Source organism: Xenopus laevis, chromosome 8S (assembly GCF_017654675.1).
Source record: "Xenopus laevis strain J_2021 chromosome 8S, Xenopus_laevis_v10.1, whole genome shotgun sequence".
Classification (NCBI taxonomy): domain Eukaryota; kingdom Metazoa; phylum Chordata; class Amphibia; order Anura; family Pipidae; genus Xenopus; species Xenopus laevis.
The window spans coordinates 80,047,017-80,115,071 of NC_054386.1; the positions used below are offsets into that span (position 1 = coordinate 80,047,017).

General features: G+C 39.9%; 2 protein-coding genes and 1 pseudogene across 3 annotated transcripts in view; 2 read left to right on the top strand and 1 right to left on the bottom strand.

The window, feature by feature from the left end:
* Nucleotides 1-6,292: 6,292 nt before the first annotated feature.
* rack1.S (receptor for activated C kinase 1 S homeolog) lies at nt 6,293-13,455 on the bottom strand. 2 transcript variants are annotated; one of them, XM_041574234.1, is made up of 9 exons: nt 13,248-13,398; nt 12,779-12,846; nt 10,782-10,953; nt 10,179-10,326; nt 9,893-9,988; nt 9,249-9,359; nt 8,617-8,757; nt 8,310-8,420; nt 6,293-6,450 (listed from the first exon to the last, which is right to left on the bottom strand). In XM_041574234.1, the coding sequence occupies exons 3-9, from the start codon at nt 10,937-10,939 to the stop codon at nt 6,385-6,387; spliced, it is 831 nt and encodes a 276-aa protein (XP_041430168.1). In that variant the 5' UTR covers nt 10,940-10,953; nt 12,779-12,846; nt 13,248-13,398; the 3' UTR covers nt 6,293-6,384. The 2 variants fall into 2 exon arrangements, with proteins under 2 accessions (XP_041430168.1, NP_001086465.1); NM_001092996.2 differs by lacking the exon at nt 12,779-12,846 and having other exon boundaries at nt 13,248-13,455.
* A 7,687-nt stretch (nt 13,456-21,142) lies between these two features.
* Nucleotides 21,143-56,539, top strand: LOC121397629 (annotated as a pseudogene).
* Nucleotides 56,540-62,137: 5,598 nt separating this feature from the next.
* The window catches only part of LOC108700210 (RING finger protein 225), a 7,716-nt gene continuing 1,798 nt past the window's right edge, over nt 62,138-68,055 (top strand). Inside the window, exons 1-2 of the mRNA XM_018233186.2 lie at nt 62,138-62,412; nt 67,128-68,055. The exon at nt 67,128-68,055 is cut by the window's right edge and continues 1,798 nt beyond it. Coding sequence (XP_018088675.1) covers nt 67,152-67,928 — 777 coding nt within the window. The 5' untranslated portion in view covers nt 62,138-62,412; nt 67,128-67,151 and the 3' untranslated portion in view covers nt 67,929-68,055. The remainder of the gene's footprint in view (nt 62,413-67,127) is intronic.

Sequence of the window (68,055 nt, forward strand, 5' to 3'; positions counted from 1 at the left end):
AGGATCTGAAGTTAAAACTCTAGAAGTAATAGCTGAGATGGCTGCTAAATGGATCTTTAAAGTAGCCGGCTTCAACCCTTTGTCAAATCTGTCCTGCAGAAATTGTAAGATCCCTGCCACCGGACAAGTCATAGACTGAAAATCTCTCTGGACATACCAAGAACTGAAGATCTTCCAAACTTTATTGTAAACTTTAGAAGTGGACTGTTTACGAGAATGCAGCAGAGTTTGTACAACTTCCTGAGAGAGGCCTTGATTAATTATCAAGTCCTTGTCAAATTCCATGCTGCCAGTTTCCATCTTGATGGATTTGGGTGACACATCTGGCCTTGTACTAACAGAACTCTCCTCTGTGGAAGTATCCAATATGTCCCCTTGGATAGAACCATCAGGTCCGTGAACCAAACTCTTCTTGGCCAAAAGGGGGCTATCAAAATGATTGATGTCTGTTCGTGCTTGATCTTCTTCACTACTCTCTGTATCATGGCCAGAGGTGGAAAAATGTAGGCTTTCTTGAAATTCCATGGAAAAGACATTGCATCCAGGAAGTTTGGGTTCTTCAGTCTTGACAAGGAACAAAATTTGCCCACCTTCTTGTTGTGATTGGTTGCCATCAGGTCTATCTGAGGCATTCCCCACCTCTTGACAGTATCCAGAAACACTTGCTGATTCAGTTCCCATTCTTTTTGGTCTATGATCTCCCTGCTGAGATGATCTGCAAGACAGTTCTCGGACCCCTTTATGTAAACTGCTTTGATCCACTTCAAATTCTCTTCCGCCCAGAACATCAACTTCTGGCATTCCCTCATTAGTAAAGGAGCTCTCGTTCCCCCTTGGCGATTTATGTAAGATACTGTTGTCGTGTTGTCTGATTGGACCATCACTTTCTGGTTCTTCAGACCACTCTTGAAACTCTTCAACGCCAGGCGAACTGCCCTGAGCTCTCTGAAATTTGAAGATTGACTCCTTTCCCAGGATGACCACTTCTCTTGGACTACCTTGCTTCCAAGGTGAGCACCCCAACCTAATGCGGATGCATCCGTTGTTATTAATTGATATTTCGGAAGATGAAAGGGCATTCCAATTCTCAAGTTGTCCGGATTTATCCACCATTTCAGAGATTTCTTCAGGGATACTGACAGTCTCATGAAATGATCTAGAGATTGTATCGACTTGTCCCAACTGCACAGAATTTCCTTCTGCAACTTCCTCATATGGACGCTTACCCAAGGTACTGCTTCTATAGAAGCAGTCATCAGACCTAACAATCTCATGGCCTGACGAATTGGCAATTTTGGATATTGCAGAAACTGCTTCACCAATGACATTATTGTTGTTATCTTCTCTGGAGGAAGAAAGGTTCTCATCTGTAACGTATCTAACTGTAGTCCCAGAAATTTTATTGAAGTAGAAGGCTGCAGCATCGATTTTTCTAAATCGATTATCCACCCATGCGACTCCAGAATATTCAATGCTTTCTTCAAGTGGTGATTCATCTGCTCCAGACTCTCGGCTTTTAGCAGCCAATCGTCTAAATATGTAACCATGAAGACACTTTGCTCCCTCAGTGCTGCTGCTAGAACCACAATCACCTTGATAAATATTCTCGGAGCTGAAGTTATCCCAAATGGTAAGGCTCTGAATTGGAAATGATGAATCTTGCCTTTTTCCCAAACTGCCACGCCTATGTAGATCGTAGATACTTCCAGCTGAGAGGATGAGTGGGTATATAAAGGTACGCGTCCTTTAGATCTATTGTTACCAGCAGATCTCCTTGTTGTAGGATATTTATTGCGGATTTGATGGTTTCCATTCAGAACTTTTCTTTCCTTACAAACTGGTTGAGAAACTTCAGATCCACCACTTATCTGAAAGAGCCGTTTCCTTAGTCCTCCAGGCAGCACAGATACTAATAGGTTACGTCCCTCACCATCCCTGTAGCACAGGAAAAAAACACAATCATGAATAATTAATAAGCCTATAATTACCCACCTCAGTACCTCCTTCCCCAGTGTTCTTTTTCCTGCGCCATACCATTGCACAAGTCCTAGGGGCCGTGTAGGCGAAGATCCAGGCACTAAGGTGTCTGATGGTCGCATGGGGAACTACCTGAGGGTGAGTTCCCCAGGGGAAGGTTCCCTTAGGCATGACTAACAAACCTTTTCAGGGCTGCAGGCGATGCTTGGCAGACTGGAAATGAAGATGCAGCCATTTATTCTTCTCCCTAACTTTGGGCCCACACCACAGAAGCGTGCGCTTGAGGATGACGTCATCACTAATGGCAGTGAGACACGCGTGTTGGGAGAGATGCGGCTCTGATTTTTAAAGGGATGGAGGCGTTTTTTTCGGATGTTGGTAAGGTATTTAAACTTGCAGGAACTGTGGTATTGTGCCTCATTGTTGCAGTACTGTGGCTAAGGGCTGCCAGTCTGTTTTTCAAAGGCTGCTAAGATATTTATCTTGTAACAGCAGGGTTGGTTATGGCTGCTTTGCTGATTGGACATTTTGTTTATCCCTGTTTTCTTTTGTGTTTTGTTAGATGTCAGAAGGCAAAAGAAAAAGAAAGAGCAGGCATAGGATTTGCTCAGGCTGTGATCAACCAATTCCTGAGGGATGGGCATCAAACAGCTGCCAGGCCTGTACCAACTCCAGCCAAGATAAAATGGATGAATTTATGTCTTGGTTTAAAGATATTATGGAAAAGTCAATTGGAGCTTTTCATAAATCAAGATCAGTGCCTAGTCATTCCAGAGCTGTGAGTCTGAATCAGAGACTGAATTTGGTGAAATAAGTTCTTCTGAATTTCCTCTTGTACTTCAACCACTAAAAATAAAGATATGTATTTATTTAATGTTGAAAAGATGCCTTGACTGCTGAAAGAAGTCAGGAAAATGGTTTGCCCAAAATCTGTGACAACCGAGTCTGGGAATAGATCGGCTTTACCTTTCTTTTCTGAAAAGAAACAAATTTTTTTCCAATACATGATTCTTTGAAACATATTTTTTCTGATGAATGGAAAAATCCGGAAATTAATAAAAGATTCAAACAGATGTTTCCCTTTGAGTCATCAGAGGTAGCGGAGTGGGAAGAGCCCCCGAAAGTTGATACAGCAGTTGCCAGATTATCTAAATGCACTACGATTCCAGTTGAAGAGAGTGCATTAAAAGATCCTATGGATAAAAGAGCGTAATGTGCTCTAAGAAGGTCTCATTTACCTGGGGCCAATGTGTGTAAACCGTCATTAGCGGCCATTTCTGTTTCCAGATCATTAAAATGCTGCTTAAATGATTTATTAGAGGATATCAATACAGAAACTTCCAGAGATGATCTGCTGGATATGCTTTACCCGATAAAGCTAGCTATAGATTATTTATGTGATGTGGCAGTGGAGTCTTTTAAGTTGGGAGCAAGAACCATGTCTCTATCTACATCAGGTAGAAGAGCTCTATGGCTAAAGGCTTGGACGACTGATCTAGCTTCAAAGAATAAGCTTATCTCAATGCCCTTTGAACCTGGAAAACTATTTGGTTCATCTTTGGACAAATTGTTAGAAAGCCTAGTAACAGGATAAGGGAAGACACTTCCACAAGACAGGCCTAAGGCTCAAAAGAAAGTTTTTTCACTCCTCTACAAGAAGATTCTCTCCACATTCTTCTAGAGGCAGGAGACCTTTCAGAGACGGAGAAAATAGAGACACGTTCCGGAACAGAGTCTTTAAGTCCAAGTTTCCAGCAAAGGAATTTAGTCAGAAGAAAGACTCCAGTCAGATTAAATCACCTAATTTCTGACGCCAGAAGTCTAGAGGAAGTTGGGGGGAGACTGACTTTATTTTTCCCCATCTGGCAACAAACAACTTCCGACGCATGGGTGTTAAATATAATAAAGGATGGTTATCGCATAGCATTTTTAGGAAAAACCTTGTCACAAATTCTGCATAACAAAAAGACAAGACTCAATAAAACAAGAAGCTATTTTAATGGCAATAAGACAATTTCTAGTAACGAAAGTGTTGTAACCTGTTCCTCAAGAGGAAATAAAGATGGGTGTCTACTCAACTGTTTTCTTGGTTCCCAAACAAAAAAGTTTTGCAGTCCAGTTGCTGCCTTGGATTTGTCCCACACCTTTACATATTTCTACAGATTGACTCAATTGGGATATCACACACAGGATACCCCGTGGGAAAATCCAACAAAGTTTTGGTGAGCTCCACTTGTACCCTTAATTGTAGATTTATCAAAGGTCGAGGTGACGTTTCGAATTTCGAGCTATTTTTTGTGTACTTCGACTAGGGAATAGTCCAACTTCGATTCGAGAAAAAAATTCAAAATTCTAAGGTTGAATTTTTTTTGAAGTACTGTCTCTTTAAAACTTTGACCATTCACCACCTACAAGCTGCCGAAGTGCTGTTTTAGCTTATGGGAGACCTCCTAGTACCTGTATGGAGACAATTGGGGGAGTTTGGGAGATCGAAGGTCAAAGTTAAAAAAAAAACTGAATCAAAGTACGATTCAAAGTAGGCAGAAAACGGCCCACTTCGACCTCCATTCAGTTGGTCTTTTTGAATTCGAAGTTCTAAGTTTTTTTTTTAACTTCGACCTTTGATATATATGCCCGCTAGTTTCCACATGCCAGCAGCTGCCTAGGGGCCCCTGGGCGATCCTACCATAAAGGAAACTCCTTCCCCCACTTTGCGTGTAACCTAGGGGCTGGGGAACGTAGGGTCGAGAGGAATGCGCGCTTCCCTACTTTAATCCATAAAATTTAGATTGTACTTTGTAACATTTAAAAAAGTTAAATTGCAGCAGGCTTTAGACAAACTATACATTTAAATGTATATAGGAAAGGACTAGATGCAGTTTTGGATTTAACATAACATGGAATTCAAGATCAACCTAGATGTCTACACCCAGTTTTCACACCATCCCCGGGTACCTTGCTGAAAAGGCTTTTATTTTGCTCCATGTCTAGTATTTGGGGGCAGTAGGTATGACCTTGAAGCATAATAGTTCTATCAAGGGAAGCAAGGATCTGGCTTGGTTTGACCATTGGCCCAAGAGTTAGAGAAGATCCAGTGTAGGAGTACACATTTCCTGGGTAGATCTGGGTGCAAAATACTCATTGAGACCTTTTGGGCAAGGTAATCCACTATACCTAATAAATATATCTTGGTCATAAGTAACTTTGCCAAGGATATTTTATGCACACCAATGTTTTTGCCGAAAAAGATTGGCATTTCTAAATGATGGCGTTTGAGACTAGGTGGAGTCAAGGCTATCAATAATGCTTTCTTGTTTTGTTTCTAAGGTGCATTTGCTTCTTAGAAAATTTCCAGGCCAAATGTACCATCCAGACTAGGGAAGAAGCTAAGCAACTTGCATAAACATAGCCGGAATGAGTCAAGATTACCCATGTGTAATTACCCATGTGGAACAACCGCAGGGGAGTTATACGGACACTTGGAACCGGTCCGTTTTTAAGACCATAATCACAGGCTTTTCCAGTTACTTCATGCCAGTTATCTATTTACAGAACACTATCAGGTTGCGTAGGCTACATTGAATGGGGATTTAATCATTGAAAGCATGAGTGAGTATAGTCTTAGTGAATTTGTCTGGGGGAAGTGCCCCAAATGGAAAGTTCCACCTGTGCGTTTTAACTCCTTGAAACCTTGCATGGAAAGTCTGCTTCATCTGGAGGTATGAGAACCAGGGGAGTATTAATTGGGTGTGAGAGTCTAATTTGGTCTCAATAAGGCACCATCTTGCACAGGCCCCCACCATGATATGCATAGCAATTTGAGTCAAGATATGTTGATGGTAGAGGGGTAAATCATGCAATAGAAGCAGCAGCCTTTCGTTAGGATCTTTAATTACATATTATACAATAGCTCGAGAAAGCTTACTTCATTGCTGCATGTACATATAACCTAGATGAAAGTCTAATGGTAAAGAGTGATATTTTAACACCATCTCCTTGTGACAGGCAAGTTTTTTTTTATGAATTTTAAGGATTAGTCTCCATTTGGAAACCAAATGTTTAAGCTTAAACTAATGTGAAGGATGGAATGCAAACCGTTGAAGTAACAAGTTCCGAAATAGCACATCTCACCAAGCCAAAGATTAGTCTTACACAGGAATGCTCAATTGCAGCCATTTCAGTTTGAGATTTAAAGAAATTATTTTAAAGAATACCCTAGTTAAGAATAAATTGGACTGGCTTAACACATTGGTTAAGAGCCAAGTCAATACAAGTACACCTGGTCATTAAAAGATGGGACAAAAACGCACAACAATTTATAGCAACTCTTTTATTAGATTTTTTATGTTGCACCGATAAGACAACTTTACAAATTGAAGTCTGTTAGACCAAAGAACCTGGAAACATTTAACGAGTGCCAATAGTGACCTGCCACACTCTGATCAGGTTGTCTGTGTATCCAGCAAAAAGGGTCTGTGGTAAAACAAAAAAATTATAAGTTAAAGAAATATCTGAACTACATTAATGGGGTTGTTCACCTTTAGTATGATGTAGAGTGATAAGAATTTGCAATTGGTTTTCATTTGTGGTTGGAGTTTAGCTTTTTATTCAGCAGCTCTCCAGTTTGCAATTTTAGCAGTCTGGTTGCTAGGGTCCAAGTTACCTAAGCAACCTGAAAGACTAGACAATAGAAAGACAAGCAATATAAAGTAGCAATACATTTCTAGCCTTAGAGAGTGTTTAGATGGGGCCAGTGACCCCTGTTTGAAAGCTGGAGAGAGTCCGAAAGGAACATCTATAGATAAAATGAAAACCAGTTGTAAAGTTTCTTCAAATTGGCCATTCCAGAACATACTCAAGTGTTAACATAGGTGAACCACCCTTTTAAACAAATCTAAAAGGTCTCTTTAGGTTCGCTCAAAGGGGTAGTTCATTTTTTGGATTAAGATTTACTATGCGATACAGTGAGAGAACATTTCCCCTTAACTTATATATGGTTTGTTTTTTTATCTTCTTGTTCAGCTGTCTAATTTGGTATCTTAAGCAGCTATTTGGTTGCTACCCTCTCAGCCTGGCAGTGGTTTAAATAAAACAGACTATAAAATTCAAATGAGCAACAAAAAAAAAAAAAGACTAACTTACGATGACATTCAAACAATTAAAATGTGAACCAGCCCTAGAACTGTCTGCATGAGAGGCAACTTCTAATACTGGCATGTATACAGTCTTACAAAAAGACCATGTCAGTCATAGCCGCTATGCAAATCACACCCCCAAATAACTAAGTCCCTAAACCAACAACTGTATTTTGTTTAGGAGCCATTTAGGTCATTGTGCCTGATCTTATTCTTTCAGAAACAGCCAGCATGTTGCAATGGAACAGATTTCAGATAAGCTAATGTTTATTCTACTCCATTAACGGAGACTTTTGGTGGGGCTTAGGTGTTCTATTGAAAATTGATGGGTGAAGCTAACACATTTTGCAAAGATTTGCCTAAAGGCATTGGTGTATGGGCAACAAACTGGCAAATTTTTTCCACTCATTAGTTTATGGGCGTCATTTAAAGAAGGAAACTACCGAGGCAGTTTATTGGCAATAGATTAGCCACAATAGTACAAGCTATAACACTATTCTGCAGAATGCTTTACCATATCTGAGTAAACGGCTATAGAAGCTCTATTGGTTTAGCATAGGAGCTACCATATTAGCTTGGTGTAACATCACTTCTTGCTCACTCATGGCTCTGATTACAGCAGTGAGGGGAGGTGGGAGGGGTAGAGTGGAGCAAACTGAGCATGCTCAAGCCCTAGATGTGGAGGTTTAAGTTGAAAGCAGGATGTCTGATACAGAAGCCCATGTGTACACAATAGAAGGAAAGAAATGTCTCTTTTGACAGAGGACTCTGCAGCATTACTTAAGAGGGTTTATTGGTGAATTTATATAGACCTTTCTGATATAAGCTTACTTAATCTTTTAAGAGGCAAAACATTTCACTCATCACTATTGTCAAGTGCAAATATAATATGTACCACTAGGTGATTTAGCAATGCAGGTGTCAGAAAGCAGTTTTACATTTCCATTATGTCATTGGGCTGCTGGGGAGGAAAGTGAGATCTGATTTGCAGTGCAGTAAAGTGTGATTGAGTTATCTGAGCACAAGTATCACCATTGAGTGAGCCTGTGAAACTTATCTAGCACCATGTCCAATTTAAAAAAATAAAAAATTAAGGCTTTTAAAAAATGGATTTTAGCTCATGATTCTGCAGGGTCAGCACTAGGATACCAGGCCCTTGCTACAGATTATAGTAACGGAGAAAATAAAAAAAATTACCTGTCCATCAGCAGACCAAGCCAAAGAAGTACATTGAGGAGGTTCAGCTTTACTGCTGGAACTGATCACTTCCTGCTTAAGCTCATCCACAATAATCTTGCCTTCCAGATCCTGATTAAAATAAAGGTTGCGCATTTTAGGATGCAAAAAAGTCAACTTTTGAGTGAAAGTGAAATAAGGGAAACTCATTTTACAACTTGCTCAGTAACAGCCTCTGAGATTCAGCAGCAAACATCAGCTGGCATTAAGAGAATTCATCACTGCAAGGTTGGCCAACAAGTTAGTAAAGTACATGAAGAGTACATACCCAAATCTTGATGCTGGGTCCAGTGGCGGCACACAGCCAGTAACGATTGGGGCTGAAGCAAAGAGCATTGATAACATCACCGCTGTCAAGTGTATACAGATGTTTCCCCTCGTTCAGGTCCCACAGCATTGCTTGTCCATCCTGGTGAAGTCAGGAAATAAAAATGCTCAGTACAGGTTATACATGCAACCACAAGACTAGTTTTTAAGCAAAAACAAGACTACTGCATGTTTAAAAAAAATGGGAATGGGAGCATTCCTCTACAATGGGGGGAATATAAACCATTTACGATTGGAAAGCACCCGTAAGATTTACATACCTGGAATTAAAGTCTAGCATTAAATCTGATAATTCACTTGGGTTTATAATGCTTTTCAACACATTTTTAAATACTAGATTTAATTTCACTTAGGAATGTGTGAAAGCTCAGACATTACTAATCTATAGGCACTTTAGGACAAGAAATTCCTCTTGCAGTTTCAAATGTTACTTTTGCCAAACTTTCAGTAATGGAGCAGATATTACCTTACATTTCAGCCTAAAGATCCAAGCTTGTATGCATTGCACACATACTATCCCAACAAATGACTAAGTTCTCATCCAACTACGCTATCCAGTTTTAAATTTCCTACCTTGCCTCCAGAAGCACACAGAGATCCATCAGGTGACACCGTGACAGTGTTCAAGTAGCCACTGTGACCAATGTGGTTGGTCTTCAGTTTGCAATTGGCCAGATTCCACACCTGAAATAACAGATTTAAAAATGAATACAGTACTGGAATCCAGGGCTGCAGAGATAATTTCACAGCACCAAAGAGAAAAATACATACATTATACAAGCATGTTAAACTTAAGTGAAGGAGAGAGATACCGGGTTGTGAAGACTCTGTACCACCATAGTGTATTCAAAATCTCACCATAATATGGTATGCTCCACTATGTGCATGTATAGCCAGTCTAAGGATGGTGGGTTCAGAGCAATAATCTTATGTTCCAGGTAGATCAAAGATTATTTCTCCCAATGCCCAGTCAGCCAGACATTAAGCAGCAACTCTGCAGCTAATCCTGCTGTTGATTAGTACCAATAGTGTACTTTATTCATCCATGGCCCATGCATGACCACCTTAAGTCTCAGGTTCTTATTTAATAAAGGGGCAACACTCAATACACCCAAGCACAAGTGTTCAGACATCTTGTTTTACAATACATACAGGCTTTTTTTTTTTTTTTTAAAGTCATTCAATTTTCTTTCAAACTAAGCATCCAAAATACTCACCTTTACCATCTTGTCCCAGCCGCAGGATACTATGATGGGATTACTGCTGTTAGGGGAGAACCTGACACAGGACACCCACTCACTATGAGATTCCTCCTGTAAAAGACAGCTCCATTAGTAACTTGTAACTTGCCTGCCAAAAGAGCTAAGACAGTCTCATTTGGTCCTTTCATAATTGCAGGAGTGTCACCATAAAATGAGTGTCTATATTAGACACTCAGAATACATTGGTTCTAATCACATGGACCAGTAGTATTTAATTCCCAGTTGTACCCTTTGTACATACCTGTACAGTGTATTTACAGACACCCAGTGTGTTCCACAGCTTGATTGTTTTGTCTCGGGATCCAGATACAATTTGACGGTTGTCAGCAGAGAAAGCAACGCTCAGGACATCTTTGGTGTGACCTACAAACCGGCGTGTGGTGGTGCCACTGCAGAAGGATATTTGACACGATGACATAATGACAGTATCCATGCCCCTCAGAACACTCCTTTCTGTGTCACCCTGCAGGGGGAGGGACAGATTCATAGTATCCCTCTAACTAGATAACTAATTCAAACAGTGACATGTCGTATGCTTCCCCTGCAGGGATCTCATGTCCAGACATTAGAGGACTCAAGTGATCAACTCTAAGCTACATAGTGCTATGGACATACTACACTATATCTATATTCCAGTCATCCCTTCTGTATAATAAATAAAGTCAAATGCTGTAGTACGGAGAACATGACTATTTCCAAGCAGCAACCTTAATTACATGAAGTTTTACCTATTTTGCCAGCAATCGGTGATTATATTTACGAGAGGTATTATGGGACAAACATTCTGAAACGCTACCAGTTAATAGTCCTTTTAGAGAGATCGAGGAAAAGGAAAGCTACTTACGTTGTAAGATCCCACAGCCTCAGTGTTCCATCCCAGGAGCCTGAAAGAGCAAACTGTCCATCTGAAGAGATAACCACATCGCTGACAAAGTGAGAGTGACCACGAAGTGCACGTTGAGGGACACCATAGTTTGTTTCATCACGGGTCAGCTTCCACATGATGACAGACTTATCTGTGTAAGAGAAAAACAGCCTAAGTAAACCATTGTGGCTTTAAATCATTACCAATCTCTAAAGCACTGCGTATCTTGACAGCGCTATATAAATAAATGATGATGATCTCAGGCCATTCCTGTTTTTACATTTCCAACAAACTTAAGGGGTTGTTCACCTTCCAACACTTTTTACAGTTTGGTTGGATTCAACAGTTCACAGCAATAAGGCTTTTCTAATTGCTTTCCATTTTCTAAAAAACTTGGAAAAAAAAAAGGCCAAACAAGGCCTGAAATGTAGCCGTTATCCAGCTCTTTGCCATATGTCTCGAATAAAGGCTTTTACTTTAACAAACTGGTGTTCTTAAAATATTCTATAGTATGTGAATGGACGGTGGCCATTAATTGTACTTGCCCTGGGAAATCTTTGAATACAAGGTATAACAGAGCTGATTCTATCAAGTTCACAAGTATTATGTGTGACCATTTTTCTAATAATTAATATACAAGTCAGGTTTCTTATAAAAACAGTACACATTTTTTTAATTGAAGTATATTGGAGATAAGTTTTTCAATAAAGTAAAAATGGGATTTTATTTGTTTGCCTTTACATGACCTTTTAAAGGCAGCTGATAGAATGGATACAATAGTTGCCAATACTCCAGAGATACAGCCAAGAAATGTATCAATGAAATGTTGATCAATTGTAACAGTTCAGAACCTGCACCTGAATTAGGGAGCTGCCAGAGACAAATCTTAAACTTTAAAAAGTTGTTGCACACTTGGGGATGCCAAATGTCAAGCACCCCCAAGCGATTGTGTTGACTTACCTGAAACCCTGGGCCGACGCTCCTATCAGCAGAAAACTGCACTGGTACAGGGTTATTCCAGCGAGCACCACAATGCGATTCTCTTCCGGCTTCTTTCTTCAAATTTCCCAGGGCAGACACATGCTCATTAGAATGAAAAAGCTGACTTTAGTTAAAGTTTGGCTTTTCACTCTATTGCGCAGCTGCACGAAGAAAGGATCCATGGTGCTCGCTGGAATAACCCAAGGAGTTTTCTGCTGATAGGAGCACCAGCCCGGGGTTTCAGGTAAGTAAATATTCACTTGGGGGTAACGAACATTTGGCACCCCAAAGGGGTAAAGACTTTCCTTCTCCTTTAAACTTAAGGTGGCCATAGACGCAAAGATCCTATCTTAAGAATTGATGATTCATGCGATTTTCAGAGAGTCCTGACATTTTTCGTCCGGCGGAGATCAGTCGTTTGGTCGATTGGACAGGTTTGATTGTCCCAACTGATCCCGCCGGAGCCCATTGCGCTCTCATCGTCATCTGATTGTTCGGCCATAGGGCCGAACATTCAGATTACCCCCGATATAGCCATGACTGTTAACGGCATTTAAGGGAAAGATCGGCTCGCTTGGCGATGTCGCCAAACGAGCGGATCTTTGCGTCTATGGCCACCTTTGGAAAAATAAAAATTTAATTGAAAAAAAGCCTTTATTTCTGGGGGAACAAACAGTACTGCTCCCCCCCCCAAAAGTAAACTCTAAGCCAGTGATCCCCAACATATTGCTCAGCAGCCCTTGGTTGTTGCTCCCAGTGGCCTCCAAGCAGGTGCTTCTTTCTGAATTTCTGGCTTAAAGGTTGGCTGCAAGTCCACATAGGGGCTACCAATACCTAATCAAAGCCCTTATTTGGAAGCCCTAGAAACTTTTTGCATGCTTGTGTTGCTCCCAACATATATATTTTTTTTTTATACTGAGGGTGGCTCATGGGTAAAAAAAACCAAAAGGTTGGGGGCCGCTGCTCTACGCCATGCTATTACAGTGAAGCCATACCTTGCCAGTTGTCTCCCACTTTTACGTCTGTGAGCAGGTGAAGGTGTTTTTCCTTTGCACAACCCAAACTGCAAGAAAAGCAAAGACATGAGATGTGCAAAGTAAAAAGACCACAGCTCATACAACTCTATGGTATCAAGGTGGAAGAAATAAAGTTGTAAGTAACAACAACAGCCGCTATACTTAGTCTCAACTTTACTAACGTACATGAACATACAGATCCAGAGCCACCTTTAAGCACATGCACAAAAGTCTCATTTCTAATGACGAGGAGCCATTTTACCTCTGACATTTATCATTTCACAGGAGCACAATAAAGCCAATGATTGAGTTTATGACACATCAGAATGGAAACAAAGCTAGGGAGGCATTTATATTCCTATGACGCCATACATGGAGCCCGGGGTTGTTAAATACATAAAAACTTTTGTTGATCGAGAAGTTAAAGAAGGTGCATCACGGATCATACCTCTGGAGGAGCTGAGAATCATGTCTGGGAACTGTGGGGTAGTCGCAATCTGCGTGACCCAGCCATTATGGCCCTTTAGGGTCCCCCGAAGTGTCATTTGCTCAGTCATGGCTGTGATGAGCCCGAAACCGCCCCACCGGCTAAGGATGGAGACAGATAGTGAACGCAAGGCCTGAAACGACCGAAGAGAGGATGGACTAGGCCTCGCCCGGCCTTTTTATACAGAGAGAGCACGCCTTGCGTCAGGACGCCTTCAACCGGATCGACATCACGAGAAACGTGCCAATCACAACATGGCGGAGCACAGCGAAATCTCGTTCAGTACAGGATGCTAGAACGAATTCCAATTATATATGTGCGCCTGAGCAGTATTGAAAACTCCACCAGCTGCCCAATAAATAAATCGCAGAAACGTTCTAAAACTGTGCCTGCTAATTTATGTGACTGTGTACGTAACTGAGCATCCATTTTTACGTGACCGTATTCTGACGCATACCTCCCAACATTTTGGAAGTAAAAAGAGGGACAAAAATGTTTTTCCTGCATGTAACGCAGCAATTTTTTGACCACACCCCTTTCTGTGGCCACACCCCCTAATTACCATGTTTGATTTACAAAATTTGGCAGGTTATGAAAGTTTGAAAATATTTCTCCTTATCTAAACTGTGTTTTTGTGTCTCAAAATTGTTACAAAGTATTTGCACCCGTTAGCTGTTCTGGGCTCTCTGCTAAAAGCCAATTAAGTGAGAAACTTTGTTTCTTTTTCTGGCTGTTCAGTGCAGAGAAAAGAGGGACTTTCCAGTACAAATGAGGGACTGCGGGTTGAGCTGTCAAAAGAGGGACTGTCCCTCCGAAAAAGGGACAGTTGGGAGGTATGCTGACGCCATGTTGGTTGTAGAATGTCAAATACCGTGTGGTTAACATTCTGATGCCATGTTGGCTGTGGAATGTCAAATACCGTGTGGTTAACTCGTGCGCACTGCAAAGCTCTGCTGCAGAAATAAGTAGTATTTGTGTACACAATAAGCAGCCTATATTTTATAGAGGAAGCACATTAGGGTTTACATTTTTATTAACATATTGAAAGTAAACTGATTCAGTATATGCTCTACAGTATATGTAGAAACTGCCATCAGTCAGTCAGTCAGTCAGTCAGTGTCCCACTGGGTCATTTCACCAGCTGGGCATTCCCTTAGCAGTTGCAGGGTCTGCTTCCTCTATAGACATGTCCCTGACTGCAGAGGTGTCTTTTGCCAATTTGCTCCCCCAGCCCTGCTCAGCACAACACTCACTGCAGTCTGCACCTGGACTAGGGCTAGGGTTGCCACCTGGCCGGTAAAAATGATGGACGATCCCAATGTTATTAATAGGAAAAAAAGATAAATATAAAGGAAGTACGGGGTTTTTTTCAGGAAAAGGTGGCAACCCTATGTACAGGCCCGGATTTTTGGGAAGGCCATCAAGGCCAGAGCATAGGTAAGGCTGCCACTAGGGTTGCCACCTGCCCGGTATTTTACCGGCCTGGCCGGCAAAATGGCAATGTTATTAATAGGGAAAAACTGGCCTGGCTGGTAAAAATGATGGTTGATATCCCAGGGGCGATCCTGGCCCCTCCACCTCCTGAGACAGCTTGTTATTGCTGCCGCCCCCCTCCCCAGTGCGCTCACCATTTTGAGCCAGAGGGGGTGGGGGGTCCACGAGGGCGGTGGAGAGGGCAAAGACGGTAGCGCAGAGAGCATAATTGCACTCTCTGTGCTAGAAGAGACAAATTTCCGGTTTGAAAACCGGAAATTTGGCTCTTAAAGTACCAGGAGCGGCATTTTTGCCACCCTTGGTACCCAGAGCGGGTCGCTGCCGCCTGAGGCAAGTTGCTTAGCTTGCCTCATTGATCCAAATGTTAGTAATAAATATATATATTTTTTTTTTTTCCAAAAAGGGGGCAACCCTAGGCCTAAGGCAGCAGAATTTTAGGGGGGGGGCATGCTGCCCAATCACACCCACATAGGTTCAGAAACACCGGGGAAGGGCAGGAGATACAAACGGCAGCGTGCCTAGGGGCGCCTGCTATGTAAATCCGGCTGTGCTAATGTAATAACTCCTACACTAAACAAGCAGAATTGTCTTGCTAAAAAAAAATTCTACTCCCAAAAAACATTTTCCCCAACCAAAGGTGCAGGCTAATAGAGCCAGCACTCCGGTTGGCTGGGGGCAGGCCAGGACTGGCAATCTGTGGGTTCTGGCAAATGCCAGAGGGGCTGCTATAAGGTGCCATAGAAAGTGACTATTTAGTGGGCTGGTGGGGGCTGTTCTGGCCTCTGTGTGGGCTGTGTGAAACTGGAAAAAAACTCAGGATCAATTCCGGGATAACACAAAATCTGGGGACGTTAAATAGAGTTCTATTGTATACCGAAATTACCTCATTGCCCATAAAAAGTATATTATTGAATCTAGCTAGGTGTCACCAAAAGTTCATCCTGTGTCCCCAGAATTTATAGATAGTCTACACAAAAACACAATTGTGCTGATATGCACAAACATAAATGCCCTTTTCCCTGTTTATTTTTTTTTTTAGAAAAATACACAGTCTTTCCAAAACCTGACAAGTAGCATTCATAGATGATTTGTTATCATGTAAACATAATTTTCAGTGGATACTTGTTGAACTGCATGAACAATTATATCTTACAGTATTAAAGAGGTTGTTCTCCTTTAGGTTAACTTTTAGTATGATGCAGACAGTGACGTTCTGAGACAATTTGCAATTCATCTTAGTTTTTTATGGTTCTTAGCTTTTTGTTTAGAAACGCTCCATTTTTTCAGTGGAATGTCAGCAGCTTTCTCGTTGCTAGAGATTCGTTTAACTTAAATGTATGGAGTCCCATGATTGCAGATGGAGGCCCTGGTATCTACGATTGATCACCCAATAGGGCAACTGATGATGGGAAGTGTAGGCTCACTGTTAGCTCCTACATCTACTTTTCTGGATAACTTGTTTGCTGCTTTGGCCTCTAGTGGTAGACCATATATCAAAGATATCACACATTTTTTGAAATAAACATTTGAAATTTTACTTGGTACACGACCCTTGGTGTTGACAGCTCTGGATGTATCCAGTTTATTTACCACCATCCCCCATGAATTGGGGGCTGAAGCAGTTCGCTGGGCCCTCTGGAGCCCAAGTTTCATTGATGACCAACTGAAATGAAAACTTCCAAGAAAAAAGGTAATTAAAGGGGTTGTTCACCTTTAAATGAACTTTTAGTATGATGTAGAGAGTTATATTCTGAGACAATTTGCAATTGGTTTTCATTTTTCATTATTTGTGGCTTTTGAGTTATTTAGCTTTTTATTCAACAGCTCTCCAGTTTGCAATTTCAGCAATCTGGTTGCTGGGGTCCAAATTACCCTAGTAACCATGCATTGATTTGAATAATAGACTGGAATATAATTAGGGGAGCGACTGAATAGCAATGTGAGTAATAAAATGTAGCAATAACAATAAATTTGTAGCCTTACAGGGCATTTGTTATTAGATGGGGTCAACAACCCCCATTTGAAAGCTGGAAAGCGTCAGAAGAAAAAGGCAAATAATTAAGAAGCTATACAAAATAAATAATGCAGACCGATTTAAAAGTTGCTTAGAATCGACCATTCTATAACACATTAAAAGTTAATTTAAAGGTGAACCACCCCTTTAATATGTAGAACGCCAAAGAATGGCAATTGGATCCAACGTTGCCCCAGTGTACGAAAATACAACCCATTACAGAAGAGGTGATATTCGCCAATATTAATATTAATATTTATACCAGGAACAAGGAGGTTACAAATGTCTGTACTGAACAAGGGTTTGCATGAAATAGTAGAAGTTTTTTCATTTGCTCAAACTTAAAATGTATTATGCAGAATTGTGTGACAGGCACGTAGTCTATCAAAAAGCAGTTCCTGATAAATAAAATACTTTTTAAAAAAATCCTTCACAGACTTGATACAAGTGAAGTATGGGCGAAAGCCTCAATTCCTATTGACCCCAGAAAGGATCATCTTCATATGGAAGAAAGAGATGCATTCAAAATGTTGGAAAGCTGCAAAGAAAATACTCCTGATTATCTAATTAACTCATATCACCAACATTACAAAATACTTGAGGTTGTTCCTACACATACGTTTCAAATATATTTCTGATTTTTAACAGGTGTGTTTATTAGGGATCTCTCTGAGGCATTGAACATGTAAAACTTTTTGTGGACATGGTATTTGAATTAACAACTTTTCACTGTTAAGCTCCCCATAGACGCAACGATTCTTCTTGCCGAATGACCGATTTCATCGAAGTCCGACCAATCCTTCGAAATTATCGTGCGGTTAGTGGGATTCGAACGATCGTGCATCTTACGATTTTTCGGCCGACGTCTGTCAGGAAATTGATCGGCCAGGTCAAAAAATCTTTGTCGGTCCCAGTGCAATCTATCTATGTTTGCAGGGCCAAGCAGGCAGTTCCCCTTTGTTTTTATGGCAAATTGGTCTTTTTAGTTGATGGTCAATTCGCATGATCGTACGATCATTCCGAGAAAATCGTGGTCTCACGATGAGGATCTGATCCTTTAAAAATCTCAACATATATGGCCAGCTTTACACTATGGTCTATTTGTTGGAGTTTTTGCATGCCAGTCCAACGTATGTCTCTGTGTTATTACTCAATGTTATGGAATTGTTATTTTCTTCCAAAGAAGAAAATTGTTTTATACTTACCGCGATTTTCTTTTCCTGGTCATCCCTATGGCAGCTTAATAATAACCTTTAGGTAGAGAGCATAACCAAAGGTTATTATTATGCTGCCAGGGATGACCAGGAGATTATCTAAAATGCATTCAAATTCCATACCTGCAATAAACTGTTTGAATAATACCACACATATTTTTATTTACACTTGAACTGTTTGAACATGCAGAAGAAGGTGAATTCTATGCACAATAGATGTAGAATAACTATATGGGGGATTGAATATTTAAGAGTATTAGGGTACAGCTGTTTCAGCCAATTACCGTAAAACCTCAATTTCAAGTCCCCTGATTTTAAGTTTTCCTGTGTTTTACATTTTTTATTTGTAGTCCCACCAATTTATAATGCATTTCAATGGGTGCATTTCCCTGATTTTAAGGGGCAGATTTACTAAGCTCGAGTGAATTTCGAAGAAATTTTTTGGATACTTCGACCATCGAATAGGATACTACAACTTCGATTTTACTTCGACTTCGATTCGAAGTAAAAATAGTTGGAATATTCGACCATTCGAAATCGAATAGAAATCCTTTGATCGATCACTAAAAATCGTTCGATTCAAACTATAAATCTTTTCGATCGATTTCTATTCGATCGTTCAATCGATCGAATAGGCTAAAAATCCTTCGACTTCAATATTCGAAGCCGAAGGGTTTCAAGTCGAGGGTCGAATTTCGAAGTTTTTTTAACTTTGAAATTCGACCCTTAGTAAATCTTCCCCTATGTAATGTTTTCCGGATTTTACATCAAAATGTTGTCCTGATGTTTCCCAAAAACTGCTTTTTTCCCTCTATGAATGATATTATTGGTTTAAAATACTAACCAGATGCATACTTTGCCATAGTTCTGCCTGTAAATGGTCAATTCCAATTAGTCTGCCCCTTATACAGTCCTGCACCAATCACTTGTTGCTTTAGGTTGTGTATGTGACTGACAGAAACCTTGCACATGCCCCTATAGTGTAACATTGTTGGAGGACAAAAATCATTTATTACAAACCTAAGAGGTAGTGATGGGCAAATTTATTCAGCAGGCGCGAATTTACAGCTAAATTCCATGAATTTGTCGCTGAAATTTGCTGGAGAAAATTCGGCCAGATCAAAGGTTTTTGACGCCGGCAACAATTCTGACGCCAGCAACATTTATACGCAAGTCCATTGACCATTGCGCGTCAAATTGTCGCCGGCATCGATTTTGACGACCGTGAAACGGGACAAATTCACAAATTCATGGATGACTGGTCTCTTTTTTTCAAACTAATCGATCCTGGTCAAAAAACGAAAGTCTTAGAACTATTACAAATCTAAATATATTGAAATGTAAGGTGGCTTTATCAGTTCATGCATATTTTGGATACTTGATACTGCCATTTTTGTTGATAATTCTTTTTACATTAATTAGTAAATCCACTGAGTGAAGTTTGGTTTATTATTGTTTCTTTACTTCATTATTTTATTTACTATGTTAATTATTTTCCTTTGGAATGTGTGCTTTTGAGTATAAATTTATAGATATGTGTTTGTATCTTTGGCATGTTGTACAGCATTGTATATTCTTTTCTTTTGTTATCTTGACATACTCAATCTGCGTAATATATTCTATTGTGTTTATGGAAAACTCAATAAAATTATTGAAAACGAGAGGCAAAAAATCTGTCTTCCAGTTTCATCCAGTAGAGGTCACTAGAGGGCTTCCTAAATAATTTTATTTCAATTGAGAAAATTGCATCTACAGAGGATGTACAGTATGTATGTACAGTATGTAGGTATATTTTTATCTATATAGTGCTACTTTTATACGCAGCACTGTACAGCAGAACAATAAAGATAGAAACAGAAGTACAATAAAGATTAACAGCTTAGAGTCAAAAAGACAAGAGGATGGAGGTCACTGCCTCGGAGACCTTACAATAATAAGTAGGAGGGTAACCTTTCTTATATATTGCTAAGAAGTGTTCTCATACCAGCAAGAGACACATTTATAGTTTGAATGCAAACCACCTCTTTAAATTAAAAATGGGTCTTTGAAAAATCTTTGAAAATCTGCTTTACCTATCTAAAGGATTTGTTGGGGGTTAGTATACTCCAAGTATATTAATAGAAATAGCCCAGCAGTTTTTTTCACCTGTCACATACACACACTATATCATTAGAATGTGTGAAATAACGAGAGTGATTAGATTCTAACAGTCAGAGATGGAGTGGGTTATCAGAAGAGAAGCTTCCTATTTTGGAGGTCTGATTGAATAAAGAAGTGGATTATGGAATGTAGGTGCACCATGAACATATTGTTAACATGTAGCTGGTTTGACTTCTGACATTACATTTTTTCTTGCGGTAAATATAGAACCTCAAAGCAGCCACGGCTAGTGTGGCAAGAAAACACACCAGAAGCTCGATAAAGGCAGCAATCCATTTAGAAACCTGTGGAAACATGGATTCTGTATGAACAATAAATTCATATACAAAATAAATGGCAAATCATATCCAGGAGGAACAACAAGCAAAAGCTATTGTCAGATATATCATATGCTTTTCATGCAACAACTGAGCAGCAATCTTATATTAATTAATTGTTACTTTATAGGTCCAGAATGCTTGGGACCTGGGGTTTTCCGGATAAGGTATCTGTTCATAATTTGGATCATTGCACTTTAAGTCTGCTACAAATCATTTAAACATTACAGGAACCCGATAGGATTGCTTTGCCACCAATATAGATTGATGCAGCTTAGTTACCATTATGTACAAGGTAATGTTTATAATTACAGATGATGGGGAAACAATATTTAAGAAGTGGAATTATTTGCTTAAAATATGGGACTCTTTAAAGCCTTCCTGTAGTTAGGAGCTTTCTAGATAACGTGTCTCCTGATAAGGTATACTTGTGATATACTTTTCAGGTTATTCATGGCTTATGGGAATAATATATATATATATATATATATATATATATATATATATATATATATATATATATATATATATATATATATATATATAGTAGTCCAAGTGGAACGCACACCATAAGAGGTATCCAAAACTGGGTGCCAGTCCTTAGTAAATACAATGTATAGATCTACAAGTATTAAAAAGAATTGGCAAATGCTCAACATGGACGAATCTTTATCACTTCATCAAGCACCCAGACCATTGATGGGTTACAAGAGAGATCGTAGTCTAAGAGACATACTGGTGCGTACTGACCTTATAGGACTGAATCAGCCTGCTACTAACTGGCTCACCGCACAGAAGAAACTAGGATGCTATAAATGTCCTGATTGCGTGACCTGCCGGTGCCTACTTACTGGCACTGACTTCCCACACCCACACACGGGTAAAAGATTCAAGATTATGCACAGACTAAGTTGCACATCATCCTTTGTGGTATATTTCATCACCTGTCCATGCGGCTTTTACTATGTAGGCAAGACAAGCACCACCCTCAAAGAACGCATTGCAAACCATAGGTCGGCCATCAGTAAAGCTTTGAGAGAGGGCAATGCCCTACAGCCAGTAGCCAAACATTTTCTACTGAAAGGGCACTCCTTGCCCACCTTCCGATGTATGGCCATAGATTACCAGCCCCCCCTGGATAGGGGAGGCAATCGAGACCAAGCACTGCTTAAGAGGGAATCAAGATGGATTCACAAATTAGACACTGTAACTCCTCGTGGACTAAATGAGACTCTACCTTTGGGGTGTTTCATCTGATGAACCATACCCAATACAATTTACATAAAGTGGCTTCTTGCTGGATGTTTGCAGTACTATGGGGCTGTGTAATCGATATTTTTGTAGCTTGTTGACTGCTTGAACATGGACTATTGTTGCCTTTTGCTACATTGCTGCTACCTTGTAGCTTCTTGCTTTTCTGTTCCAGACAGTTGCAATCCGCTGATACTATATGTAATGTTTTTAACAGTTCACTGCACCGTACCGCTAATAGCACTCACTTCACCTATTGTGATTGTGCTGCATTATACAGTTTCCCTGGTATACCTATTATAGCACCCAGTGATTGTATGTGGACTAAGTGCAGGAAGGCGATTAGGCATTGATTATAGTTAGCAATAAGTTCCTAGCACCCTGGATCCGTAATAATGGGTTAATAGCTGGCTAACGGGGTGGCTTTGGTTCTCTTTTACTAGTGAACCGGCCACCCCCGTCGGACCAGCAAGTTCCCATGGTCCTGCAATAGGGCAAACTAAGTGATACGGCGTTGATACGCCTCCGATTGAGTTTTGCGAAAGCGCCTGGACACGGACCCAAGCTTTAGGGTTGCTAGGCAACGCTACTATACGCCTGTACGCTGATCTGCTCGGCTTGCGTGCAAGTTCCGGTTCACCTCTGCTCTCTGTTGGACGGGTGAGTACAGAATATTGGTAGATGGGCTGCATAAACTGTATTGAGCGCATGGAAATGGCACATTATAATACTTTGAGGTTGCTAATGACGGTACGATCACTCCATCACTGGCTTTGTTTGTCACCACTTTGCTTTCACTGATTACGGTTGCTATGACCCCCTGGCAACCAGTTTTGGCGCCAAACCTGTTGGTTTAAATAGCCATTTTAGTGCACTGTTATGTTTTCCTTCCCTGATGATGGTTCTCAAGTAGAACCGAAACGTTGGATACAATAAACCTGTTATAATCAACTTCTTGATGCTGTTGACATGATTGTTTGATTTGGAGTGCTGTCACCACTGGATCTATACATTATATATATATATATATATATATATAATACACAAAAGCCAAGAATATCTTGTAAATTATTTCTTTATAAACGGTGAGTTCTGATGTCATCAATTATAAACGGTGAGTTCTGATGTCATTTCTGTCACATGACTCACTAAAACGTGTGTATTATAATAAATAAAGTACCCCCAGTTGCAAAATATGAGGATATTAGAAGTTACTTTGGAGTTTTGCGACCTGTATAAAAACACTCAGCCCTCGACCTCGTGTTTTTATATGGTCATGAAACTCCTCGGTAACTTATAATAGCCTTACACAATAGCCTTACACAAAAGCCATGAATATCCTGTAAATTATATCCTTATAAAACGGTGAGTTCTGATGTCATCAGTTATAAACGGTGAGTTCTGATGTCATTTCTGTCACATGACTCATTGAAATTTGTGTATTATAATAAATAAAGTACCCCCAGTTGTAAAATATGAGGATATTAGAAGTTACCTCGGAGTTCCATGACCTGTATAAAAACACTCGGCCTTCGGCCTCGTGTTTTTATATGGTCATGAAACTCCTCGGTAACTTATAATATCCTTATATTTTACAAAAGGGGGTACTTTATTCACTATATAATACACACAATCAGTGCTCAATGATTTAATTCTTTGCACAGCCAGTTTTTCACATTTGATTTAATTCCATACAACTAAATACTGCTTCACTAAAAATCTTTGTTCAGAAAACAGCCTAGTTCCTGGGAAATTAAATACTTAAAGACTTGCTGAATAGCTTACAATTTACCAAAGAACACATTGACTGGCCTAAAGAGACATGGCGCAACATGTTGTGGACTGATAAAAGCAAGATTGTTCTTTTTGGGTCTAGGGGGCTCAGACAGTTTGTCAGACAGACCCAAACACTGAACTCAAGCCACAGTACAGTGTGAAGACAGTGAAACATGGTGGCACAATGATATGGAGATGTTTCTCATACTCTGGTGTTGGGCCTATTTATCACATACCAGGGATCATGGATCAGTTTCAATACATCAAAATACTCGAAGAGTTCATGTTGCCTTATGCCAATGAGGAAATGACCTTGAAATAGTTATTTCAACAAGACAACAACCCCAAACACACCAGTAAATGAGCTACATTTTGTTTCCAGACCAACAAGATTGACATTATGGAGTTGTCAGCCCAATCCCTGTACTTTAATCCAATAGAAAACTTGTGAGTAGACAGACATTAATCCACCAGAAAACTCTAAGACAAAACCAAGAAATGCAATGCAAGAATAGTGGAATGTAACAGGTGCCAGAAGTTGGTCGACTCCATGCAACACAGATGTGCAGCAGTTCTCAGAAACACTGATTATACAACTAAATATTAGTTCAGGGATTCAAAGGAAAGCAAAATCTTGAAACCTCTTTCTCTTATAAAAAAACTTATTGCTCTCACATAGGTAAACACTTTGCTTTGAGAACAGTCTTTCCCTAGTAGTCAAAACTCGCTCCTGCTGATTGTGGTGTTTTTTTGCTGGCAGCATGGTCACGAGGCACTCCAAGATGAATTAATATTTTCTGGATGGTGGCCATCAACAGACAGACATCGCTGTTTCAGCAAAGCAGTGCAGCAACCACCACCCAGTCAGTCATACAAATTTTTCCTTCAAACACTGTGCACATATGTCTGGGTGCTGGTTGAGTTTCTTTACCCCAAAAACAGATAAACATTGTTATGGAATCTATCTAATCTGTGTTGGCACTTTGCTTAAATATTCCCAACATCCCTAGCACCAATTGCCACTCATTTAAGTAAAGTGAAGACAATTTAAAAATGTCCTCTTCTGTGCATTGGCAGCCCCAAGTTGCCAATTGCAGGACTGTGAGTAATGTCTGTGTAGCACTCTCCATGAACATGATTCCCTTGCAGCGTGCACTCAACGGAACAGCAAACAGTGGTGTGATTAAAACATTTTTATTCACCGGACAATCCTCCTAACGCGTTTTGTGTGAACACAGACGTACTCATAGGCATGCCTGCATGCAGGAACGCACTGCAAGGGAATCGTGTTCACTGTGAAGTCTCCCCAAGCTGCGGGTTTGGGGCCATGCACCCGGGCCGGACCAGAGACATGGAGCGGTGAGTGACCTGTTAACATCAGATGCTTACTGAACTGTGAATTTTAAGTGAATGGTCCAGTGCAGCTGCACCTGGACCCACTCACTCAAAGGGTGAGGGTTGCATGATTTATGCCTGTTTATCTAAGGGCTTGGAATGTAGTAGGGTTGGAGCTCTCTCTACTTGGTATATTGGATATTTTATGTGTAGCACTCTCCCCCATATGTAATAAGAGACACTACATTTTCCTAGAACAGTAACCCATAGCTTCCAATAAGTTGTTTGCTTTTAATAGTAAATACTTGCTGCTGTTTGGTTGTTATCGATCACTGCTCCTGGGCAAACTTAGAGCCTTTTTTTCCCACATAACTCTGTTATATTTTCCCCAGGCCAGTGCAGAAATCTATTTACTAGTGGTGGTGGATAGGGATGGGGACCAACGTTCCATGATCCTTGATAAAGGTCCAAATATGGACCGAAACGTTGGTATGCACAGTGGAATAAATGATTGTTGATCAGTAACATTGGAGTGCTTATCTTCTTCATTGCTATACACCCCCTCAGGGCCCCCCGGCAGCCCATGCGCCACTGACAAATGCAGCCGTACGGAGGGTGGCGGGGCCCGGCTGCGCATCACGCACCAGGGCCCGCCCCCCTCTAGTGATGCTACTGTTAAAAAGTTATGTTTATATTGCATGAAATAATGCTTTGCAAAAGTATTTATCTTCTTATCCCCTTCCTTTTACGCCTATTAAAGCGTTTTTTTTGTATTTGCATACACCATGGTGGGCTAAATTTACTAAGGTGCGCATTGTGAGCTATTTTAGAAATTGTATTTTGCTCTGTTTTAGTCGTTATTGACCTAAGGAAAGTGGCCTTTTCCTCTGCACCCACAATAATATACTTATGTCTCTAATATAGAGTATAAAAAAATAACTTTTTATATAAGTGTGCCCTCCTTACTTTGTATTTTGTCAAGCTATTGGATACTGCACCAGGACGAACTTTAGGACTTTTAATAAATTGAACTTTTAGTATGATGCAGAGAGTGATATTGTGAGACAATTTGTAATTGGTTTTCATTTTTTATTATGTGTGGTTTTTGTGTCATTTACCTTTTTTATTCTGAAGCTCTCCAGTTTGCAATTTCAGCAATCTGGTTGTGAGGGTTAAAACGAACTATACATTTGTAGCCTTACAGAGCATTTGTATTTTAGATGGGGTCAGTGACCCCCCCATTTGAAAGCTGAAAAGAATCAGAAGAAAAAGGCAAATAATTCAAATACTATAAAAAATAAATAATGAAGATCAATTGAAAAGTTGTTTTCGAATCAGCCATCCTATAACATACTAAAAGTTAACTGAAAGGTGAACCATAGCTTTCATAATCGGATGACACGTGTCAGTCTTAGAGACTCTCAGCAGAACTGAGATCAGGGCTTTGACTGTGCCATTGCATTCACCTTTTTATGTCTGAGCCACTCCAAGGTGATTTTTGGCCTTGTGTTTAGTAAAACTGGTAAAAGAAAAACCTCCTCACAAAATTCGCCATACTTCTATATAGATATGGGTTGACCATATCTGGCCTGCTGTAAGGTAGCCAATTTATTCAAAAGAACCAGGGCAAAACACATCCGGAGATTGCCAAAAAGCATTGGTTTGTGGTCAAAGTTCAAATAAATATTTGTATGGTGCAAATATACCACTAACCAAACCTAAAAAAAAACACACTAGTGGGCTACAGTATATGGTAGCATGATGCTGCTGGGCTGCTTTTCTTAATGTCTGGGATCTTTTGTTGCAATAGAAGAAAAAAGTGATGATGCAAAATAAAATGATTGAAACTGAATGCTGATTAAAGTTTATTTTTTACTAATTCCAAATTCAAGTAACATAAGAGTGACTCAAGAACAAGTTGTAACACATGGTGTACATATTACTTTTTAACAGTACCTCAGGGGCCCAGCGACAAATCTCCTCTTCTTTGGGGCGACTAATCTCCAGAACTGCCTTCCCGCCGGCTAAAATATAAATCACCGGTGGGCTGGCACTTGGGGCGCTTCGTTCTCCAAGTCGCACGAAGTTGTCTCACGATGAAACTTCAGTCACTGTAAAGAGCTCTTTAGTTCTGCAGGTTGGCTCACTAGCCATCATTTTAAAGGCTCATGGCCTATAACATAGAGTCGTATAACCCCCAAAGGGTGGCGGTGCTACCTATTACTGACTAAAGTGAAAATCAACCTGACACCACTGGTATAGGTAGATTTTGTCCTGAAAATGCTTAAATGCTAATTTAACTATGATCCCCACTTTCTGGGACTGGATGAGCTTGATTTAAGACAACATTCCCAAGATCAGATCATTATATCATCAATGCAAATGAAATATGGCCATATGAGATTAATACCCATATATTACACAAAAGCCATGAATATCTTGTAAATTATATCCTTATAAACAGCGAGTTCTGATTATTATAATAAATAAAGTACCCTCAGTTGTAAAATATGAGGATATTAGAAGTTACCATGGAGTTCCATGCCCTTCGGCCTCGTGTTTTTATATGGTCATGAAACTCCTTGGTAAATTATAATATCCTTATATTTTACAAGAGGGGGTACTTTATTCACTATATAAACTGAGTATGAATATAGAGATTACTGGGAATACTAACACCTTAACATATCCTACAAGCATGGGACACGTGCCTTTTCAGTTTTTCCCACTCTTTTCCCCGTATCCCTTTTTCTCTCAGAGCTTCTCTAAAATAGCCTATATGTAAAATAAGCCTGCCCGATGTACAGTATGCCTTTTCAGGTGAAGGAATATGAATCTAGTAGTCCTATAAAAGTTGCTTCCTACTGCATTGACTGAAAACGTTAAGGGCTATTCCACACGGGGAGATAGCCTTGCGTTTGCGGTCGCGGCGACAAAGCGCCGCGCCAGTCGCCGCGACCGGCGCAGGCGACAGTTTTGTATGGGCGCCTATGTAAAAACGCCTGTGCTAACCACACGAGGCGATGCGCTTTTCAACAGTCGCCTGAAAATGCCTCGCCAGGCTTTTTCAGGCGACTGTTGAAAAGCGCATCGCCTCGTGTGGTTAGCACAGGCGTTTTTACATAGGCGCCCATACAAAACTGTCGCCGCGACCGCAAACGCAGGGCTATCTCCCCGTGTGGACTAGCCCTAAGTCAGACCTGAGACAATTACGTAAACACCAGTTTCTTTCACTGTCAGAGGATGTTTCATTGCACTGAAGAGGTTTTCTTTAGAGGAATATTATTTGTTACACTAAAAAGACTATTAGCTTGGTTATGGGATGTCATTATTTCTTCATTAACTTCTGATTGACCTGAACTGATATGTCCTAATGTCCTAACAAAAGCCCTGAACATTTGGCATGGCCATCAAAGGCGACCCGTCACCCAAAAAAATTATTCAAAATCCTATTTTATCACATTAGTGAAGCAAAATTAACTTTTATTACACTATATAAAATATTTGAATCTTGCTTCCTTCAGTCTGGGATTTCAAAATGATAGCAAGCAGGCAGGAGCCATTTTGTGCACACTGTTATTAAGACAAGCCTTGTATCATCTCAGAATCTTGTTTGTGCATCAGAATAGGGGACCCGATGTCCATCCCCATGCCCTGGTTACACAATTAAATGGTAAAGAGAATGGGGGAATGTGGGGAGAGCAGTGCCATCTAGGAAGTGCTGAATGGAAAGTGAAAGTAATTGTCTGCCCCGCCTCTATGCCCATGGCATAGAGGAGTGGCAGACAATATTTGATTGACAGCTGAGATGTTTAAATGAGCTTACAACAGCTATGAATGCTTTAATAAAAAATAGAAATTGGATTTCATGTTTAATTTGAAAAGAACTTTTATTATACAGATTTGAGTGTCTGGGTGACAGGTCCACTTTAAGTAGTTTTGTGCTGCTTAGCAGGTACAAGTTACTTCACCAATAACTTTTAAGCTACTCCAAACCCCTTTACTGCATCTGACCCTTATCACCCTATAAAATATACTACCACAGATAGTGATAGTGAACAGAGTCTGATTTGGCCAACCAGCAATCCAGAAGATAATGATGTTTTTTAGCATGTCAATAGCTTGCTTATTCTTAGTGCCCAATGATACAATGCTATGCAAATAATGCAGCTTTGAAGAGCTGTAACTCAAAAGTATCACTACAACCTGTCACTCTGATATCTCTGGCAGGATTAACTGCATCAAACATGTTTCAGCTGTAGCAACTTGCCCGAGACATCTTTTTTCCCTTTTAGGGCAGAGACACACACTCATCTAATCTCCCCAAACTTCCTCCCGCTGGCTAGAATTTAAATCACCGGCGGGATGGCACTCGGTGCTGCATTGTCCAAAGTCGCCCGAAGTTTCCCCGTGAGGCAACTTCCGAAAACAAAGTGCACCGGTTGCCATCCTGCCGGTGATTTACATTCTAGACAGCGGGAGGCAATTCAGAGGGATTAGTCGCCTGAAGAAGAGGAGGAGATTTGTCACTGGGCAACTAATCTCCCTGAATCTGAGCGTGTGTCTCTGCCCTCAGACAGACTTTCCCTGTACAAATTCTCCAATCCCACTGCATCAGCATAATAATTATATATAAACATAGTAATTTAGGTCTTAAAAAGACACATAGCCTTTTGGCCTAAGTAAAACCTGTCTAACTTATAGCTGATACAAAGGAAGGAGAACAACGACTTCTAAAGCCTCTCCAATTTGCTTCAATAAATTTCTTCCTGACTCCATGATGCAATTGGACCATTTCTGGATTAACTTTGTACTCTTTAACCCTGTATTTTCCCCATCCAGAAAGCAGGATGGCACAGTAGAAATTCCATGGATAAATACCCATAGAACTCATATCAGAATGCCAACTTAATTTATAAATCCCCCAGAATTCACAGCATAATTGCAACTTAATTTATAAATACCTCAGAATTCATAGCAGAATGGCAATTCTATATATAAATACCCCCAGAATTTATATCAAGTTGGCACAGTGGCAATTCCAAGTGTAAATAACCCCAGAATTCATGGCAGGATGGCACTGTGGCAATTCCATGTATAAAACACCCAGAACTCATAGCAAGATGGCATGGTGGCAATTCCATGTATAAATGCCCCCAGAATTCATAGCAGTATGGCACAGTGCAATTTCATGTATAAATACCCCCCAAACCAGATCAGGATGGCAAAGAGGCAATTCAATGTATAAATACCCCCCAGGACCCATAGCAGGATGGTAAAGGGGAAATTCCATGTATAATTACCCCACAGAACCCATAGCAGGAGAAGAGACACGCTGTTCTGCAACCAAGCCCAGCAGAAATACTTTCTTCCATGGAACTGTTGATGGCATGCAACTTTGTCCAATGACATCACTCGCTTCTTGTAGTTACAGCAAATGGCCAGCCGATAAGAAGAAGTTGACCAATCGCAGCAGAAACAGGCGTGCTTGAGCTATGGGCATAGAGCACAAAGAAGTGGAGGCAGCGAAGAGGAGGGATGGGGGCAGGGCAATAAGTATGATGGAAAGGAAGTAGGGCCAATCAACTCTGTATCCTGCTTGAGGAGGCAGTGCTGGAGTTGGGTGGCTCCTCAGCAGCTACAAGCAGTGCTGTTGGGTTAGGTTGGGGATTGGCAGGTGAAAGACCTGCATTGATATCCCTGCTTTGGCCATTGTGTTCCCCAAGCAACCCAGGGTTTTGGCAAATAACAGGGAGTCCTCCTTGGTGGTTAACTAAATCACTTATGTTGCCTGCATAAATAACTATCAAATTAACTTGCAGCTCAGGTTTTAATCCCAAGCGGATGGCAGAAGAAGTGCATGCTTCCTTTTGTTTTTGCCTGCATAAATAAACCAATGATAACCTACAATAATATGTTTTTCTGTATAACTGAAATACACCACAACCACTTTAGATAAAACCACAGAGGCCATACATTGTGTCTAAAGTCTAATTAACAGATTTTCCAATTGCTGCACATAGGCCTAACTACACCTTCATTACTCCCAACAGAGGCAGTTATAAACTATAACTATACATGCCACCTAACCGGTATTTAAAAATGAAGCTAGATCCTAATGTTATTAATAGTGGGAAATGCATAAAACTATAGGAAGGCCGGTATTTTTTTCAAGAAAAGGTGGCAACCCTATCTGCACACACAATGTAGGTAACTGTAAACTAGCTTTAAATATATAGCAAGTCTGCTTTTGTAAAAGATAAGCCCAAGTGCCTGCTTTAGAAAAGATACACAATACAATACAATCATATAAAATAAAATACAACAAAAGGTTCCATTTTGTTCAAAGTCCTTCTATGCTTTCTGCACATAGTTTGGGAATCCAGGGGCCTGTTGAAGCAACAAGGCATCACTTTTCTCTTTCTCAGCTGCTTTCTTGCTTGCTCCTTTAGGGAAATTCAATTCAGAGTTTTCTCTATAACAGGGTTCCAGATAAGGAATCCTATTTCATTACATTTTAAATCACTTTTGCAATTCTATTCCAAAAAGGGCCACGTTTTAGGACAGCCACAATAAGCAAAAAATACTTTTGCCAAATGTTATTTTCTCTAAAACATTAGGAAAAGTTACATTTATTTTGCTTGCCTAGGGTACAAGGCAACAATAATGAAAAATAATGATAATAATAAATGAAACGGCGCAGTGTTGTTCAAGGTAAATAATGCATTTACACGATATCTTAGGAGCTATGTTCTGTGAGATGTTTTTGCTGTCTTTTAGGTCAGTTTTATGTGACATCCCCAAACAAACCACTGGTGGCAGAACTGGGATCCAGTGTTTCCTTACCCTGTACCCTATCACCCCATCTCAGTGCTGAAGGCTTGGAGGTGAGCTGGTTCAACACTATTTACAGCCTATTTACTAGAAGATGGAATTGAGGATAAAGAGCAACAGCGTGCTGAATACCGTGGGAGAGTATCCTTACTTAACGGACCGGATTCTGGAGATCTGACACTTTCTCTGCTCAAAGTACAGCTCTCTGAGGCTGGCAATTATGTTTGTTTTGTGGAGAACAGAACCAGTGGCATCTATGAAGAGGCGTTCATACCGCTAGTTGTTGTTGGTCTGTCATAGCACTTTTATTTGCATTCACTCCTTTATTTCCCCCCCATAAACAGTTTCACGTGCCCTTCTCTCCTTCAGCTATTTTGAATCTGCCTTTATTCTGTATCTGGAGGCAAAGTGTTAGAAAGCAAGTGAAATATGCTAGTTGTCCGTGTAAATATGAAATGTGTCAGACTCAGTCTATTACCCTTTATGTTATTGTACTAGATATATAAACAGACATATAGACAGGCATATTAACCCTTTAAGTGCCACAGAACGTAGAATCTACGTTCTGTGGATCAAAGGACCAAAGTGCCACAGATCGTAGATTCTACGTTCTGCAGCACTTCCGGGTTTGCGAGCGGAGGAGCGGCTGTTAGAGCCGCTCGCTCCGCTCTTTCACGATCCCCTGCCCCTAGACAACGAGCAGAGCAGGGGATCGTGTGGCCCCTGGGGCGCGATCGCCCAGGGGCCCCAAAGCAGCAGCAGGGACGCGTTTCCTATGCGTCCTGCTGCTGCCTGCGCCGCACTTCCGCCCAGCTCCGCCCCCACATGGCTGATGATCGTTGGAGCTGGAGATCTGCTGCGTGGGACCCTTTCTGATCGATCTGCAGCATCTACCCCAGGTAAGTGTAACATTTACACACACAAAAACACACAAACACACCAACACACACTTATTACAGTAATATACACTTACATTCACACTTACACACACTCACACATAGATTTTTGGGGATTGGGGGGGTCACACACACTCACAGCACCCATGTACACTTGCACACGCGCACATGCGCAAATAACATGCAATTTACCCGTTGTGCACACGCATATGTACATATATGGCTTTGTGGCTTTTTTTTTTTTTTTTCTTATCGCATCGTCTCTTTTTGGGCTAAAAAAAATGTTTTATTGCCGTTCCGAATAGCGTATTCGCTAACCGTACTGTGCAATAGCTTTTGTATGTTATTTTGGTGGTTATATTGCAATTTTGGGTATTTTGGTGCATTTTTAGCCATTTTATTGAATTTTTAGCCATTTTATTGCATTTTCAGCTCTGCATTTGTGTTGTTCACTTGTTTCTGCCCGTATAATCGATTTGGCCCAGCTAAAATATTCAAACGGTAATTCTGGTGGCCGATTACACTAGTGTGAAAAAAAAAAGCATTGATTTTTGTGGTTTTATTAGTTTTTGGTGATTTATTTGCATTTCACACTGTTCTGTGTTATTTTGTTTTGCCTATGTAAATTTTATCTACTATATATCCATTTGGGGGTCTCTGTGCGCCACATAGTTTGGTATATCTATGCATATTGGGCATCAAAGTGTTCAGTAGACCCCTGTCATTCATATTTAGGATGTTTTATGCTGATACGTTACGAAATGTGGGGCACATAATGGGGTAAAATTCAAGCTTTGTGACGATTTTCAGAAATTTGATAAAAACCGTTATGTTCAGCATTGCTTTGCAGTTTGGCAGTTTGCTGTAGAAACACTTATTTACCCATTTTGGATTCGTCAGAATGTGTACTTTCTGAAAATATATGGTTTTCTGGGGTCTCTGTACTGTTAGGGGGGTCTAATGTCGCATAATACACACACCAGGTGCTTATATTGCAGCAGCCAGCGCGTCAGCTGTGAAAATGTCTATACATATTGTCATTTGGGGGTCTCTGTGCGCAACATAGTTTGGTATATCTATGCATATTGGGCATCAAAGTGTTCAGTAGACCCCTGGCGCTCATATTTAGGATGTTTTATGCTGATAAGCTACGAAATGTGGGGCATATAATGGGGTAGAATTCAAGCTTTGTGACGATTTTCAGAAATTTGATAAAAACCGTTATGTTCAGCATTGCTTTGCAGTTTGGCAGTTTGCAGTAGAAACACTTATTTACCCATATTGGATTCGTCAAAATGTGTACTTTCTGAAAATATATGGTTTTCTGGGGTCTCTGTGCTGTTAGGTGGTCTAATGTCGCATAATACACACACTGGGTGGTTATATTGCAGCAGCCAGCGCGTCAGCCGTGAAAATGTCTATACATATTGTCATTTGGGGGTCTCTGTGCGCCACATAGTTTGGTATATCTATGCATATTGGGCATCAAAGTGTTCAGTAGACCCCATGCGCTCATATTTAGGATGTTTTATGCTGATAAGTTACGAAATGTGGGGCATATAATGGGGTAAAATTCAAGCTTTGTGACGATGTTCAGAAATTTGATAAAAACCGTTACGTTCAGCATTGCTTTGCAGTTTGACAGTTTGCAGTAGGAACACATATTTACCCATATTGGATTCGTCAAAATGTGTACTTTCTGAAAATATATGGTTTTCTGGGTCTCTGTACTGTTAGGGGGGTCTAATGTCGCATATTACACACACCAGGTGCTTGTATTGCAGCAGCCAGCGCGCATCAGCCGTGAAAATGTATACACTATTGTCATTTGGGGGTCTCTGTGCGCCACATAGTTTGGTATATCTATGCATATTGGGCATCAAAGTGTTTAGTAGACCCCTGGCGTTCATATTCAGGATGTTTTATGCTGATAAGTTACGAAATGTGGGGCATATAATGGGGTAAAATTCAAGCTTTGTGACGATTTTCAGAAATTTGATAAAAACCGTTACGTTCAGCATTGCTTTGCAGTTTGACAGTATGCAGTAGGAACACATATTTACCCATATTGGATTCGTCAGAATGTGTACTTTCCGAAAATATATGGTTTTCTGGGGTCTCTGTACTGTTAGGGGGGTCTAATGTCGCATATTAGACACACCGGGTGCTTATATTGCAGCAGCCAGCGCGCGTCAGCCGTGAAAATGTATACACTATTGTCATTTGGGGGTCTCTGTGCGCCACATAGTTTGGTATATCTATGCATATTGGGCATCAAAGTGTTCAGTAGACCCCTGGCGTTCATATTCAGGATGTTTTATGCTGATAAGTTACGAAATGTGGGGCATATAATGGGGGTAAAATTCAAGCTTTGTGACGATTTTCAGAAATTTGATAAAAACCGTTATGTTCAGCATTGCTTTGCAGTTTGGCAGTTTGCAGTAGAAACACTTATTTACCCATATTGGATTCGTCAGAATGTGTACTTTCTGAAAATATATGGTTTTCTGGGGTCTCTGTACTGTTAGGTGGTCTAATGTCGCATAATACACACACACCGGGTGGTTATATTGCTGCAGCCAGCGTGTCAGCCGTGAAAATGTCTATACATATTGTCATTTGTGGGTCTCTGTGCGCCACATAGTTTGGTATATCTATGCATTTTGGGCATCAAAGTGTTCAGTAGACCCCTGGCGCTCATATTTAGGATGTTTTATGCTGATAAGTTACGAAATGTGGGGCATATAATGGGATAAATTTCAAGCTTTGTGACGATTTTCAGAAATTTGATAAAAACTGTTACGTTCAGCATTGCTTTGCAGTTTGACAGTTTGCAGTAGGAACACATATTTACCCATTTTGGATTCGTCAGAATGTGTACTTTCTGAAAATATATGGTTTTCTGGGGTCTCTGTACTGTTAGGGGGGTCTAATGTCGCATATTACACACACCGGGTGCTTATATTGCAGCAGCCAGCGTGCGTCAGCCGTGAAAATGTATATACACTATTGTCATTTGGGGTCTCTGTGCGCCACATAGTTTGGTATATCTATGCATATTGGGCATCAAAGTGTTCAGTAGACCCCTGGCGTTCATATTCAGGATGTTTTATGCTGATAAGTTACGAAATGTGGGGCATATAATGGGGTAAAATTCAAGCTTTGTGACGATTTTCAGAAATTTGATAAAAACCGTTACGTTCAGCATTGCTTTGCAGTTTGACAGTTTGCAGTAGGAACACATATTTACCCATATTGGATTCGTCAGAATGTGTACTTTCTGAAAATATATGGTTTTCTGGGGTCTCTGTACTGTTAGGTGGTCTAATGTCGCATAATACACACACCGGGTGGTTATATTGCAGCAGCCAGCGCGTCAGCCGTGAAAATGTCTATACATATTGTCATTTGGGGGTCTCTGTGCCCCACATAGTTTGGTATATCTATGCACATTGGGCATCAAACTGTTTAGTAGACCCCTATGTTTATATTTAGGATGCTTTATGCTGGTAATGATACATGGACAATACGATGCTGGAAAGTTGAAGCTTTGAGGCAATTTTCAAAATATTTTACCAAAACCGCCAAATTTGGCAAAGCCTTGCGACTCAGTAGTTTGGGGCAGAAAGGCATGGGTACCCATTTTAGATTCTGTATAATGTGTACTTTCCAAAAATATATGGGTTTGGGGGGTAAACATATATTTCTGTGTTTTTACCCCACAAAAATGCAGTCAATGTGTTGATTTTTCATTAGCTGAAGTTACCCACAGGACTATTTGTATGCGCTAACTTCATTTTGGGGCCTCTAACTGCCATATACTTTGGTAAACCTATGCACAGTGGGCACCAAACTGTTTGGAAGACCCCTGGCAATCATATTTAGGGTGTTTTTTTTTGGTGCGTAACGATACGTGGGTGATATGGTGCTGAGAAGTTGAAGCTTTGAGGCAATTTTCAGATATTTCACCAAAACCGACAATTGTGGGAAAGCCTTGCGACTCAGTAGTTTGGAGCAGAAAGGCATGGGTACCCATTTTAGATTCGGTAGAATGTGTACTTTCCAAAAATATATGGGTTTGGGGGGTAAACATATATTTCTGTGTTTTTACCCCACAAAAATGCAGTCAATGTGTTGATTTTTCATTAGCTGAAGTTACCCACAGGACTATTTGTATGCGCTAACTTCATTTTGGGGCCTCTAACTGCCATATACTTTGGTAAACCTATGCACAGTGGGCACCAAACTGTTTGGAGGACCCCTGGCAATCATATTTAGGGTGTTTTTTTTTGGTGCGTAACGATACATGGGTGATATGGTGCTGAGAAGTTGAAGCTTTGAGGCAATTTTCAGATATTTCACCAAAACCGACAATTGTGGGAAAGCCTTGCGACTCAGTAGTTTGGAGCAGAAAGGCATGGGTACCCATTTTAGATTCGGTAGAATGTGTACTTTCCAAAAATATATGGGTTTGGGGGGTAAACATATATTTCTGTGTTCTTACCCACAAAAATGCAGTCAATGTGTTGATTTTTCATTAGCTGAAGTTACCCACAGGACTATTTGTATGCGCTAACTTCATTTTGGGGCCTCTAACTGCCATATACTTTGGTAAACCTATGCACAGTGGGCACCAAACTGTTTGGAGGACCCCTGGCAATCATATTTAGGGTGTTTTTTTTTTGGTGCGTAACGATACATGGGTGATATGGTGCTGAGAAGTTGAAGCTTTGAGGCAATTTTCAGATATTTCACCAAAACCGACAATTGTGGGAAAGCCTTGCGACTCAGTAGTTTGGAGCAGAAAGGCATGGGTACCCATTTTAGATTCGGTAGAATGTGTACTTTCCAAAAATATATGGGTTTGGGGGGTAAACATATATTTCTGTGTTTTTACCCCACAAAAATGCAGTCAATGTGTTGATTTTTCATTAGCTGAAGTTACCCACAGGACTATTTGTATGCGCTAACTTCATTTTGGGGCCTCTAACTGCCATATACTTTGGTAAACCTATGCACAGTGGGCACCAAACTGTTTGGAGGACCCCTGGCAATCATATTTAGGGTGTTTTTTTTGGTGGCGTAACGATACATGGGTGATATGGTGCTGAGAAGTTGAAGCTTTGAGGAAATTTTCAGATATTTCACCAAAACCGACAATTGTGGGAAAGCCTTGCGACTCAGTAGTTTGGAGCAGAAAGGCATGGGTACCCATTTTAGATTCGGTAGAATGTGTACTTTCCAAAAATATATGGGTTTGGGGGGTAAACATATATTTCTGTGTTTTTACCCCACAAAAATGCAGTCAATGTGTTGATTTTTCATTAGATGAAGTTACCCACAGGACTATTTGTATGCGCTAACTTCATTTTGAGGCCTCTAACTGCCAGATACTTTGGTAAACCTATGAACAATGGCCACCAAACTGTTTGGAGGAACCCTGGCAATCATATTTAGGGTGTTTTTTCTTGGTGCGTAACGATACATGGGTGATATGGTGCTGAGAAGTTGAAGCTTTGAGGCAATTTTCAGATATTTCACCAAAACCGACAATTGTGGGAAAGCCTTGCGACTCAGTAGTTTGGAACAGAAAGGCATGGGTACCCATTTTAGATTCTGTAGAATGTGAACTTTCCAAAAATATATGGGTTTTGGGGGGTAAACATATATTTCTGTGTTTTTACCCCACAAAAATGCAGTCAATGTGTTGATTTTTCATTAGCTGAAGTTACCCACGGGACTGTTTGTATGCGCTAACTTCATTTTGGGGCCTCTAAATGCCAGATACTTTGGTAAACTTATGAACAATGGCCACCAAAATGTTCAGAGGAACCCTGGCAATCATATTTAGGGTGCTTTTTCTTAGTACGTAATGATACATGGGTGATATGGTGCTGAGAAGTTGAAGCTTTGAGGCAATTTTCAGATATTTCACCAAAACCGACAATTGTGGGAAGGCCTTGCGACTCAGTAGTTTGGAGCAGAAAGGCATGGGTACCCATTTTAGATTCTGTAGAATGTGTACTTTCCAAAAATATATGGGTTTTGGGGGGTAAACATATATTTCTGTGTTTTTACCCCACAAAAATGCAGTCAATGTGTTGATTTCTCATTAGATGAAGTTACTCACGGGACTGTTTGTATGCGCTAACTTCATTTTGGGGCCTCTAAATGCCAGATACTTTGGTAAACTTATGAACAATGGCCACCAAAATGTTCAGAGGAACCCTGGCAATCATATTTAGGGTGCTTTTTCTTAGTACGTAATGATACATGGGTGATATGGTGCTGGGAAGTTGAAGTTTTGAGGCAATTTTCAGATATTTCACCAAAACCGACAATTTTGGGAAAGCCTTGCGACTCAGTAGTTTGGAGCAGAAAGGCATGGGTACCCATTTTAGATTCTGTAGAATGTGTTCTTTCCAAAAATATATGGGTTTGGGGGGTAAACATATATTTCTGTGTTTTTACCCCACAAAAAATGCAGTCAATGTGTTGATTTCTCAGTAGCTGAAGTAAAGTCCTGAACAATTTGGATGCGCTAACTTCATATTTGTGTCTCTAAATGCCAGATACTTTGGTAAACCTATGCATAATGGATATCAAACTGTTCAGTGGACCCCTGGCAATCATATTTCAGGTGCTTTTTCTTGGTACGTAATATAGTTTGGGGATATGCGGAGCAGCAAAATAAAACCTTTGAAATGATTTTTCAAAATTTTGAATTTTATTTTGAAAAACCGCTATGTTCAGACAAGCTTTTCTGTTTGGTAGTTGGGAGTAGAGAGACATAGTTACCCATTTTGTAATCGGCAGAATGTGTACTTTTCAAAAATGTATGGTTTTCTGGGGTAAACCTATGGTTTCAGGATTTTTTGCCTTGGAATCTAAAGCATGCCGTTTTCTGCCTTAGTGCTTTCAAAATTCAGTAATATACTGCCGGGAGTTTTTGCTGTACAGAAATCCTAAATCTCCCTAAAACTATACATATCTGGTATTGGCACGTTCGAGAGACATAAGGCTTTCCAAATCAGTTGGATTTTCATCTGTAAAATGAAATATTTTTCTGGTATAAATTGATATACAATGAAAAATGGTAATTTTTCATTTTTTTTTGTTATTTAGCACTATAAATTTTTTTGCACAGGTGGAAATACATGAAAACTCAGGCAGATTTAGAAAGCTCAGTTTCTACCGAAAAAAACAATGTATAGTTTTCCTAGGTAAACTATAGGTTTCCCCTCAGAAAATGCCCCTAAAGTGAGAGAGCACAAAATGCTTAAAAACGGCTGGCATTTCGCGTAACCAAAATGTGAAATTCTGCTGGCACTTAAAGGGTTAATACATATATGTTACACATACATATATATTTCTAATAAAGAACAGAGCTTCCATCCAATACATATTTTGGTAACACAGTATCTACAGCCATATCAGGCACTGTGCACCTCCTATACAGACCAAGTGGAAATAGGTGAGCTATGAGCAGCTGTTCCTTTGTATTCGTATAATACTTTTCAGATAGTCATAAAAATAAATATCAGCATTAATTATAATACAGTTTTACAAAAACAAGGTGATCCCTTAAAACTTAAATTAGTCCCATGGCAGAAGCAGAGGTCTGACCTAAGTCAGTAAATTTGAATTAATTCTATGAAGAGAAAAAGAACCCCAATTGCTTCTCACTCGTTCAGCAGTTCCTCAATTATTAGACTACCTATTAAATGTTTTGTGATTGCCAAATGGCTACGCCTTGACAAAGCTATTATTGCGAAACGCGCGGCGGCGTTTGGATTCCTCTTTTAACTTCAAATTTTAGAATAATTTGAGTCTATTGGGTTAACGGAATAGAAGGGGTGGGGAAGATATCTACTTCTACCAGTGCTCGGTTATCTCTCTTTTCTCTGCTACTAAAGCTCACAAGAGCCCGTGGATTTGTGGTTTTTTAGGATTACATAGCTCTTTTCAGAATAGGATTTCGATTAAAAAACGAGACCGCAGTCACGGATACTCTGCCTCCTTTGTCTTTGTGGTGTCCCAGGGATAGAAAACAATTTAGGTAGCAGTTTTGGGACAACTCCACCTCCTCTAATTTTCTATTTCTTGCTAAAACTTTTTAACCTGAGCATCGTGTGTATTTTTTCAAATAATTTATCCCATCAATTGTGGTCTTCCTTATATCAACTACCTTATTTATTACCAATTTATTATTATTAATTACTTAGCACTGTTAAGCACTTTATAATTAATTAATCTTGAAGCAAGTATGAATTTATGGTAATTGCCATCTAATAGTAATTAAATCAGCACTTGAAGCACTTTATTATTTTTATTGTAATTAATTCTTTGATCGGATTGATTGTGGGTGCAAACATAAGGTACCAGACAATACACTGTATCATAAGGCTATTAATTTGTGCGAAGTATAAATTAACTCTATTAAGTATTTATTAACCTTTAAGTTATATTACAATCAATAGAATGAATTATATTGCACTTGCACTTTAATGTAACTTTATTTGGTTTAACTTAAAACTAAGCACTTCATTTTTTAATTGGTCAGAGATTGCCATTTGGCAATCACAAAACATTTAATAGGTAGTCTAATAATTGAGGAACTGCTGAACGAGTGAGAAGCAATTGGGGTTCTTTTTCTCTTCATAGAAATATAATACAGTTTTGGCACATAATATAGAAATTAAACACCAACATTTAAATAGCTTTTTGCAAATCTATATTACGAGCATGTAAGATAAGTTGTTTGATAACACCCTGCTGTGTCTCTCTTTCCTGCTTTTCAATTTCCATTTGAAAGTATAATTTTCATTGTTACTATTTTGTCATCCCACCTAAAAATTTTATTTAGACAGCGGCTTTAGCTTGAGCTGATAAATGCACCTTACTGATTTCTTACATTTTGGTTTATATTGTAGTTGCAGGCTCCCTCCCTACACTGGATATCTCCCTGCAAGATAGCTCAGTTTTAAGCTCTTTCTCTTCCACGGATTGGTACCCTAAACCCCAGATGCAGTGGGAGAAGAATAAGAGCGTTCCCATTGCTCCTGAGTCAGAGACTTATCTTAATCAAAGTAATGGCCTTTTTACTGTAAAAAGCAACATTCTCCTCAAAAGCCCCTATACAGATCTTCTGTACTGTGGAGCCAGTCATTCCATCACTGGAAGAGATAAACAAAAAATTTATTTCATACTTACCGTAATTTTTGTTTCCTGGTTACTATGTGCAGCACTCACACCTCCGGGTTATCCCCGCCCCCGCTTTTAATAGGACAGAACAATTAAGTTAATTAAATTAACCCATGATTATATATACACCCCTCCCCCCTCAGACCAGTGTCTTCTAAGTCCGAGCTTTAATTTCTTTGGGAGGGTTCGGCGTGAGTGCTGCCCATAGTAACCAGGAAACAAAAATTACGGTAAGTATGAAATAAATTTTTTGTTTTTCCTGGTCACTATGGCAGCACTCACACCTCTGGGTCAGTACCTTAGCAGTCAGAGAGGGTGGGAGAAAGAAATTCAAATAAACCTCTTCATTTGCAGAATAGTGTATTTATTTTGCAGATTTTACTGCTTCCAATACTTTCTTGCCAAATAAAGTATTATCTGGTGAAAACACATTAACATGATAATGTCTCAAGAATGTGTTGGCTGAAGACCAAGATGCTGACTTGCAAACTTGCTCCAACGTAGCTTCTGCCTGAAACGCCCAAGAAGCGCTCAATGCTCTGGTGGAGTGTGCCTTTACCCCTCTTGGAATTTTACGTCCTGAAGACTGATAAGCCATGTGGATACATTTTACTATCCATCTACTTATTGTAGATACTGCAGCTGCTTGTCCCTTCCTGTTACCGTCAGGAATTACAAACATTCTATTTGATTTTCTCCACTCTTTTGATCTTCTTAAATATACTGATATGCATCTAACTAGATCTAGCGTGTTCCATATTTTTTCCTGTTCTGAAGCAGGTTCTGGAAAAAATACTGGCAAGATTGATTCTTGATTTATGTGGAAAGTTGACACCACTTTGGGCAGATACTCTGGCACTGTCCTTAACACCACCTGATGAGGTTGAATAACTGTAAAAGGTGGTTCTGCTGACAGCACTAGTAAATCACTCACTCTTCTTGAGTAGGTGATTGCCGTAAGAAAAAGAGTTTTAAACGTCAGATTAATATCAGACACTTCTTCTATAGGCTCAAAGGGTCTGGATGTAAGCGCTTGCAATACCAAAGGTAAATCCCACGTGGCTGACAAAATCCTCCTTGGAGGCCTCAAATGCATTACTCCTGCCATAAATTTTGCTATATTTTCTTCCTTGGCCCATTGAACACCTGTTAATGCTGAGATAGCGGAGACTTGTGATTTCAATGTTCTCAGACTCAAGCCTTTATCAAACCCCAATTGAAGGAATTCTAGTACATGAGTAATTGCAATTTGTTCCGTAGTAATTTCTTTTGAAGAAAGCCATTGAGAAAATACTTGCCAGACTCTATCATATGCTTTGTTTGTTGAAAACTTTCTGGCCGACATCATAGTATTTATCACCGAGACCGAAAACCCTTCTTTACTCAACCTGCTCCTTTCAATCTCCAAGCTTTCAGGCACAACCTTCTTGAGCAAGGGTGGTTGACTGGTCCCTGCGTCAATAAGTTTACTCTGTGGGGGAGTTGAAAGGGCTCTTCCACTATCATTGACTTCAGTAACGTGTACCAAAACCTCCTCGGCCAGTCTGGAATGATGGCTATCATTTCTGCTTTGTCTGCCTTGATTTTTCTCAATACTTGAGGAATCAGAGGTATGGGAGGAAATATGTATAGGAGACCCTTGCTCCATGATTGATGAAAAGCATCCATTGCTATTGCTTGGGGACAATGATATCTCGAAACAAACTTCTCTATTTTGCAATTGGCTGGAGTGGCCATCAAATCTACTTCTGGCATGCCCCATCTCCTCACAATCTGAGCAAAAACCTCCGGATGAAGCTCCCATTCGTGTCTGTCTATTACTGACCGACTGAGAAAATCTGCCACCACATTCTTCCTCCCTGGAAGATGCAGAGCTGAAATATTCTGTAGATTTTCTTCTGCCCAAACCATGATGGGACGAAGCTCCGTCATGAGACTCAGACTGTGTGTTCCTCCTTGTCTTCTTATGTACGCTACTGCTGCGACATTGTCTATCTTCACCATCAATGATGTTCCCCTCAATCGATGCTCGCAACGCTGAATCGCTTTCCATACTGCTCTCAATTCTAACACATTGGCTGGTAGTGTCTGTTCCTTGTCTGACCACCGACCCTGTAGATACACATTGTCCATGTGTGCTCCCCACCCGAAAGGGCTGGAGTCCGTGGTCAAAACTTTCCAACTGATCTCTTTCAACACCTGACCTTGTGCTAGTTTCTCCTCCTTTAACCACCATTTCATCTCTTCCATTACTTGAGTCTGAATCCATATCTTCTGATTCCAATCTTGTAACTTTGTATCCCATTGACTCAAAAACATTCTCTGCAGAGGCCTGACATGCCATCTTGCCCATCTCAGCATTGGAAAAGTTGAATTTAGGAGACCCAAAATACTGCTCATTTCTCTTGCTGAACATGTGGACCTTCTCATAAGACCTTTGATTGTCTGCTTTATTTTGTTCTTTTTCTCTTCTGGCAGCACTACCACTGCCTGATTTGTCAGAAATCTGGCCCCCAAATATATCAAATCCTGTGTCGGCCGCAACTGACTTTTTTCTAGATTGAACACCCAACCGTGATCCTGTAAATACCGGATAACATACTCTCTTTGTTGTTCTAGTGTGTTGGGATTCTGTGACTTTATCAATATGTCGTCGAGATAATGAAAAATGTGTATTCCCAACTTTCTGATTTCCGCAATGAGAGACTGCAGTACCTTTGAAAAGACTCGGGGTGAAGTTGCTAACCCAAAAGGGAGGCATCTGAATTGATAATGACTTCTCTGATCTATTGCAAATCTTAGGAACTTGTGATGTGCGGCTACTATGGGAATATGGAAATAAGCATCTTTTAAATCCAAAGATAGAAGCCAATCCCCCTCTTGAACTTCCTTTATGATTGAAAAAATTGATTCCATCTTGAATCTCTTTATTGTCAGATATCTGTTTATTGGTCTTAAAGGAATTGTTCAGTGTAAAAATAAAAACTGGGTAAATAGATAGGCTGTGCAAAATAAAACATGTTTCTAATATAGTTAGTTAGCCAAAAATGTAATGTATAAAGGCTGGAGTGATTTGATGTATAACAAGTCAGTCAGGACACTACTTCCTGCTTTTCAGCTCTCTTGGTTTACACTGACTGGTTACCCTGGCTACCAGGCAGTAACCAATAAGAGACTTGAGGGGGGGCCACATGGGTCATATCTGTTGCTTTTGAATCTGAGCTGAATGCTGAGGGTCAATTACAAACTCACTGAACAGAAATGTACCATGTGGCACCCCTTCAAGTCGCTGACTAACTCAGAGTTATAGAGCTGAAAAGCAGGAAGTTGGATTCTGGCTGTTTTATTAGACATCCAGTCACTCCAGCCTTTATATATTACATATTTGGCTAACTAACTATATTAGAAACATTTTTTATTTTGCACAGCCTATCTATTTACCCAGTTTTTATTTTCACACTGAACTATTCCTTTAAATCCAGCACTGGACGAAAATCCCCTGTCTTCTTTCGTAACATGAACAAGACTGAATAAATCCCCTGTCCCTGAAACTGTTGAGGGACTGGTTGAATAGCGCCTTCCTCCAACAATTGTTGTACATAATTGTTCAATATTTCTCTTTGTTGTCTTTTCTTGGGAATTTTTGACATGACAAATTGATTGTGTGTCGGAGTCTTTTCGAATTCCAGACAGTATCCTTGTCTGATGGTTTGCAATACCCACTGATCTGTCACCGACTTTGCCCAAACCTCTGCAAAATGTATTAACCTTCTGGGTATTTTTGAAGTTTGGGCTGTCAAAACTTCAAAACTTTCTTGAAGGTCTGGTAGCCATTACTCTACCCCTTTGACCTTTAAAGAGAGAGTATTGACCTCCTCTCCAACGGCTAGGCTGTTCAAATCTGCCTGACGGTCCCGCTTGTCTCTGTTCCTTAGATGCCTTATCTCGAAAGGAAGTTCGATTTGATCCAAAATCCGATGTCCTAAAAGATTTCTTCTCTTGTGGTAAAAATACACTTTTACCCCCTGTAGCCTTCTTAATTATGTCATCCAACTTTGTTCCAAACAACATATTCCCTTCAAAAGGCAAATTACACAGATTCATTTTAGAAGCCTTGTCCGCACTCCATGCCCTTAACCACAAAGCTCTTCTTGCAGCTACTGACAAAGCCATTGCCCTTGATGAGGATCTAACTAGATCCACTGAAGCTTCAGTAACAAAGTCTGTCGACAGTTTTAACTCCGCTAATGCTTCTTTAATGTTCCTTCTATCCACTCCTTCTCTTAAAGCTGTTTCCACGTTTTGTAACCACATCTGCATTGCCCTAGACACCGATGTAAGAGCTAAGGCTGGCCTACAAGTGGCCCCTAAAGCCAGATAGGTTCTCTTCAAAGAAGCCTCCATCTTCCTATCCATAGGATTTAGAAAAGAGATAACATCCTCCACTGGTAACAAGGTCTTTCTAGATAACCTTGATACTGCTGCATCAACTTTTGGTGGTTTATCCCAGATTAGTTCTTCATCTGTAGAAAAAGGATACAATTTTTGAACCTTTTGCGGAATTGGGAATTTTGAATCTGTTTTATTCCATTCTTTTATTACAATTTCTTTTATTATTTCATGCAGAGGAAAAGTTGACCTTTCCTTTTTTAGAAACTTAAAAGGGTTTGAGGAAGAGGATTGTTGCTCTGGCTTTTCCGGAAGCTCCAATTGCTCCCTAACTGCCTTTATTAAAGGTTCTACTAAAGTAAACTCAAAGGCTGAACTATCTCCTTCCTCCATCGAACCGTCTTCATCTGAATCTACAGGTGACCGATAAGTCATAGAAGCATAACTTGTTGATTGCAAATGTGATGAAAAATTTTCTTCTCTGACATTCTTAGTGGCCAACTTTACTCCTTCAGTTACAGCTTCTCTAATCCATTTCATTACTTCAGCAGTATCTGCTGCTGCATCACCTGCTAATCTTCTGGTGCAGCGCTCACACAATTTTGAATGTTTAAGGGCTTGATTGTCACATGCCACACAGACTCTATGCTTCTCTTTTGAGACAGCTTTCCTTGGGGTAGGCACACTGTAACAATATCAGAAAGAAAATGTCTTGATATAATGCACTCTTTTAGAATTATTAACCACTTACCAATAGTGGCTCACCTCCTAATATTACTGGCAGCATTTTCAGGGCTACTAGGCACTTCAGGTAATGAGGTCATCACTGAGAAAAAGAAACAAAAAAAATAATTCTACATTTTAACCTAGAAACAAAAACGATTAAAAGATCTTACCTAGTGCCGCCCAACACCTGGTCTGCGACTCAGGTAAAATATTTTTGAAAAATAAAACCCCCGGGCTGCCTAATAACGGGGTATCGACTAGCTGATCTCCTCTGGGAGGAAATACATTGCATAGCCCTACCAGGGAGAGAGGCTAACTCCCCAGGCTATGGTCCCAGAATTGGGACCGTGTGAGCCACAAAATAAAACTCTACCCCAAAAAGGGCTCCAAAAAGCGAGGACAGAAAAAAGACACTGGTCTGAGGGGGGAGGGGTGTATATATAATCATGGGTTAATTTAATTAACTTAATTGTTCTGTCCTATTAAAAGCGGGGGCGGGGATAACCCAGAGGTGTGAGTGCTGCCATAGTGACCAGGAAACAGGCATCTTCTTAAGAATCTCAGGTTTGTTTCTGTAAAATAAATCTATTATGTGGGGTAAACATGTACAATTAGTGTTCCCCTCTCTCTCTTCAATATATGTCTGATTTCATCTACCTTATATGTTTATTTGCCTAATGTGAAATCACAATGGTTCGGCATGTTGGGGTTAGACATGAATGGGTTCTGTGGTTTTAGCCATTCTGGAAATGCTAACTTGAGGCAGACCGAGGGTAGGCAGATTGATATAATTTATGGTAGGGTTTCAAAAACATTTCCTAAAAGGCAACTCAGATCATGTGGGCAACTTCCCTTTTACAAGTAACACATTTTATTGATTGTATTCACCATTAATTAATATTCTCATTTACTAATGACACATTATGGCCCCTTCTGCTCAAACCTACAAATGCCGCTTACCATTCCAACCTTATTCAAATTTCCACTCTCCCTTCTGCTCATCTCCCCTTCTCCTGTGCGCTTCTTAATACCTGCTCTGTTACTAACAAATCTACTTTAATTCATGATGTCTTCTGCTCTAAGTCTCTTCAGCATTTGCCCTAACGGTAACCTGGCTCTCTCAGCATGATAATGCTGTTGAGGCAGCGCTCTCTTTGGGCGGTCTCTCCTTCTCTCATACACTACTGGCCGTAGGGGTGGAGTAGGCATTCTGCTCTCCCCTCTCCCCAGCTTCTGATGAAGTGGCAGGACGCCACGAAATGCGTTAAGCGGGCAGCCAAGGTTCACTGCTGCTGTAATCTGCTTTTATATGTATCATAAATAAAAACTTTTAATACTTCTACTGGACTCCTTCGGTGCTCCGCTGTTTTTTGCTTCTTCTTGGAATTTATTTGACCGCATGGGATGGCGGCTGGGTGTGCAGCACGTTTGAGTCCAGTGTCTGGTAAGTGCTCCCACTAAACTCTATTTTTTCTGCTCTCCCCTCATTGTCGCTTTAAACTTATCTCTACACATCCTTCCCTCTTGTTTCCTTTTTTTGAGATGCATGCAGTTCAACTGTTCTACCCTCTCGTTGCACAGGTAGCTGTTGTTTACAGACCTCCTTCTGCTAAATCACCTGCTACGTTTCTCTCTGATTTGAATCTTGGCTCTCTTTTATCTTATGCTTGGACAACCCTGCAATTATTCTGGGTGACTTCAGTTGTCACATTGATGACCCCTCCCAGTCCTGGCTATCATTTTTTCTCCATCTAACCACCTCCTTTGATCTCCAGCAGTGGACAAACACAGCAACCCTTAAGCATGGTCACTTCCTAGATCTGGTCTTTACCAAAAACCTAAAACTTTCTGCATTTCTACATTGATTCTTTTCCTCTCTCTGATCACCATCTTGTCTCTTTTTTTTATCTCACACACTCCCACCTCTGCTAACCCTCAACCAAAAATTCTGGTTCGTAACACCTGCGTTGTTTATATAACTGCTCTATCTGACTCTCTCAGTTCGAGCTCCTCCTCCATCATATTCATATTTCTCTGATCCTGATTCTGATCCTGATTCACTGGTAAATACCTACAATTCGCTTCTATCTGCTGCTATCGATACCCATGTCCCTCTGCAGTGACAATGCAGTCAGGCCACAATCCCCATCCCTGCATGAATGGCCGGATGTGATTTCTGCAGTCCTGTATGTGAGTGGCAGAGCGCATGGGGAGGAAATTCCATACAAAAGCTGACTTCCTCCACTATAAATTTCTCATGGCCTGTCTTGGTACTGCTATATCCCAGGCTAAACACAGAACAGAAATGGTTGTCATTTAAAATAATATTAAATCATTACTGTTCTCAATGTATTCCCTTAAGGAGTAAATGTAGAAGTACTAAGAATCACCCTATGTGGCCTAATATAGAAATAAAAATGTTAATAGGAAAGAAGAGAGAGGCATTTAAAAACAAGTCTGTTGGGATAGAAGCTGCATTTAATGAATATAAATAATATAATAAAAGTGAAACAGCAATCTGGAAGGCAAAGAAAGGAAATGAGTAGCGCACTGCGGCTGAGGATAAGACTAACCCCAAAAAGTTTTTTTAATTGTAAAAGGATGTGAGTTTAGTGTTTCTTCTTTAAATAATGGTACCAGTATGGTTGTAACATATACAGAAAAGGCAAATGGGCTAAATCAGTTGTTTTCTTCAGTGTATACAATAGAGGAGTCAAAGTTTCCAGACTCTCTTCATAGCTGCACTGATGGCTCAGCTCAATCTAGTCAGTGACTGACTCAGGATACGATTCATAAAGCTTTAATAAAAATTAATGTAAAAAAGGCGTTAGGGCCAGTTGGTATACACCATTGGGTTCTAAAAGAGCTTAGTTCAGTTTTAGACAGGCCCCTATTTCTGATTTTCTTAAATTCACTTTAATCTGGTATGGTACCTATGGATTGGAGAAAAGCTGATGTCATTCCAATATTTAAAAAAGGTATCTCAGCCTGGCAATTATAGGCCAGTAAGTTTGACATCTGTGGTGGGTAAATTATTTAAAAGGCTTGTTAAGGGATCACATTCAAAATTCTGTCCTAGTAAATGGCATTTTGAGCAGTACTCAGCATGGCTTTAAGAAAGATAGGTCATGTCAGGCAAATTTGATTGCTTTTTATGATGAGGTAAGTAAGATGCTGGACAGTGGGGGGGCAGTAGATGTGAACTATTTGGATTTTGACAAAGCGTTTCATACCGTGCCCCACAAATGACTGCTTTCTAAACTAAGCTCTGTTGGGCTTTATGAAGTCATTTGCACATGGATAGCAAACTGGCTACAGGATCAGGTACAGAGGGCGGTTGTTAATGGTACATTCTCTACTTTTAGTAAGGTTCTTAGTGGGGTCCCTCAGCATCATACTTGCAACAGAATTTTGCAAACTGGTAATCTGGGCAGCTAAGTGACAAATGAGATTCAATGTTGATAAATCTAAAGTCATGCACGTGGGATGTAAAAATATCCAAGCCACTTATACACTTAATGAGACTGCACTAGGCAAATCCATAATGGAAAAGGACCTTGAAGTCCTTGTAGAGAATAAACTTGGCTGTAGCAAGCAATCTCCAAATAAAAAAAAGAATCAGCGCCTGTGGCAACAGAAATTAAAAACTAATATGGTGTAATAAGTTAAATTTTAGGTGTGCCATCCAGAGTTCAAATTTGTTATTACAGGGGTGTTTGTTTTCCACCTTTAAGGTTCACACCAGGATTTGGATTAGGGCTTTACACTCAAGGTGGTGAATACTTCTATGTTTAGTGCTGAAAGAACAACAAAAAAACACAACCTCCACAGAGTTGCCAAAGTGCCTACTTACAAACCAATAGTTTGGTAAAGTGTGTAGTATGGGTTCTCACATAGGCCTCCCTCAAGCTGTACACATGTCTTCGGAGTTTTCACTCTTTAAAACAATCGCATATAGTCCAAAGACTCGTGGTATTTCTTGCAGCTCAGTGCGGTATCTCCTTCACCTAACGCATTTCGCCGATATCATCAGCTTCCTCAGAGGCATGACGATATATACATTAAGACACCCCCCAATAACCACTGACGTTCAAACCCAGAACACAGACTGCTTAGTAGCTATCTCTTCCTGGATGAACCAATGCCATCTCAAGCTCAACTTGGCCAAGACTGAGCTCATGGTCTTATCCACCCAAACCGAGCCCTTTTTTTCGTTTCAGCATTGCTGTTGATGGCAGTACCATGAACCAGGTTAATTCAGCATGCTGCTTGGGGTCATCTTTGACCATTCCCTCTCCTCTAATCATAATAATAAACATGTTGCTTCTTCCTACACGATATAGCCAAGATACACCAGTTTCTTTCACAAACAACAGCCAAAACACTAATCCATGCCCTTTTTATATCCAGTTTAGACTATTGTAATTGCCTACTAAACGGTCTTCATGACTCCCATCTCTCTCTCCTCCAATCAATCTTAAACTCTGCTACCAGGATCTTTCTGCTCTCTTCTAAAGGGAACCTGCTCAACTCCAGCTATAATCCCTAGCATGGCTGCCTATTAAGCAAAGGATAACATATAAAACCCTTCTACTAATGTTCAAAGCCCTTCACTCCTCTGCTCCTCACTACATTTCTTCTCTTGTCTCGCTATACGTTCCTGGTCATCTTCTCCGCTCCACTAAGAGCCACCTTCTCTTTACACCATACATATCCACTGCCACCTCTCCTCTCAAACCCTTCTATTTTGCTGCTCCTTACCTCTGGAATTCCATCCCTGAATTCTTCTGTAAGGAATCCTCTCTCAATCTCTTCAAGAAAAAACTAAGAGCCTACCTTTTGGAGCACTAGAACATTAGCCTAGTCCTGTGCCTACTGACTATGCCTTACCTTGTGTACTTTTTCATCTCCAATTTGTGAGAATACTGTGTCTCTTACCACATAGCACTTAAGCTCTTTGTCCTGATATGAATTCTGTGTATATTTATTATGTGATTTGTCTTCCGCGTATATATGTGTATACATATATATATATATATATATATATATTGTAATTTTATGCACTGTACAGCACTGCATCTCCTTAACAGCACTTTACAAATAAAGAATGTTTCTTTCCTCAGGGGACTTGTTTCCTCGTGTCTCTCATTGGGCCTATGCTTTTGTTACTGTTTTCATACTCATGCTAATAGTAGTAGTTGTTACAATTCTTTGGGTCCGGAGGCTATGGAATGAGAAAGATAAGGAGGGGTATGGGAAACAAGATGGTCTCAAGCATGGAATTAAAGGGAGGCTGCTTTAGTGACCTGCACTCTCATTCATTTTTTAGAGATGTTCACTAGAATCGTTGGTAATTGATTTTCCTGCAATCTCCTCCTGTAATTTTATTGTTAAATTGCATTAAGGTCGTCTAACAATTTCCCTCTGCAATTATGTTTTCAGCGTGTATATCCTCTGAACTGGGTAAGACTTTTCTTGTGTATAATAAAAATCTCTGTTTTGCATTAAATTAATAGTTTTTAATGACCTTTTTTTTCCATTCAGACTGGAGAAACGCTGTTATGCACCCAGGTATGTGTAGAAAATTATCTCCCCCCCCCTTTCACGGCAACAGAATTAACCTATGGACACTCAGGTTACTTTTCTATGATAAACACTCATCTTACACACAATGCACCTTTTCCATAAAATTTTAAAACTTGTGTGCTTCAACACAATTGCAGCATTTCCCAAATCACTTCCCTCATTTGTCTTCATGGCTATAGGATAACTTGTAGCCTGGCTTTTTATTATAACTTCATGTTATATTAGCTGTACCATGCATCAGCATTAGATGCACAGTTAACAGAATTTACTTAAAGTAATGTAGATATCTACATGATGTAGACAAGACAATTTGTAGTTAGAGTAAAACTCTTGATCAGATTTTGTGGGTCAGACTTTATTTGATCTTGCCATGCAACACCATGCAACAGCAAAAGTTTTGTAGGATCCTACAAAATCTTATCCCCCATAGATAGAATATATAGTCATATATATGTAGCCCTTTCGACACTCCTTTGACGGTGTTACACTCCACGTGTGGCGCTTACCTGATGACACGGGACAAACCTGAGCCACTCCGCAGTGATATTGGGAGAGACTGGGTACCTGGTACTTACTAGCGCAGTGCCTCCACCTAGTGGGATCCGGAAATGCACCTACGGGTGGCCCCACTAGGAATATAGTAATAACACACACACAGTATTGGTTAAACTAAATAACGGTTTATATAAAATAAATGGCCAACTAGTACATGCAGCACTCCTAACTGGTGCCAATAAGGCCTCACTAATTAACTTGCTAGCGCCAAACTGTCTGCCTAACTAATAAAAGCAAAGTCCTTTAATACACAGTCTCTTTATTCTTCAGCGCCTCTATTGGGTAATGTCCCTTTAACCAGGATACTCACAAATCCTCTTTTAAATGCTTTAGAGCTCTCTCCAGGCGAATCCAGCTCATTCAGTCATACAGTGCGATTACCAGCCCCTTTGTATGCTCAGATAGGAATCTCCTGCTGGTTGTTCCTCCAGTCTGTATTCCTTTCACACTCTCTGTCTTTCCAGGCACAGTATGTGGCTTCCCTGTGCCAGCCTGATCCAAATGAATACTTTTGGTGCAGCCTCTCAGCTCTCTGGGCCCACCAGCTGCTCTCTGGCTACAGGGATATGGGCAATGCTTTTGTACCGATTCCCTTCATATATATAGTCGAATCATATAAGTTGGATGGTGTAGTTTGTTCATGCATCTACATCCACAGTCTATGTATTTCAGAGGGCAAAAAAATTTGGTCAGACACCATCACATCTTATCTCATCGGATGCAGATGCAGCATGCTGCGTTCCCATCCAACAGTCGTATCACTTTGGATGGAAAAATTATCATATAGTTTACACATCACTTTTTTTTATCAGTCCCATTATATTTTGACCCATGGGACAACATCCAACTATTTGGATGTTTTTGGTCAATCCGATACCATCCTACAAAATCTTCTGGGGAGTTTAGCCCTAGGGGCAAATTAACTAAAGGGCGAAGTGGCTACCGCTGGCAAAAATTCGACAAGTTGACGTCATTTTGGCACTTTGCCAATTTACTAACATGCGCTGGCGTAATTACGCTAGCAAGGCAGATAGACTCTAGCGCAACTTAGCACTCTAACGCCAGGCATATTTTCGCTCTAGTGAAAGAGCGCTACCATGCAAATTCACTAAGTTTTTAGTTTTACTGAACGTTACCTCTATCGCCAGACTTGCCTTCTCCACCTCAGACCAGGCAAAGTGCATTAGAGTAGATAGGACTTAGTCCAAAAAAAGTTTAAACCTTTTCTAAGTCCCAAAAAACGCTGGCGTCTTTTCCTTTTTACAGGGTGATAGGCTGAACAAGATTGTACTTTTTTTGGGTACCCTCCTTCCCCCCTATACAGGTATTTCCTAACATATGGCACATAAACTATACTGTGGGCTCATGTGTAGGGCAATATAACAACTCTATTATCTTGTGTAGTGTAATGTATTTGCTGCAATATATACGTCCATTGAACTTTAACTTCCCGCCGTATGCAAATTATCTAACGCTAGTGCAACTTCACTATGCCTGCCGTAGTAACGCTAGCGCAACTTCGCAAGCGTTCAGCGCCGTCAACTAAACTTCGCAACATAGTGAATTAACGTTGTCTGTGCGAAGTTGCGCTTGGTGAAGTGTGGCGAAGGCGGCGAAGCCGTCGCTGGTGAATTTTCAACCTAGGGCTCTATTATTCTCTTCTGTTACTTGATATGGTGGTTTGTTCTCTTTTGTAGTGTTACTGATATTCTATCAGCCATACACATAAGTATTGTAAGTTTAATAAGTACTAATTATTATTAATAACTACTAATAGCAGGATTTTCATTCATCTGGATCTAAAGACCTGGCTAAACTGAATCCAAACCCTAAACAATGGTAAAACTTTGCTGCATACCCGCATTAATTTGTGCATGCTTCATGTGCACATCTGCATTTTTCACCTGCATGTCAGGAAATTTCGGCAGTGCTGAGAGCTAAAATTTGGCTTGGTATTCAGCCAAATCCATTATCCAGAATTTGGGGGTCCTAATACTGTAAATACAGGAAAATAAATGATTTATCTGTGAAGTAATTCAAAACACATCCACATCTTTAGCTGTTAATTTATAGAAACAACGGAGAGAATATTTTCATAGTGTTATTCTACATAAAAATAAAAAAAAGTTCTGTTCTGGATTTAGATGCACTTGACTTGCTTCTAACATATTCTTGTGCCAAACAAGGGGATCAGTTATTCTGACTGTCAGGAATTATTTAACAAATTGGAATGTTTATCAAACCTGAATCACGTGTTAATTTGTCAGAATGTGTTTTACTGCTGTTCTCTTTTATGAAGTGATAGCGCTCAGTGCTGCCCAGCAACAGGGCAGAGCACTATCACCTGATGGAATCCTTGCTCCTAAATGCATATCACATGGGATTATGACAATTATCTTCTGTGCGTAAAGAAAACAAATGTTAGTAAGCTTTCACTGACTAGTAATTATTGTTATGACATGCTGAAATCTAGTGATTTATTGGCTAATGGCCACATGTGACTGTTGTGGTTGTTGTGAAGGGTAGGGAATTGTAGACAGCTAATAGACATGCTACAGTTTAATAAAGCTAAAGATTTAATGGTCAGTTAATTAGCAGAACAGGTATGGAAGTATTACTCTCAGAGAGAACTCAATATCTTTATTTCTTTCAGTTTGTTTTACATTCAACCCAGATATAACCCACCCGGAACTGTCAGTCTCTATTGACCGCCTATCACTCTATAACAAGCTGCCAGTCAGTCCTCCAATAATGAATGAATTCCGCTTTGAGACTGAGCGCTGCTGTCTAGGAGACCGTATCTTCTCATCCGGTGCTTATTACTGGGAGGTAGAACTGATTCATGGAGAAGAGTGGGCAGTGGGAGTGGCCTCTCCAGAAGTACAAAGGAAAGGAGCAGCTTATTTGTTTAGCCCCCAAGAAAAAGTTTGGTGTGTGTGTCGCTTTGTTGAAACTTTTAAGGCTTTGGACAACACAGAGTTCAATCTTGATGTGACAGCGGACATTTTTAAGAGAGTGGGAGTCTATCTGAATCTTACCAAACAGACAGTTTCTTTCTACGAGCCCACTACCTGGAAACAACTTTATACTTTCACAGATGTGCCCCAAATAGTCCAGCCATTTTTCTGCCTGGGCACAAGGGGGGCTGAAATTAGATTAGCAAAGAGGTTCAGTGAAAGAACGGAAAGCAAAGATAATTTTGAAGAAATGGCCGAACAGGCTGGTCTATTAGAAAATGCATCTTTATAGGCATAAATATACCACAATTCATCATTAAATAAAACAACGGCAAGATTTATTAATATCTGCATTTTGCTGCTATCCCCTTTTTCCCAGTAAATGTGCCAAGACGTGCTAAAACATAATTGCAGAAAAAAGTACTCCCACAAATACAATACTAACTACTTTCTTCAGCATTGTATTGGGGAGGGTTGGGTAGGGCATGTACTGTAGGTGGACCCCTCTTGCACCATCACCCACTTTTTGGGAAATGAAAGACATGTAGAATAGCCTGCTTTAGTGATGGGCAAATTTATTCGCCAGGCGCGAATTCGCACGATTCGCCGCCAGCGAATAAATTTGCAAAACTCCTGTGAAAATTCGCGGCAAAATTTTTTTTCTAAAAAACGGACGCTGGCATCAAAAACGGGCGCCGGCATCAAAAACGGGCACTGGCGTAAAAAAAACGGGCGCCGGCGAAAAAAACTAGATGCCGGCGCCGTTTCGCGAATTTTTCGCCGTTTCGCGAATTTCGCACATTTTTCGGCGAAGCGAAACGTCGCAAATTCGCCCATCACTAGCCTGCTTGTCTCTTGAAGTTTTAAACAGGACATTTTGACGTCAGAAGCTCCGTTTACAAGGATATAGTTTACCGCATGCCCATAGTATATTGTAAAATATACCGATCATGGAACTCCAAGGTGACTTTGAAGGGACATCATTTATTGTATTTATATTTGAAAATATTTTATTTGATTTTCATGTTAAACAAATAATAACAGTATGACAGCAAATATGCAGATGAAGAAAGACATGTTGTAATCGCTTCAGTGGCATAGTATTGTTAAAAACGAAATAACATCATTTATTGTAATACACACGTTTCAGTGACACACGTGACGTGAAATTATTTGAAGAAGGACTGATTATAACTGATGATATCATAAAGCACCATTTATATAGTGAATAAAGTACCCCCTCTTGTAAATGATAAGGATATTATAAGTTACCGAGGAGTTTCATGACCATATAAAAACACGAGGCCGAAGGCCGAGTGTTTTTATACAGGTCATGGAACTCCGAGGTAACTTATAATATCCTCATATTTTACAACTGGGGGTACTTTATTTATTATAATACACAAATTTTAGTGATTCATGTGACAGAAATTACATCACTACTCACCGTTTATAACTGATGACATCACTACTCACCGTTTATAAGGATATAATTTACAGGATATTCATGGCTTTTGTGTATTATAAGGTTATACTTTACAGACTCTTGTGTATTTTAATGATAAAAATGATCAGTTTTCTTAAGAATACATAGTTATCCTTTAAAGGAGAAGAAAAGGTTAGATCACTGGGGGGGAGGTCAAATGTTATGCAAATGTGTAGAGGAGAACAAAGTGCTCCAGAATTAAATGTAAAGTAAACCCTGGATGGAGATGCAAATATATTTTTAATTTTTCTACTAATAAAAATATCTTTTAACTGAATATCTCTGGTCCTGTGGATCCGTTTGAGTGCTGGACAGCTCTGCTTCCTTATCTTCAAATGTTATGCACCCTGCAACGATTATAATTACTCAGAAGTACCCTGGGCCAGCGCAGTATCTGCTAACAACACCATTAGCCTGGGGTGTCAGGTAAGATAATCACTGTGTTTGACATATTTCACTCTTCACCCAGTGTATTCACCTTTCCTTCTGTTCCTTCTGTGTGAAAGAACTTTTATGTGGAAATTATGATTTTAAATGTACATTTTTTAAATTAAAGTTTTTTAAAATAAAGTGTATTTTGTAATATGCCACTCTGTATGTCTGTGTGTGAACAGAAATCTACAGCTAAAATAACTGTGAGCTGTATTACTGTATATAGACACAACATTTCTATGCACTAATTAATAACACAAAAAACAATGAATACACATGCCATTACCTACTATTAACTATAGACGCCAGTTTATTGCCCAGGGTACCCGTCTGGCTTGGCCCACCACTGACTGCCCCTGAGGCTGTTGAAATTAGGATTCTTCTTGCCAAGTTGGAATTATGCGGTTGATAGTAGACATAAGTCATAAGGATCTTAAAGGGATACTGACTATGATGGGGAAACAATTTTTTTTCAAAATGAATCAGTTAATAGTGCTGCTCCAGCAGAATTCTGCACTGAAATCCATTTCTCAAAAGAGCAAACAGATTTTTTTATATTCAATTTTGAAATCTGACATGGGGCTAGACATATTGTCAATTTCCCAGCTGCCCCAAGTCATATGACTTGTGCTCTGATAAACTTCAATCACTCTTTACTGCTGTACTGCAAGTTGGAGTGATATCACCCCCTCCCTTTTCCCCCCAGCAGCCAAACAAAAGAACAATGTGAAGGTAACCAGATAACAGCTCCCTAACACAAGATAACAGCTGCCTGGTAGATCTAAGAACAGCACTCAATAGTAAAAACCCATGTCCCACTGAGACACATTCAGTTACATTGAGAAGGAAAAACAGCAGCCTGCCAGAAAGCATTTCTCTCCTAAAGTGCAGGCACAAGTCACATGACCAGGGGCAGCTGGGAAATTGACAAAATGTCTAGCCCCATGTCAGATTTCAAAATTGAATATAAAAAAATCTGTTTGCTCTTTTGAGAAATGGATTTCAGTGCAGAATTCTGCTGGAGCAGCACTATTAACTGATTTATTTTGAAATTTTTTTTTTCCCATGACAGTATCCCTTTAAGGATATCTAACAACATGGGAGTGGGCTCAAAGGCTGTATTTATAAATTAACCAGTAACACTATTGACAAACTCAGAGCCACTACTTATGCACTATCCTATGAGCTAAGAGAGAGATGGTTTAAACCCTAGATTTAAACTGGAGCCTTTCTGCAAGTGCCTCACCCTAGTCTGGGTCGCATACACACACACACACAAAGAAAAAAAAACGATGGGAGGGAAAAACATCCCTTTCTGTGCAGTTTACCCTACAGAAGAGTTGTTCCAAAACCTGTCACCCACCCCATCAGCACTATTGTTTTGCAAATATATTCACATTAGCAACATTTGAACCCTAAGGAAATTACTAATTGTGATATGCAAATTCACAAGACCATTTACACTGGTTAGAGGGAAGCACAAAGACACACAGGCTGTTGTCAGCCTGGGTATTTTTGCAGGCTGAGAGGAGCAGATCTGCTCAGTGCAGTGTCGGACTGGCCCACCAGGATATCAGGAAAACTCCCGGTGGGCCCTGGTGTCAGTGGGCCCTCTGACCATTTAGCCTATTTCATGGTCATTCCTTATTTCTTTATAGAGAAACAATGCAGGCATCCGTTCGCTAGTGAAGGACGCTGGCGACTTTTCATTTTTTAACATGATAGGCTGCAAAAGGCAGAATTTTATGTTTTGGCTACCCGGTTTCCCCCATACATTTTATAACATATGGAACATTATTTTATAGTGGGCTCATGTGAAGGGCATTAAAACAACTCTTTTGACTTTATTAAGGTTCCCTGGACTTGTGTAGTTATCAGAGTTAATGTCATATAGTAGCTGCAACATATATCATACAGACCTCCATTCATCTTTAAATTTCTTGCCATATGCAAATTAGCCTGAGCGAAGACCTCTAACGAAGTTGCCCTAGGCAGAATTGAACGCTAGCGCATCTTTGCTTTGATTTGCTCGCACTGCCGAAGTAACGCTAGCAAAAAGTCGCCAGCATCCGTCGTCTGGGCCGAAACTCCGCAACTTAGTAAATTTTCGTTGTCTCAGCGAATTTTCACCTGAAAAGTGTTGTGAAGGCTGCTTCTTTTCCTAAAACCTCAGGGAAGTGTGTCAGCTTCTCACGTGTATTTCCCACATTAAATTCTGTGTCCTATTAACTCCTGTTTCTGCTGTTTGTGCTGTTATACCCCTGACGTCAGATATTAAAATTGTATCTAAATACAAATTACAGATATTAAATCAGAAATACTTGTCCACAAAAAAAACTGCTTTTGGAGAAGTGTAATTATCTACCCACTAAAGGCAATGTTCCTATTGCGCTGCCGATCGAATTGACATAGTTCTGGCTTTATATCTGCAATGTCATCTCAAGACACTAAGACCTGTGAGATTTTTACCCTCATTACAGCATTAATGAGTTTGGCTCCTCCCTTGCAGTTCTAGTAATTACAGAAGAATGGGACAGTGTTCCTCAAGTCTGCACAGGGAGATTAGTCGCTCGATGATAAATCTCCTCTTCTTTGGGGCAACTAATCTCCCCGAACTGCCTCCCGCCGGCTAGAATGTAAATCACCGGCGGGGTGGCACTCGGATCCCTTCGTTTTCCGAATCGTCCGAAGTTGCGGAAACTCAGCAAAAATCTGAAAAAAACTTGAGTTTTTGGGTGGAAAATCCAAAGAATTCACGATTTTGTCGTTTTTTTTTCCGCACAGGAAATTTTCGGGAAAATGTATTGATAAATAAAGGGAAAAAACCTGTGAGGATTTGGTTGGATTCGTTTTCAGAAAATGAGATAAATTCAGACTTTAATAAATGGACCTCTACGTGTGTTTTAGCAGAGGCAACTGTCAGTATTGTCTATGGCAGGGCATTTTGTAGCCACAAAAAGTAGCAGCTACTAGTAGCTCTGTGTGTGTTCACCCTTATTTTCACTGAGAGTTTATCTGCTGATTAATAAGCTGGCCATAGACACAAAGATCCGATCCTCGATTCGGACGAGTTTCGGACTGTGTGTGGAGAGTCCTGAATTTTTTGTCCCACGGAGATCGGTCGTTAAGTCAATCAGACAGGTTAAAAGATTTCTGTCGGCTGCCAATAATATCTCTGCATGTATTGCCGTTCAATTTTCAGTGGAAGTCACCAGCTTTGTCAGACATAAACTTTCATACGATTGTTGTTAGAGGTGGCCATACACGGGCAGATAAAGCTGCCGATATCGGTCGTGTATGGGGGCTTCCGACGGGTTGGGTAAAAAATCAAACCTTCCCGATTGATATCGTGGCCAGATATGGATCGGGAAGGTTATATTTTTAGCCGACCGACCCGTCAGACCCCCTTGGCGTATCGTAATCCAATCATTCGACCATACGGCCGAACGTTCGGATTATCCCCAATATAACCATGCCGTTAGTGGCATATTGGGGAAAGATCCGCTAGTTTATAGATGCGGCCAAACTATCGGATCTTTGAGTCTATGGTCAACTTAGGGGCAGAACATCAGCTGATCTGTTCTTTTACTACTTTATTTAAACTGAAGGTTAGTGGCAGGTCGGGAGATGGGGAAGTCCAATCGTTCGAGGATTCGAATAATCAGATCTTTGCGTCTATGGCCAGATTAAGCCCCTAAAAACTCCAAAACAAGTGAATAGAAAGCTGCAGAAATTCCCTCTGGTGTGTATCATGCACAGATACGGTTGCCACCTGGCTGGTATTTTACCGGCCTGGCCGGTAAAAATGATGGCTGATCCCAATGTTATATATAATTTATGTGAAAGTAGGGAGAGGTGTATGTATGAATGCTGGGTTTTTATTTGGAGGGGTTGGACTTGATGGACTTTGTCTTTTTTCAATCCAATTTAACTATGTAACTATGTAAATAGTGAAACCCACTAGGGACGGCATCCCTCTGCATATTCTGCATGTTCCAACAATAGGACCACCAACAGCAATACAAAAGCTTTCCTGGTTACAATTCTTTAACAAGAAAATGTCAGGCTATTTATTGAAAGAAAAGCCAGCTCTCAGAATGACTGCCTTTTTCCAGTCTGGTTTCATTCCTTCGCATTAGTTTTAAATCTGTTTTTTACTCTGAGAGCTCAGTAAATAAATCCCTTCTGCTTGCGTCAGCGGAACAATTGCTATAGGTACCAGTCCCTTATCAATGCACCTGCAGAGAGGGAGTGAACACGGAACCAGCAGTAGGTGAGACTTCCAGAAAGACAGGTCGGGCTAGATTCCCTGCACTGCCTAGGGACAGAACAGGCAGCTGAAGAAACTGACCCTAAGCAGGGAAAAGGTGACAGAGGCAGAAGGGAGGCAGGTACCGTGTGCAACACATCTCCACCAAACAGTGCAAGTAAGAGAAACATGGCAAGTGGGACTTGATTTTCCTCCGAGACTGAGACTGGCACAGTTGTGTGTTACAAGAGGTAAGGAAGCTCACTGAGAATGATGGGATTACTGCAAATGGGCAGAGGAATTGGAAACTATTGTTCGTGTTACAGTTTGTGTTCCCTCGTGGGCTGATATTCAGGCACTTTCCCTATAAGATGCTTCTGGTACTTAGTCTGCATCCCCTGCCACACAATACTGGGGAGAACTGGTGCCGCTTTTGCTGGTATCAGCCCCACTTATGCAGACTGATATATTAAAATGTGGTCATAATAATCAATCCTCTATAGTTTCAGGGATTGCCAGAACTATATACAGGCATGGGATCTGTCATTCAGAATGCTTGCGACTGGGGTTTGCTGGGTATGGGATTTTGCTAAATTTGGATCTCCATACCTTAAGTCTGCTAAAAAAATAGTCAATCTCCTATAGTTTCAGGGATAGCCAGAACTGTATACAGGTATGGGATCTGTCATTCAGAATGCTCAGGACCTATGTTTTTCTGGGTAAGGGATCTTTCCTTAATTTGGATCTTCATACCATACTTCATTGCCATATAAAGGGAGATCCGCTCATTTGGGGATGTCACCAAATAAGCGGATCTCCTCCCGATATGCCCACATTGATCATCAGAATGGAGACAATACAGACAGTAGGATCGCGGGACCACATCAACGAACAGATCTGCCCGCGATCCGACAGAATTTTTTAACCTGCCCGATCGACATCTGCTTGAATTTTGCCCAGATATCGATCGGAAAAGCCCGTAGGAGGGCCCCATACATGGGCCAATAAACAACCGACTCATCAGCAGCTTTTATTAGCCCTTGTATGGGGCCTTAAGTCTGCTAAAAAATCATTTATAGATTAGAAAACCCCAAATGGATAGATTTGCCTCCAATAAGGATTATTTAACAGTTGAGGTCAAGTACTTTGTGTCAGGCTGTGTTTTTGTTTTTCATTATTTTTATTGGGTTTTCCAAAGCATAAAAGATTTACATTTTAACAGAGCATGTTAAGTACGGTAAATTGACATCAACGCGTATACCATGCATTTAACAACACAGGGGTATATAATAATTATATAATACACAAAAGCCATGAATATCTTGTAAACGATATCCTTATAAACGGTGATTTCTGATGTCATCAGTTATAAACTGTGTGTTCTGATGTCATTTCAGTCACATGACTCATTGAAATTTGTATTATAATTGTATTATAATAAATAAAGTACCCCCAGTTGTAAAATATGAGGATATTAGAAGTTACCTTGGAGTTCTATGACCTGTATAAAAAGACTTGGCCTTCGGCCTCGTGTTTTTATATGGTCATGAAACTCCTCGGTAACTTGTAATATCCTTATATTTTACAAGAGGGGGTACTTTATTCACTATATAAATATAAGCGCAATATCTATACTATAAGGATAATGAGCCAATAAACCCCTAATGAAAAATAACCAGACCAACATAAAAACAAACCTCGCATGGTGGAATTACATCAAAATGTTTTATAATGACGTCAAGTCATTAATGTTGTCCAAAAAATAAAATAGTTAAATCTGTAACAGCTCCAAAATTTTAGATTTGTGCCTAAAGTCTACCTGATCAAAATAAAGAGACCAATTATCAGTAAACCTGAGTTTAAGGTTCATCTGATTTAGTTTTTTTGGCCTTTTGCCAGCATAGCTTGTTTAATTGTGCAAAAATTTCTTTAACAGCGGGGGGAAACTCTAAAATCCAGAATAGAAATAAGGAGTTTTTCGAAATCAAATTACGATTTTTCCCAAACTAGGGTAATGTGAAGACAGCTCCAAAAGTAATGAAAAAGGTTCACAGTTGGGGCAAAACGATAACTGACCTAAGCCCCTATAGGAACGATAAAGCTTCCCATACCCAAGATGGATTCATTTAAAGTGTTGAGCATCAGGCTGTGTTATTATTATAGAGAAAAGAGAAATCATTTTTAAAACTTACAATTTTTTTGATTAACATGGACTTTATGGGAGATGGCCTTTCCATAATTTTAAGATTTCTGGATAATGGGTTTCTAGATCATGGATTCCATACCTGTATAAGTATTAACTTTGGCTTTTACCCTACTTGGTCTTTAGTTTGGATGGTTTACCATCGCCACAGATTGCAATCTCTGATATCAGGCGCTTTTCGCACTTTGTTTTTTTTTTTTTGCCGCACTGCATGTTCTGCTCACGCTTTTGTGTTGGATATGGGCACAAAAATGCTGTGGCCTTTTGCCTTTCCCCTACAGTCCTAATGGATATAGTGCATATCAAAATAAACTGGATAAGGACAAATGAAAAAAACTTACTATTTATGTGTATCTGATAAAAAAAAAACCACCATAGGACCCTTGGTTTCCTTGCCCTCCTTAGGATGTGTTGAATTGATTCATATTTATGTAATGCAAAAATTGCCAGTAACACCTTTAAAAATACAAGTGACCCAAATGCACAGAAATAAGAAAAGAGGACAGATACACTAGGGGACAACACAACTATTAACACAAATGGTCACTACAGATGCCATAAATACTGTAAATGCTGGTTCAGCTTTATTTATGGTTCTATAACTTATTTCAAAGTTTTAACAGGTACATTAATATTCTAACAAATCATCTGTCTCTAAAAAGTATTATTTCTCTATAGTTAGAGGGCCACAAACATGTAGCTTTCTTCTAAAAGTGGCACCATGCTGGTTACGTTCCCTCTGCTACCCTGTCCAAGATTAAACAAAAATCTCATATTTTTCTCATATATATATATATATATATATATATATATATATATATATATATATATATATATATATATATATATATATATATGTTATAGGATCCCTTATCCGGAAACCCGATATCCAGAAAACTCAGAATTACTCCATTTTATCCAAATAATCCAAATTTTTAAAAATTATATCCTTTTTCTCTGTAGTAATAAAACAGTAGCTTGTGCTTGATCCAAACTAAGATATAATTAATCCTTATTGGAAGCAAAACCAGCCTATTGGGTTTATTTAATGTTTAAATGAATTTCAAGGCTTGAGTGCAAGCCGAAACGTCAGTTATTCTACTTTCTGAATAAACACTTTTTTGATGTGATAAGACCTGAGAGTGCGAGCTTTTTCATATTTGCATTTCATTTTTGGGCGTTTTGCACCCAGGCAACCATGACCATTTGACGTGCTGTGCCGGCTTTTGGACTTCTATATATATATATATATATATATATATGTATATATTGATATCTTCTTTGGCAGATGATTTTGGGAGTTGTAGTTTAGCAGTTATGAGAGGGAAACAGACAGAACAGAAAGGAAATGTGGGGAGAGAAACTAGGGCAGAATGTTATAGGGAAGTGAAAGAAGAACAGACTGATAAGGCAAAGCAGGCAGTACCATAATGACAAGCAGTAAGCATGGAAATGCTGTATATTGATTGGGAGGGAGTGGAGAATGATTAAGGCACTATGCAAGGGAAGGCTGGGGCTGGACTGACTCTGATAATCCATATCGAGTCAGATAGGGACAGCTCCTATTCTTACCTCTAACTGTTATAAAAAAATTGGAAGTGGGGGTTTGTACAGTGATAATAGAAGTATCTACCTCTCAAGGACCAAGCTTGGAGTAGCTCCAGTTTCCCTGACACCTGCTCAGGAAATAACAAAAACTAAAGATTTGTCTTAATTAAGACAATAGGCAAAAAGTATATTCAGCCCAAGTCCTATTCATTGTGTTCATGTTGGACAAGTGGGTACACTGACCCCTTAAGCAACACAAAGCCACTATATTTGCCATTATTCTACTTATTTGTATAAAGTATGTCAGCGGAACTACTGCTGCTTTTCCATATGTTTACTCTGCCCCTTATCTTATCTCTTAACCTGCTATTTATATCCAGTAAAATAAAGTTCATGTTCAGCGAGCATTTACTGCTCCTTTGAGTAATATGTTGCCCTACCCACAAAAAAACAAAACACAGGCAGATATTTCTGACGTGTGTATTCGCTCAAACTGGTGGCAGATTCGAGTGAGATTTGTAGGTAAATCTTTTCACCTGGTTATTTTATTATATAGTGAATAATGTACCCCAAATTGTAAATTATGAGGGTATTATATTGAGGTGACTTCTAATATCATCATATTTTACAACAAAGGGTACATTATTTATTATAATACAAAGGACAAAGGTTTCAAGGAAGATCTAAACGTTTGAATAATAAATAAACGTAATCTCTTTTCATCATATTTTAAAGTCTTTTGAGTTCCTTGCTTTACATGATATTCTATATGACTTTTCTGCAGTGTGCACCCAGGCACTTTTTCCTTTTTCTATATATATATATATTAACTATAGGTGTGATATAGACAGTGATATTCTTAGACAATTGGCATGAGAGAGAAAGCAGTATGTGTAATATTTGCATTAAGCACACACTGTACGATGCAGACATAACTTCACTTTTTACAATTTTTTTTTGTACTTTTTGAATTATTTTGATTTATTTTTGTTCAGCAGACTTCCAGTGTGGAATCAAACTGTCGTTTCAAGTATGTATGTATATATACATACATACATACTGTACATATACTCAACCTAAGGGCAGCATAAGGCGAGAGAGAGACACAAATACTGTATATAGTGGCCTGTGTGAGAACTTGCTTGTCTAGTCATGTCAGTTAAGTTTTAGTTTATTGTATTCCTTTATTATGACAGTCTTAATTTTTATTTACAGATTTCTCATGCCCCATTTTCTGCCATGTCGGACAACACTTCCACTCAAGAGCTTGAAGAAGATGGTTCTTCTGAGTGCGTCATTTGTTTCACCCCATATGACTCTCTCTTCCATCTTCCAAAGATGCTCTCATGTAAACATGTTTTCTGCCTGGAGTGTCTGTCCCGCATTACTGTGGGCTCAACTCAACCAGAGACCCTATCCTGCCCCATCTGCCGCCTTCCAACAGCCCTACCATCTAAGAAGGGCCCTCCAGCACTGTCTACTGACCACAATTTGTTGAACAGAATTAACAAGCCACCGAGCAGTCCAACCCCAAGTGTAAGGTTCAGTCGTAAACGTGGTCTTTTATATGTACAGAAGACTAATTCTCTCCACCTCAGCACAATCAGCCTCAGTGTGGACCTTGGGCAACCACCCCCTCGCCCCATCGCAGCTCGAAATGTACAGGCCATCATAAGACATGGTGGCTGCATTTTTTATGGTTCCATTGGTGCTGCCATTTTACTGACAGTTGCTTTAGTTTTGGCTGGGGTTTACATATTTTATCTGATTCCCTGGAAAATGGCAACTAGTGGTGGTACAGGGTCTGGAAATATGAATGCAACAACAGTAGCAAGTAACAATCCAAGTAACAATACAAGTAACAATCCAGTTAACAATCCAAGTAACAATACAAGTAACAATGCAAGTAACAATACAAGTAACAATACAAGTAACAATACGAGTAACAATACAACCATTGCCCCAATTCCTACACACCAGGAACAAGGAAGCTGGATAACCTATCCACTGACATGAAAGACTACTGCATAGATTTAATGGTTGTCAATGTGTACAATATGGAAACCTAAAGAAACCAACTAATGTTAAAGTAGGAGTGTTGTTGTTTCTTACCTGGGGTTTCTTTTGGATGGAATTCATCACC

What these genes read in the sequence shown, in the direction of transcription:
- rack1.S (NM_001092996.2), bottom strand. Translation starts at nt 13,356, where the DNA reads ATGACTGAGCAAATGACACTTCGGGGGACCCTAAAGGGCCATAATGGC. An exon ending in AGGCTGTGGGATCTTACAAC is followed by an intron (nt 10,327 to 10,781) that starts GTAAGTAGCTTT and finishes ATCCTTCTGCAG; the next exon opens with TGGCACCACCACACGCCGGT. An exon ending in GCTGGGACAAGATGGTAAAG is followed by an intron (nt 9,360 to 9,892) that starts GTGAGTATTTTG and finishes CTGTTATTTCAG; the next exon opens with GTGTGGAATCTGGCCAATTG.